Source organism: Humulus lupulus, chromosome 7, assembly GCF_963169125.1.
Source record: "Humulus lupulus chromosome 7, drHumLupu1.1, whole genome shotgun sequence".
Classification (NCBI taxonomy): domain Eukaryota; kingdom Viridiplantae; phylum Streptophyta; class Magnoliopsida; order Rosales; family Cannabaceae; genus Humulus; species Humulus lupulus.
In genome coordinates, this window is record NC_084799.1 from 173,198,304 (window position 1) to 173,270,392 (window position 72,089).

General features: G+C 38.3%; 1 protein-coding gene and 1 pseudogene across 1 annotated transcript; one reads left to right on the forward strand and one right to left on the reverse strand.

Moving 5' to 3' along the window:
- The first annotated feature begins 9,477 nt into the window (after window positions 1-9,477).
- LOC133792375 (uncharacterized) lies at window positions 9,478-19,899 on the forward strand (annotated as a pseudogene).
- A 14,447-nt stretch (window positions 19,900-34,346) lies between these two features.
- On the reverse strand, window positions 34,347-36,721 carry LOC133788832 (uncharacterized). The gene is made up of 3 exons (XM_062226450.1): window positions 36,389-36,721; window positions 35,249-35,576; window positions 34,347-34,733 (listed from the first exon to the last, which is right to left on the reverse strand). Exons 1-3 carry the CDS (start codon window positions 36,534-36,536, stop codon window positions 34,523-34,525), a joined length of 687 nt encoding a protein of 228 aa, XP_062082434.1. The 5' UTR covers window positions 36,537-36,721; the 3' UTR covers window positions 34,347-34,522.
- Between the last annotated feature and the right edge of the window lie 35,368 nt (window positions 36,722-72,089).

The window sequence follows — 72,089 nt, forward strand, 5'->3', positions numbered from 1 at the left end:
TGTGATATATGTGAGAGATCACATTATTATGTGGGTTTATTTGGGTTACTCGACATGAGATGATCCTAGAAAGCAAGTTAGCGAGAAAGTCGCAACGGGACCCAATACCCGACGGGCGCGTCAAGGGGTATTTTAGGTATTCAGCATTAAATCGGGTTACCGGGTAGTGGGAATGAATAATTGAGGATATATTTGGAGTTAGTAAGTTTAGGAGGGAATACTGGAGATTTTGACAATTTTGCCCTTGGGGACGTTTTTGGTACCCCGAGCCTCGGGATTAGCTTAAGTCGTTTAAGCCCTAAGGAAACTGTAACGACCCAAAAAATTACTAATAAGGCTTAAGAGCCTTGATTATTGTGCTGGGAGGGCATAATTGGTAATTATGTGAATATATGATTTAATGCATGATTATATGATTATGAGGAAATGATTAAGTGCATGTTTATAAGTATTAAATATGCATGTGGGCCATGTTTTGCTTATAAGGGCATATTTGTTATTTTGGCCCGTAGAGGGCATAAATGTAATTTATGTGATTAATTTCTGAGACCACATTATTATGTGGATATATTTGCAGCATATGGTTCAAGACGGTCCTAGTGAGTGGATTGGCGAAATAGTCACGACGGGGATTTATACCCGGCTCGGGAGAACCTGGGGTATTTTGGGAATTTGGAGAATAAATTGGGGATTTTTAGACATTGGGTAAATAATTGATGATTAACTGGATTACGTTATTTAAGTGGTAAATAATAGGAACACTCAAGGAGCTAATGGGAATTGGGAGTAAAATGACTAAATTACCCTTTAGGCACTCTTGAAAGATTTAAATGGGTAGAGGGGCAAGTGAGTCATTTGGATGTTACATGATATGTTCTGAATTAAGTGGAATAAAGCAGAAAGAGGTGGAACCTCCCTGCTCTTTCTTCATCACGTTCTCCTCTCTCTTTCTTTCTCTCAATTGGTTCAAAGGTTATAAAGGGAAAAGAAGGGAAAAAGCTTGGGTATTTGACTGGGATTTTTGAGCTAAGGTGAAGGGCTGCAGAATTTCGGCTAGGATTTAGATTGGTTCTGGCTTGGGCAAAGCTGAAGGGAAGGCTTGTGGATTTAAGGCTAGCCAACCAGAGAATCCAGTTGAGGAATTTGGAGAACTCAACCATTTTGAGGTAAGGAGTCAAGCCTTTAAGTTTGTTGAGTTTAGTTGAGTTTAATTCCTAAGTTCTTACCCTGGTTTTATGGTGTTATGGGTTTTGGGGAAAAGAGGTTTGATTTTTGGTGGTTGCTGGAGGGAAAGGAAGAATTGGTGGCTGTTGGGGACAATCCAGAGGCTAGGGTCGACATCATCCAACTGAGGTAACCATTTTTGGCCCTTATTTGTTTTGAGTTTTCTGGTTTTAGATGGTGTTCTTGAGCTTCAAAGCTCAAGTTTGATTTTTTGTGTTTGACGAAGTTGTTAGGCAAGGTTTGGTGTTATGTGGGTGTTTTGGTTTAGCTATAGTGTATTGTTGATTCAATTTTGAGTTTAGTTGAGGTTTGGAGTGGATTTTTGGAGCTTTGGCTCAAGGAGGTTCAAAGAAAGAAAACCCAGAAATTTGCATTTATGGTACTAGCGTTGTAGCGCTAGGTTGGGAGCGCTACAGCGCTTGGCTGTGTTTTCTGGGGGTTTTGGGTTTCTGTCTATAGCGCTGTAGCGCCCACCTTGTAGCGCTCCTCAGCCTCCTAAAATTGGTTTTTGGGTATTTTCTTAGGGTTTTCGCTTGGGGGCTCGGGGGACGGGTTCACCACCTCGTTTCGTGGAACTTGAGGTCCCGAGAGCGCGAGTGTGGTCCCGAAATTGTCCTTTAGATTTTGAACTCATCAAAGTACCATTTATGGATTGTGACTAGGTTTATCGCCAAGGCTCGGAGTTAAGGGTCGTGCTCCGAACCGTTTCACTTTCTCCGCTCGAAAATTAAAGGTAAGAAAACTGCACCCGGTTGTGTGATTATGTTGGGAATAAGAGTTCACTATAATTGTATGCAATGTTGTATGATGGTATTATGCCATGTGAACATGAAACAAATAGTCTAAGAGTGCTGAAATTAATATTGGTGCACAAGGAAGCAGCTCGGCCACTGGTAGCTGAGGTTAATAATATAATCACTGAGCTCGACCTAAGTGAGCCGGAGTCAGTGGGTTAAATAGAGGGTGCGGCCTAAGGGCGTCGACCCTGGATATTATATGATATGTTTATTGATGTTAATTTGATGATTATGGCATGTTTATTAATTGGATGGTTAATTATTGGTTTGTTGACTGATATCACTGATTATGTGAATGATGTGGTCTATTGAGTGTTTGATTAATGATCTGTGAATTATCTGATTACTATTATTGATTATGCTATGTATTATAGTTTTCTTGCTAGACCTCGGCTCACGGGTGCTACGTGGTGCAGGCAAAGGCAAAGGTTTGATGGTTCAACCGTGAGTTGGAGAGCTCTGGGGGCGAGGTGTACATTGTCAGCTGCTCGGCTGCCACGGCCGAGGGATTATATAGGGATGGAAACCTAAAATGTATATTTTTTTAAATATGTCCTTTAAACCCTGTTTTGGGATCCCATGTACTAAACAATTATTTTAATGAAAATTATCTATTTATGACCAAAATCTTTTAAACTTAACCTGTTTATGACTATAGGATCACATTTTCATTTGAAAGACCTGATTAGCAAGTCCTGCACTATTTTAAACACACAGTGTAATGGTCTTGGTTATCCAGGGCGTTACAGAAACAAAACACTTAAACACCTCACACACTCAAACCGACTCTCTCTTTCTCTCTCCCTCTCTCTGTTTTTCTCTCAACTCTTTTAAGGGGAATTCTTTGAGAATTAACAAGAAATTGTTGGCTGAAGCTTGAGAGATTGAAGGCTTAAGCTTGGGATTTGATTAGCTACAGCTGGGGAGACTTTAATCACAGTTGAGGTAAGCTTTGGACCTTGATTTCCATTGATTTTTCTATTTAGTTTTGTTGTTCTTGAGGTGTTCTTGTGCCTTGAAGCTCAAGAGTTGAATTGGGAGTTTTGATGAGTTTTGCATCTAGGTTCTAGATGGGTTTTGTTGCTGGGAAGATATTAAAATTGTTATATGGATTGAATTATTGTTTTAGGGTGAAATTTGGATAGTTTTGGTTGGATTTGGCTGATGAAAAATGGAGGAAATTTGGGTTCGCAGGGCCAAGTCACGACCCTGATCTTGAGGGGCTGCAACCCAACCGAACCCAGGGCCTTGGGAGGCGCTTTGCGACCCTCAAGGACAGGTCACAGCCCACCTGGGCTGTTTTAACTATGGTGAGTTTTTAGCGACGGGAATCTTTTCCTTAGGGCTCTGAATCGATTCTACTACCCGATTTAGTAGAGTTCGAGGTCCCAGAGGCTAGGACTCGGTCTGGAGGTCGGTATTGATGGAATACTATATTATGGTTGTGACTAGGTTATTGTTAGGGGCTCGGAACCAAGATCGTGCTCGAGGGTCATTCTTATTTTACGCTATACTCGGACCTGAGATAAGAAAACTACACCCAATACGTGTTATATGTGATCAGGGCTTGGCTTGACTGTTAATAATAATTATGATTAGGGCTTGGGCCCCTTAGAACGTTTATGCTTAAGTTATCGTTTTCACTTATTGGTTAAACATACTTGAATATTCTCACTAGCTTAAGTGTTGCATGATTGTTTGCATGGTTTGCGTGACTAGGGTGTGGTCCCGTTAAATAAGCAGGATTATTACTATGATTATGGTTACCTGATAATGTTATGAGATTAACATGTATGCATGTTTATCTTGTTGGGGTATGCCCATCCATATCTGCTTCTGTATTGATATTTGAATACCTAGTTCAGGGCTTGAATTATTAGTCAAGGATGACAATAGCACGTTGCGCGCTGGTCGAAAGGCTTAGGCCTAAATCAGCAACGTACTATTATGCTGGCCAACCCTATGGTCATTGGAAAACCAGAGGTATTTGGCTAGCTACTCAGAGCTGAGGGCGAGTGTAACGACCCAAACTTACTAATAAGGCTTAAGGGCCTTGATTAGTGTGTCGGGAGGGCATAACTGGATTATATGTGATTTAATGATTAAAGCATGTTATATGACTATTTGAATATCTGCGATGCATGGCTATGTGTATTAGTAAGCATGTAGGCCCTAATTAGGTTAGAAGGGCATAATCGTAATTTTGGCCCGTTGAGGGCATAACTGTATATATGTGATAAACTGTCGAGACCACATTATTATGTGGATATATTTGTAATCGGTGACTCGAGATGATCCTAGTAAGCAGTTTAGCGAAAAAGTCACGGCAGGGATTTATACCCGGCTCGGGGCGAGCCTGGGGTATTTCTAGGAATTTAGAGAATATATTGGTGTTAATTTTGACATTGAGGAATATAATTGGTGATTAGTTAGGAATCGGGAAGTAAGTGGTAAATATTAGAGACACTCGAGGAATTAGCGGGAATTGGGTGAAATGACCAAAATGCCCCTAGGTGGATTAGAAGGCTTAGGAATTATGGGAGGGTATTGTGGTCATTTGGATTATAAAGGATAAATGTTATTAGGCTTTATACTTAGTGGGTTGTGTAGAAAAGGGCTGGAATTCTGAAGGAAAGAAAAGAAAGAAGAGAAGGAAAAAGGGGAAGTAGGAAGTCTATTTTCTCTCTCTCGGTTTAAGCTTTTCTCCATCAGTTCTTGAGGTCTTTTGGGGCAGAAACTTAGGGAAAGTTAGAGTAGAAGCTTGGTATGGCTTGAAGAATTGGCAAGGATTTAACAAGAGCAATCCATTCACTTGAGGTAAGGGTCAAGGTAGTTTTCAGTTTCAAGTTTTGGTATTGTTATGGATTTTGAGCTGAGTCTTGGTGGGGAATTTTAGGGAAGTTGAAGCTGAGCATTGAGAAGGTGAAGGCCAAGCTAGTGAGGAGGTTAACCTAGGCTAAACTCATCCATCAGAGGTAAGGAACTTCAGTTCTAAGCTTTGTGATTTTTGTGGCTTTGCTGGGTTTTTGAGTTTTAGGTCCAGCTATGGTGAATTCTTTGACTAGGGGTGCATGTGATTAAATCATGTTTGGTTGGGATGTTTGGGATGAGTGGAGGATGTTGGCGGGATTGTTTTTATGTTTGGTTAAAGTTTGGAAGAGTTTTGGTGAGGTTTGGCTCGGGGAAAATCGAAGGAGGAAAAATGTAGGAGTTGCTGTGCTAACTAGCGCTACAGCGCTAGTCATTGGGCGTTGTAGTGCTAGGCTGAGTGTTCTGGGACGTTTTTAGGTTCTGTTTGTAGCGCTGTAGCACCCTCCAAAGAGTGTTGTAGCATTACCCTGTTTTTGGGTTATTTTCAAAGGTTTTTGCCCGGGGGTTCGGGGTTTGATTCCACCACCCCGTTTAGTGGAATTAGGGCTTCACGAGGACACAGGATGGGTCCCGAGGCTAGGTTTTGGACTTGAGGTTTGGTGATGATTCTGATCTATGATTGTGACTAGGTGTATGCTAGGGCTCAAGAGGGATCGTGCTCAAGGATCAAAGTGAACAAAGCTAGCAAACCTAAAGGTAAGAAAACTGCACCCGGTTATGTGTTTGTGATGGGACTAAGTGCTCCCGATAACTGTATAGTGTCATAGATGGTATCACGCCATGGGACATGTGATAAACGGCCTAAGGGTGCCGTAAATTATATTTGCGCACAGGGCGCGGCTCGGCTACTGGTAGCCGAGGACAGCTTAATACTCACTGAGCTCGGTTTAAGCGGGTCGGAGTTAGTGGGATAAATAGAGGGTGCGGCCTAACGGCATTAACCCTAGTTATCATGTGTGAATTGACTGGTGATATGAAACGATATACTTGGTATGCTGAATACTTGAATAACATGAATGCTTAGACTATTGAGTACATGCTTATATGATATGATTTATCTGATTGTCTGTTGAGTGATTATGCTCTGTTATTGTGTTTTCTTGCTGGGCCTTGGCTCACGGGTGCTTCGTGGTGCAGGTAAAGGCAAAGGCAAGTTGGACCAACCTTGAGGTGTAGAGCTGCAGGGTTGAATGTACATAGTCAGCTGTTCGGCCGCCATGGCCGAGGAGTAGAATAAGACGAGAAAAGCCAATTTGTCTGTTTTTCCTTAGAATGGCTAGTATCTGTATTTAAATTTTAATTCTTTTGTAAACGGTCTTAAACTTATTACTTTTGGGATCCCATGTAAAGAGAAAATGTTTATTTACAAGAAGTGAAGCTTTTGAGACCAAACTCTTTTAGCCCTAGTTCAACTATAGTTTCTGTAACACGTTTTGAGTTAAACGACTTGATTAGCAAGTCTTGCACCTTTATAAACACACAGTGTAACGGTCTTGGCTATCCAGGGCGTTATAGCGAGGGCCCTAGTTGGCTCTATGGTCACATAGCCTAGGCATAGGACCACGGGGTTGACTCTATGGTCAACTGTTCAGGGCAGCGGCCCTAAATTGGTCCAATGACCATTTATTTGTAATTGAATGACTGTATGAGTAGGTTATTACTGTTGGACAAGCTAGATAAGTATCTGGGAATCTGTATTTTCTGTTTATGCACATGTTTAAGTTTTCTTGCTGAGACTTGACTCGCGGGTGCTTTATGGTGGAGGTAGGGTAAAGGAAAGCTTGACCAACCATGAGTTGGAGAGCTTTGGTGGCAGTGTGTACATATGCGGCTGCTCGTCCACCACAGCCTAGGATATCTCAGAGGAACTAGGGTTGTAGCCCTGATTTTTCCCCTTAGGTCGGTCGATTGTAATTTTGATGTATATACACCTTTTAAAAGTTTGGTTGTAATATTTTGGGATCCCATGTATGTGTAAATTTTTTAAATAAAAGTCAACAACTCCTTTGACCAAAAATTTTAACCCAAACCCTTGACATTAACCTTAGTTACACGTTTATAACAAAATGACTTGATTAGCTAGTCTGACACAATTTAAAATACACAGTGTAACAGTCCTAGATTAGGAGGACGTTACAACTTGGTATCAAAGCTGCCAAGGTTTAAAGGTTCTTGAAGACTGGTCGGGCATGTACACTCACCACTAAAGACAAGCTCGACTCAAGGTTGGGTAACTATTATGTGGTTATATGTTTAACTGCTTAAACATGATATGAATGCCTTATCTGCGTGCCTGTTTAGGAAGCATGAGATAATCTGATAGGGCCTGGCCCTTGACTATTGCATGAATGATAAAGAGCGCGCTTATTAGCATTGTTGTTGTTTATGAATGCAAGGGAACCGCTTATTAGCATTATTATTTGTATATAGGCCATGAAATGCTTATTAGCACTGTTAAAACTGGTAGGGATTAAAGAACATGCTTATTAGCCATGTTATACTTGCGTAAATGTTCGGATATGTTTATGTGCATTGTTATTTGCTGATGGACATTAGGAAGTGCTTATTAGCACCATGAATGAGCATATTATGTGTTGGCATGCTTATTATCATTATATATGTTGTTTTTATATTTGATCTTGGACCGTCAGGCGGCAAGAGGTATGGTTATTACTTACCTAACAACTGATTTGATCACTGCAGAGTAGATTTGATAACAGTATGAACCCTCAAAGGTTAGAGAGGTTGGCTGGCCAAGAGTTACAGTTCAGGGAAGGGAATGACTAGGGCCATGCCCCACCGCCAGCTTCATAAAACTGGCAACAGGTGATTGCTAGTATGCAAGCCAGACTAGAGAGGTAGGAAGAAGAGATACACCTCTTGAGACAGGAACAGGTTCCAGCAGGGGAACCTGTAGCCCGCAGTGTCGGCAGTGATACAGCCAGAGGTACCAGTGGTAGTGCAGCCTCAAGCAGGGTGAGATAGATGGGAAACCCTGTATTAGAGGTTCAGGAAACAACACCCTCCAGTTTTTTAGGATGGCTCAGATCCACTGAAGGCTGAGTAGTGGATGAACATGATAACAACTATTCTAGATTTAATGAGGGTGGATGGTAATGAGAGAGTGGCATGTGCCACTTACATGTTTTGGGAGGATGCTCGAATATGGTGGGAGGTGGTTTCCCAGACCAGAGCAGTAACCACCATGGAATAGGAAGAGTTCATAACCTTGTTTAATGAGAAATACTACAATGACGCAGTTAAAGCTGCGAAGGCTGAGGAGTTCAGCAAGTCACTTCAGGGTAACATGACAGTGACTGATTATGCCCTGAAGTTTGACAGACTAGAAAAGTTTTTCAGGGATCTGGTGCCCACTAATGGGACAAAAAGAGATAGGTTTCTTCAGGGGCTACAATCTATGATAGCCCAGGATGTTCGTATTACCACTGTGCCAGGATTGACTACCTATGCACAGGCCATGGGGAAGGCGCTTATAGCTGAGAGCGCAGAGAACAAGATCTGGCGTGAAAATGCAGCCAGAAGGGATTCTAGGAGGTCGGGAACTCCATTTACAGGTTTTGGTAGGGGTGGAGACCCTAGTGACCAAAAGAGGAAGGCTCCGGATACAATTTCAGCTCCAAGACCAGATAGGAGGCCACAAGGCATACAGATGGGCCGCCAAGGTGGCGGTGAGACCTGGAGAGCATCCCTAGAGTGTACCCAGTGCAGGAGGCGTCATATTGGGGAATGCTGGGTGAAGGCCTGCTTTGTTTGTGGTAGTGTGGGGCATTTGAAGAAGGACTTCCCGAGAGCTAGAAAGGAAGAGCTGAAGAAGGTGAACAACCTAACGCCAGCTCGAGTGTTCACGTTGACCCAAGCAGAGGCCGAGGCTAGTCCATTGGTGGTTACAGGTCTGCTTTCTAGTGCTGGAACCTTCTATACTGTTTTGATTGATTCGGGTCACTACAACAATTTTGAGTATATATTACAGTAAAAATGACACATATTAAAAAGTGTTATTAATAGGAAAATTAAAAAAAACACCCGCTTAATTTTTTTTTCACAGCCAATTTAGGCGCCAAATGAAATAGAAACAAGGCGCCTAATGAAAATTTTGTCTAACCCATTTGCCTCCTCTGCCCCTCTCTTTTAGACTCACTCCATCGACTATCTTTCCTTCTCTCACTCTCTCTCACACTAAGTCTCCAATCCATTCCGTTGAGCCACTGGATCACCACGACCTGTACGAGTCCTGCTGCTCCTTCTCCCTCACGCGATTCTTGCTGCTCAATCTCCCCCTTCTCCCTCACGCGAGTCTTGCTGCTCCTGCTCTATCCCCTCCTTCTCCCTCACGCAATTAAATTCTTGTCTATGTGAGGTATTTTTTTATATCTGTCTAAAAACCTGGAATTCTTGTCTTAATTCTTTACACTAAAAAATGGCAGGTCTTGGAAACCCTGGCAGCTCTAGACTGAGCAATCCACTCACCGCATGTTAGGCTTTAGACTTGCTTGTGAAACTGTTCAGACTGAAAAATCACATTGAAATTCAACAGGTTTTGCGTCACCAGATATGTTCGCTTTTAATGACTTCACTCCGTCTCGATGCTGAGGTAATTGTTGTTTTGTTCCTGAAATGTGTGTTTTCCATAAATCTTTTGTCCACCATGAGCTTTTTTTTGGGCTTTGTTGGGGACAGTTTTCATGGTTCATTATTGCTCTCCTAAGTTTTTTCAATGTTCAATCAGCCTGAGGGAGAAGCAGGAGAGCCTTCTTACAGACGTTTGGTTTTGCAGTCAGTTGCTCATATTATCAGGCTTTACAATTCATCCCTTATCACAGAATGTGAGGTGTGTTTTAGATTATTTTACCACATGGGTTCATACCCTCTCTAATTTTACACATAAATATAATTTCTTATGAGGTGAAAGGAGCATCTCCACTTTGTGTTGTTACAGCTGATTCTGGGATCTTGAACTTTCAAAAATCTAATTTCCTCTTTTTATTTCCTCTTCGTTTATGAAATTGCCTTTAGTTTACCCAAACCAGTAACTAAAATTTGTGTTGTTTTGTCTGTTCTCTCTCTCTCTCTCTCTGTCTCTCTCTTCTCCATGGTTTCCCAAATGCAGGTTTTTCTCAATATGTTGTTGAAGGCAACTTTTCTTGATTTGCCTTTATGGCATCACATTCTTGTTCTTGAAGTCCTGAGGGTAATTCTAGAAGTGGAAACATACTCCTTATTTATGTAGTATGTGTGACATAGAAGATTATGGTAGAGCCTTGTAAAGTTGTTTGCATAATTACAAAGGTGGAACTTTGACAAGGTTTTTGTTTGGAGGCACGAACTTTGCGGATTCTCTTCCATAATTTTGATATGTAAGATCATTTGTACCAATCTTCTTTTTTTATTTTAGGTTATTTTCCTATGTAGCTGTATTAAGTCTGAGTGGCTTAATTTACGGTATCTGCTATATAGGCATCCCAAGAACACCAATATTGTTGAGGGCATGGTTAAGGCTCTGGCTAGAGTTGTTTCAAGTGTACAAGTAAGATATGTTTATGTATATATTTTATAAGATTTTTGGTTAGTCCTAGCTAGAAAAACTCAGACTACTGGTGTTTAGTTCTAAAGTTTTCATTTTTTTTCTTTTTCATCTCTTTATTTATAATAAAACTTTTGTTTTTTTAGAAAAATTGTTTATCTTATCATCTTCTTATAGAAAAAAAATTAATGGGTACAATCTTCTGGTTCAAATAAAACTTTATTTGTAGGTTTAAGTTCGGTATCCTCTCCGGTGGTAAAGCTAATCGGAAGTGTAAATATGAACCATTAATAAGTGGCACATCAATGATGCAGTGGGATGAATATGGATATAGGCTTTATACCATCGAGGAACAATCTACAGAGAGAATTGTTGCATTTTCTTTCGGTAAATGTTGCCTCAATAGAGGAGTTTCTGGCTCGACGTTTTTCCGTCAAGTGATTTATGGTGATGATCGATTGCTTGTTGTGCAGTCAGAAGATACTGATGAGCTTAAAATCCTACATCTTAACCTTCCAGTTATGCCTTCTATACACAAATTTGATACATTACCCTTTTTATTTTTATTTATTTTTTAATAAATGGATGTCTCTAACATAGTTTTGCCTTTGTTCAGGTATCATATATCTCTCAAAATTGGCCAGTTCAACATGTGGCGGCTAGCCAAGATGGAATGTATTTAGCTGTTGCTGGTTTGCATGGGTTAATCATATATGATATCTGTTTAAGGAAGTGGCGAGTATTTGGCGATGTTACGCAGGAACAAAGGATTTAGTGTCAAGGTTTGTTATGGATGGGGAAGATTGTCGTTGTCTGCAATTACATTGACTCCTCTAATACGTGAGATAGCTATTCATATTAAATTTCATTATATTAATTTTGTTTGTGATGTGGAGCTGTTTCTTTTGTTCTTTTGGGTGGGAGGTTAATCTTGCTCAACTAAATTGTTTTTACTGTTGTTATGATTACAGGTATGAATTGCTTTTTTACCCTAGATATCATCTTGATCAGAGCTCCTTGCTTTGTTGAAAATCATTGCTTGCCAAACCAATGGTGATGGATGTCTACCAAGAGTATATACTAGTCACTTATCATCCATTTGATGTCCATATATTCCATGTAAAATTAGTTGGTGAATTGACACCATCTACTACTCCAGATTTACAGGTAAAGAATGCTTTTCAGTTGCTCACTTTTAAAATTCCCTTCAAATTAATACCTATTTGATGATAGACGAATGCTTTTTATTTAACTTCCATTCTGTATGTGAATGATTTTGTAAAGATTACATTCTTCATACATTTTTAAGTGATAAAATGACAAACAACTTTCTACAGTACGAGAACTTTCGATAATGACTGCAAAGAGCCATCCAGCATCAATGCGCTTCATCCCTGATCAGTTTCCAAGAGATTGTATTTCAAATAATCATGTTAGCTCTAATTCTGATTATCTGGCAATAGAGCCTGCTAGGTATTGCTGGTCTAAATGATATTGAATTGTCTGCAAATAGCTATATACATAGTTATAACGAACATTTGCATTTTAGGTGTTTGATATTGAGAGTAAATGGAGAGCTTTCTCTTCTTGATTTGGATGATGGGCGTGAAAGGGAACTAACTAATTCTGTTGAATTATTTTGGGTTACTTGCAGTCGATCAGAGGACAAAACAAATTTAATTGAGGAAGTATCTTGGTTTGATTATGGACATAGAGGGATGCAGGTAATGAGTCATAAAGTTCAATATCTTATCTCTGATATTTTGCAAGATCTTGTTTGCTTAATGAGTTTTTGCTTTAATTCTGTTTCTTTTACTTGTCTGATATTTATTCTGGTTGGAAGTTTATTTTTACAGGTTTGGTATCCTTCTTTGGGTGCTGACCCTTTTAAGCAGGAGGATTTCTTACATGTACGTATTCTTTGGTGCTAGAAGCCGCTGGTTTTGCATATAATAAAAGCTTATCTTCATTGTTAGCATTTTTTTCTTTATTTTTCAATTTCCCCCTTCCCTTAGTGTGCAATTTTAGTTCCTTTCAAGGTGAGGTCACTAGCTATTAAATTGCTGGTTTCCGTATTCATTCAAGTTTTTATTTTATTTTATTTTTTAATGGAAAATCATTTTTCTTTTTAAAAAGAAACATAATAAGGTTTTGTAATTAATGAAATTATTTTTACTTTTTTCAAATTGAGTGTCTGCTGAAGTAATTTGGGCAAGAATTATAGTTTTGTCTATGTATTCCAATTTGTGAAGTGACTCAACATTATTCTTTAGTTGGATCCGAAGCTGGAATTTGATCGTGAGGTATATCCTTTGGGGCTTCTTCCAAATGCCGGTATTGTTGTTGGTGTTTCCCAGAGAATGTCATTTTCAGCTTGTACAGAGTTTCCGTGTTTTGAGCCAACTCCTCAAGCTCAAACCATATTGCATTGCCTTTTAAGGCATCTTCTTCAGGTACTATTTTCTCTTTCCTTTATATGAAAGTGAAGGTCCAATGTTTCTTTTACTATCCAATTATGGAATTCTCTTGTACTGTAAATAATATTGTCTACCTTCTATTGAAATTTGAAAAGAAGATGCCAGCTCGTGCGCTTAATTACTAGCCCAAAAGGTTGGAATATGACTTGAAGCCCTTTGTTAGATTAGGTTCAAGCATATGTGTTTGGTTTGGGGCGTAATTGCATAAGTGTCTATGAATTGCCTCTGCTTACCAAAATTATATTCTGTTGGCTTTGCAGCTTTTTAATTTTGTTTGTTGTTATTCCCGATCTTTGTTGAAGATATTGTACTTAATTCTGATTTTGTATTCAGAGGGACAAATGCGAAGAAGGTTTGAGGCTGGCTCAGTTATCAGCAGAGAAGCCTCATTTTTCTCACTGTTTGGAGTGGCTTCTCTTTAGGGTGTTTGATGCAGAAATATCCAGGTACATTCAATGAGAATAAAATTACCTCAAAAGTACAATGGTTCTTTTTTTGGCCATTATCTAAATGGAGTCATGTTTATAGTAGTTTCATTAAGCAAAACATTACTGGGTCTTTTTGCTAACTTGGTTACCCTAATTCTCTATCTTTGTCAGTGCTGCTATGTCATGTTTCATAGTTGAAGTCTAGAACCTCTTCTATTTGTTAGGCCTCTTTTAACCCTAGTTAAGGTATGAAGTGTTCCAAGGAGCAGGTTTTAAGGTATTGTTAGATGTGCAGGTGATATTTCCGCAGTTAGTAAAAATAGTTAAAATGTATGAGAATCAATTAATATTTGATGAAAATTAATTTGGCTGCAAAACATGTCTAGTTTGTTAACTAGGTATTTTTGTGGAATGAAATCTGGAATTTACTTCCTGGTGCCCTTCGTTAATTATTTACTTGTCAAGACTATTCATGCTACCTATGTGTGATCACACTAGAATTTCATGTATTTGTTCATGTGTAATTTACGTGCATGCAAAGTGTGAACAAGAATCAGATAGTCGTTCCTAATTCCAAAACTTTCTCTCTCCTAGATAAGACATGTGAATTAATCAGAAATTTTCTGGAGTATCTTGATGTAGTAGTGAGTGTTGCCCGAAAAACTGATGGCAGACATTGGGCAGATTTGTTCTCGGTTGTTGGAAGATCAACTGAGTATTTCTTTAATTTCTCTTTATATGTACTATTGTGTGTGTGTTTTTATGGCTTAAAGGCATATTTGAACAATACTTAAATATGTTCTCAGAACTTATGCTTCTATTAAATTACTTAAAAGTAAAAAAGAAAAAGTATGTTATTTGTGAGAAATGGGGTACGAATGCTGGATTTGAAGATATATCTTAAGTCATGTGCTTTTATTATTCTACAATTTTTAACATTGTTTTCTTTATAAGTAATAAATAAATTATAAGGAAATTAAAAGGGTAGCTATCATATTGTGAGTCGGAATTAGTACACATTGCATTGTCTGGAAGTGACAGGGAACAAACTTTTGCAAAATGTAGTCGATCATAGTATTGATAACATAATATCCTCCAAAAACTTGAGGTCCAATTTATTGTTGAATGCTTTGTTGGTATCTTATTGCTGTATTTTTCTTATTGTAAAATATTAATTTTTGTAATTCTACTTTTCAGGTTATTTGAGGAATGCTTCCAACGTAGATGGTACCGGACTGGAGCTTGTTACATACAGGTAAGAATAATTTTTTTCTCAAAATTAGCTATAACTTCTGTTAGAGAAGTGAAGCAGTTCGGTAACTTCTAATGTCTTCCACACTAGACTAAACTGGAAGTGCAGTTAATTATATTTAATTGTCATTTAATTTATTTCTAGTTTTGTAATTTGTCTTGTGGCTAGGCCATTGGTATGTAATTTTAATTCTTTGTAAAAAAAATTGCCTAGTTCCATATAAGTTGTATATTTTATTTGTTAGTTGAGTGAATTTTTGTTGACCAAAGCATAAAAATCTAAATTGATAATGTTCTATAATCATTACATATATGAGAAGCATAATTTCTGAAAAGTTTTCTATTTGGCTATTTTTACAAGGTTTATAATCACATCCACTTTCTGCATCATTAAATTTTCATAAAAACTTTACTTTTGGATATGAAAAAGTTCCAGCTGCAAATGCAGCTTAAAATAGCTGATTGGGGAGGATTATGCAAGTTGGTGAATATATTTTGTTTTTGGATATCTTAGGTGATTGCTAAACTTGAAGGTCCTACAGTCAGCCAGTACTGTGCTTTACGCTTATTGCAGGTACTTGCATAGGTTTCGTTTTAAAAATAGTCTATTTGTTTTTGGATATTGTTTTCTTCGAATGATGTCTCTAAGAAGAATTGGTCACATGATGCAGGCAACACTCGATGAATCTTTATACGAACTTGCAGGAGAGCTGGTATTTTTTTAAAGCAAATATTAGTTGTTATAAACACAAACAAGGTTCTTTTAGATACAAGAATAATTTAACAGGAAGATTGTTCCTTTTTTGGTTCCTAGGTAGGCTTTTGATGAGATCAGGAAGGGAGTTAGAACCTGTGTCAATAGATTCTGATAGTCTATCTCCAAGGTTCTTGGGTTATTTCTTATTTCGTTCCAGTTACAGGAAGCAGTCCATGGATAAAAGGTTGATGTACATTTCCCTTAATTTTTGCTGTCTCAGATCTGGCAGCTTTTTTAATAAATGATATTAATACTGAAACTTTTCTTTGGAGCAGCACCTCATTCAAAGAACAGAGTGCTCATGTTGCTTATGTTAAGAACATCTTAGAAAACCATGCTAGCTATTTGATGTATGATAATTATACAACCATCTTATGGTGTATGATAAAGTCCCAATTGTTTTGGGGGGTGAACCAGTCAAAGGGATTGTATAATAGAATTGGATGTCAACAAAATCAATTTCCAGTTATAATGATTTGTGTAAAGATGACTCTGTTACATCTTGAATTTTGGTATGGTCATGGAGAAAGCATTAGGAAAATGAGCCAGACTGTAAAATGTTTAGTTGAATGGAGCATGATAATACTTGTCATCATATTTTACTGCTAGAAATTTATGAAATCTTTTACTTACTAAGTCTACTCTTATGAGTCCAGCTCCAAATAGGAACATTGCAAAGTTGGTTGGATGCAGAATTTCTTTTGGCACATATATATTATATTGGATCAAGTGAAGGTGATGTAAGTAATTGTCGTAGTTGTGTTTGTAACTAATTTAAGATGTACTCCTAGAATTATAGGGGAATCGTCTATTGTATTCTTAATTTTTCAAAAACAATGACCATGTGCCCTTTGCAGGAATTGAGTGGAGCCTTGATAATGATGCGTCCAATACTGCAGTCTTAGTTGCTAGTGAAGCTCGTGCTATAACTCTAGTTGTTGAGCGTTTGTTAGGAGTTGTCTTTACAGTGGCTACATTAACAGATGAAGCAATGGATGTTGGTGAGGTATTTATTTTTTGCTATAAGAGTTCTCTGATATGTCTACAAATTAGTTTATGAATTTTGACCTATATCTAATTTGTTCATGAAATTTTTTAAAAATCATACTTTAAAGTTTAATTAAGTGCTTGTTCTCTTTGGTTAATTAACCATGTTCAATCCCTAAATAAAGTCCAGCCATTTACTGTAATTCAGACTTGCTTCAGTTCTTGGCACAATGTTCCAGTGGTTAGAGACCCAAAGGCAGCTTGCAAAATTGTAAAAGAGTAACACATGGTTTATGGTTTCGACTTCTTTACCACAAAGAACTTTAGCAGCCCATTCCAATGAAATTTTGATTCCTACAATCGGCATGCTTGGTTTATTTGAATTTACATTGGAATGGAATCACAAATTTGTAATTTTGATCTCTCTTTGGTAATTTGTTATTCTTTTTTTGCTATAACATGTTAAAGTTTTAATTTTGTTTCCTACTTGCTAATGCCTCTTAAAAATAAATGATTTGGTGAGAAGAATTGTTTGTTTTATTTTTCCATTATCATTATATTTAGTTTCTCGACCCCAAGGTTTTTATCTTTCTGTTTTCATTCTGTGTTTTAGAACTACCACAAAAAACATTGTCTTTTATTAAGTTTGAAATATTTTTGTTTTATTCCTAGGGCAGGACCTTTTTGGAAAGATAAGTTATATTTTCGAGTATTGGACAGTCCATAATTTTTTCTATAACTTGCTTTGTTTATGGGTATGTTTCATTCATTTGCCTTGAAACTACTTGATTAATTTACTACAAGAAATTTTTTGGGTGATATTTCTACTAAAGACCATAAGAATGCCCAATCGTAGTGTGAACAGAATTGAAATGTCCTTGAAGTAACCATAAGTATGCATGATTTAGAAATAGTTTTAAAGGTGTATTTGTGTCTGTATTTTGAGATTTTCTTGTCATTTTTTTTTTGGTGTTAATGCCTCCCATCTTTTGTGTTTAATAACGAGTTTTTTTTTTCTTCTGATTAACTTACATATTTTTCTAGTTTGGGTATTTTCTTTTTTTTATTTCCTTAGGATAGTACATATTCTATTAGTCATGACTTGAGAGTTTATCATGATATTGGGCTCTTCATTTGAGGTTTTCTTCATTGATGTGGTCATATTTATGCTTTGATATATCTTTTTCCTAGTAATTCTTTATGTTTTCATATAATTACTATTTCCACTTGCAACTTTATGCTTTGATATTTCATTATAAGTCTGTAAAAATTATAGTATAGCATCCATTCATTGCCTTGTGAAAGTGATTGCCATGGGATCTCAACTTGTCTCATATTATAATCTATATAACATGATGAAGGTATTGCAATTTTTTTCCTTTGAGTTTTTTTTTTTTTTTTTTTGCACAATTGTCATGCCATGGAGGTAGTTGGAATTGATATCTCATCATGTTGTGCTCCCTTTATTCCATCCCATAGATAGTAAGTACGAAAGTTACACCAATTGTTACCAACAAAAGAAATAAAATAAAATCACAAACAAAGCTTCTAGTTTATTTTTTTATTATCACATGTTATTTCTATTTATTAGTGATATCCCTTCCCTTTTGCAGGGATAATGTTGTTGTGCTGGTTCAAGAACTTGTGTCCATGAGCGTGTGTATGGTGAGTTTGTTGAAAAAGTGAAGGCACGTGCAATGAAACGTGTTGTTGGCGATCCATTCAAGGCAGGCATTGAACAAGGCCCACAAGTAAATCAGTAGCCGTTCTGTTTTATAGCAATCTTTATGAGATTATCTGGTTTTTCACTAGCTTTTAGCTCTATGTCACTACTCATTTGAACACTATAGGAAGCCCAGGTTGCATTTTGATTTTTGGACTAAAAAAGAATGTTCAATTGTCACAGACCACTTTTAAGGTTTTCCATTAATCAGCTAGTTGTATGTTTTGTTATTGATTAATGCTCTATTAATGTCTCAGATTGACCCAGAAAAATTTAACAAGGTCCTAAGTTACATAAGACCTGGAAAAGAAAGTGGAGCTAAGCTGGAAACTGGAGGAGACAAAATTGGCTCAAGGGGTTACTATGTTCCACAGTTTTTTTTGGTTAGGTTCCAGTTGCTTTAAATTTATATTTTGTTTCAGGAAGATTTTTGAGTGATAATCTTTATAATATGTTTATGATTTATAAATGCTTTAGTGATTCTCGTAAAGCATTAGATTGGTAGCTAATTGCAAGAGGTATGTTGTATTTGACTTTTTTTAATTTTCAATCTTTTATAATTTTGAATAGAATTTGTATAAATTTAGTGGAGTTTGAATATCTTAGATATTCATCCGTAGTGAAGTAGGTTCTGGGAATTCTGTGTTCTGCGGTGATAACTGAAGGTTGAAAACTTGCATGTCTTAGTAAAGTAGGTTCTGAGAATTATGTTTGCTGCGGTGATATATGGATGAAAACCTGTGTGTTGTTTGATTTGTTTGAATTGTTGGTGTTGATTGTGGTTGGCTAGGCTAGTAAATTAGGGAATATGCTATCCAATTTTTAGTAGATTTTTTATACTTAGTTTTGTTTTATATGTTTATCCTATTTTCATAATTTGTATCTTTTATTAAAACAAATAGGCAAAATATGGAAAAGGAATGGATGTCAGCCAATAGGTTGTCAGTGGAATATATAAAATTGGTTGATGAGTTTCTTAAATTCAGTTTGGATCATGCCAAAGATCCAAACTATATTTGTTGTCCTTGTAGTAAGTGTGGAAATATGAAAAAGATGACCACCACAATAATCTCAAAGAACAATACCTTCACTCTATTGTGACATTTTAATTTAGTTGATTAGCTTATGGAAACTAGGTCTGCAGGATTTTGAGAAACCTTTAACTGTCCAGTAGTGAAATCTACAATAAAAATGGCAAATTCATTTCTCTTGTTATTTGGAACTTTATATTTGATCTTATTCTAGTTCTTGTGTCTATGCTATTGGGTTTTCTTTATAAATTAGTTGTTGTATTGTATATACATATATTTATATGTTTGGTTGGTGTATCATTTGCATTTTCATTTCATAATCATAAAGTGTTTGAGCTAACTTTTCTAATGAGTATTTTACCAAGAATAAATCTTCAATCTTTCATTTCATGCCTATGTGTTGCAGTTAGTGTAATTGCATGGCCAGCTAATAAAGTCGCAATGAGGTTATTAACTTTCTTTCTTTTTGTACTCTTTTAGTTTACTATTAACTCTAAGTTTAAGCATTAATTATTTAAACTTTTGTGTAGCTAAGCAAATCAACCTCACAACAAAGACAAGTGCAAAATGGAATGGGTGATGAATTGGAGGGTGGAGCAAGCTTCATGGTTTACTTTTTGTGTATCTTGTTATGTTTCTGTTTTTTACTTTTGAAGCAAAAGATGTGCAAGACTAGAATTTTATTATGTATGCTTTCAAACTCAAGTTAGAACTAAGAACTTTTGAAGTGAATAGTGTCATGGTTTGAAGTAGTTAGTCTTCAAATGTAAAAATACTCATGGTTTATCATATATATTGAATGTTTTAGATTTTTTGATCTATTTAGTATTACACTTGTGATCAATTGTGATTTTTTTAATCAAAATACAATAATAAAAACTTTTTACAACAATTAAAAATGCATACTACAAAATAACAAAATGTTATTACTGGGAGAATTTAAAATAATTATAGTTGTTTTGTATAATATATTATAATTGGGAAAAAAATTTATGATTTATATAATAGAATGAACTAAAAACGTTATAAAATGATCAAATATAACAATTTTCATAACAGTTGGAAAGTGTTATGCATAAAGTATAAGATTAAACTTCAAATTTATAACCAAATACTCTAACTAAATGTTATTATTTGAATATTATAGCAACTAAAAATGTGTTATTGAATTGTTTAAGATAACATTGAACATAACATTCGAATACTGTTATAGAAAAGACATGACTTTTAATAACAAGGGCTATGTTAGCGTTTTCAGAAGCGTTATCAATACTCCCGGTTAGCAGTTTTTAAGTGTTATGAATACTGTTTTTTCTTGTAGTGGGTGCTACACACTCTTTTGTTGCTAGTAGGATTATAGATGGATTGTGTAGACCATGTGACTTCTATCCTGTGGGGTTTGTTACTATGCTGCCTACTGGGGAGTTAGTGGTTTCTAGGAGAAGGGTTAGGTCACTACAAGTTACAGTGGATGGCAGTGAATTATTAGTTGATTTGGTAGAATTGGTAATGACTGATTTTGATATAATTTTGGGTATGGATTGGCTAGAGAAGTATGGGGCTACGATAGATTGCAAGAAGAAGATGGTAACCTTTGAGCCTGAGGGTGAGGACCCCTTTGTATTCGTTGGCACTGTGCACAGACCCCGTATATCTATGATATCTGTACGTAGAGCTAGAGACCTATTGCAGGGAGGATGCATAGGATTCTTTGCTAGTGTGGTGGATACCACTCAGGTCGTGCCAGTGGGACCAAAACAGATCCGATTAGTCTGTGAGTTTCTGGACATGTTTCTAGAGGACTTGTCAAGATTGCCTCCACATAGGGAGATTGAGTTTGTGATTGAATTGGCGCCAGGGATAGAGATAGTGTCTAGGGCACCTTATAGGATGGCTCCAGTTGAGCTGAAGGAACTAAAGGTTCAACTATAGGAGTTACTAGGCTTGGGTTTTATCAGGCCCAGTTTCTCACCATGGGGTGCACCAGTTCTCTTTGTGAAGAAAAAGGACGGTTCTCTAAGGATGTGTATCGATTACAGAGAACTGAACAAATTGACTATCAAGAACAGATATCCACTGCCAAGGATTGATGATTTATTTGATCAGTTGCAGGGTAGGACGGTATTCTCCAAGATAGATCTTCAATCTGGTTATCACTAGCTGAGGATCAATGAGGAGGATATACCGAAGACAGCTTTTCGCACCAGGTACGGGCATTATGAGTTTTTGGTGATGTTATTTGGATTGACTAATGCCCCAGCAACATTTATGGATCTGATGAAGAGGGTGTTCAAAGATTACCTGGACCGGTTTGTGATCATCTTTATTGACGATATATTGGTATACTCTCAGTCAGAGACAGAACATGAGCAACACCTCAGATTGGTACTACAAAGGTTGAGAGAACACAGGTTGTATACGAAATTCAAGAAATGCAAGATCTGGTTGCCACAAGTGACTTTCTTAGGTCACATAGTTAGTAAGGATGGAATTAAGGTTGATCCAGCGAAGATTGAGGCAGTTAGAGATTGGCCAAGACCGAAGAACGCTTCAGAGATCAGGAGTTTCTTGCTATTGGTAGGGTATTACAGACGCTTTGTGGAGGGGTTTTCCAAGATTATGTCATCACTGACAGAGTTAACACGCAAGAATCAGAAGTTCATATGGTTAGACAAATGTGAAGACAACTTCCAGAAGCTCAAGAAGAGTTTAATCACTGCTCTGATTTTGAGCCTTCCTACAGATCGAGACAAGTTTGTAGTTTATTGTGATGCCTTGAGGCAGAGTCTGGGTTGTGTTCTTATGCAGATAGGGAAAGTGATTTCCTACGCATCACGCCAGTTGAAAGAGTATGAGCATAGATACCCCACACATGACTTAGCACTTGCAGCATTGGTTTTTGCAATGAAGGTGTGGTGGCACTACTTGTATGGTGAGAAGTGTGAGATATACAGTGATCGCAAGAGTTTAAAATAATTCTTCACCCAGAACGATCTGAACATGAGGCAAAGACATTGGTTAGAGCTAGTCAAGGATTATGATTGTGAGATCCTCTATCACCCTGGGAAGGCCAACATGGTAGCAGATGCCTTAAGCCGGAAAGGCCTGGGACAGTTATATAGTGCCAGACAGATATCAAGGGAATTGACTGATGATATGGCTAGAGCAGGAATTGAGTTAGTGGTGGGCCAACTAACCAACATCACCCTTCAGTCTACTCTTATGGAGAGGATTAAGGAGAAGCAATTAGATGATCCACAGTTGGGGCAGATTTGAGGGAACATCCTAGCTGGAGTAGCTAAGGACTATACGATATCAAGCATGGGCTTGTTGAGATACAAGGATCGAATCTGCGTTTTGATGGACACCAGGATCAGACGGGAGATTCTGGAAGAATCTCATACTACCCCTTATTTCCATGCTGAGGAGGCAGACTTGTCATATGAGGAGCAACTGGTTCACATTTTAGACAGGAAGGACAAAGTCTTGAGGAACAAGACTGTACCTTTAGTTAAGGTATTATGGAGGAACATCAAGATCGAGGAAGCGACCTGGGAGCTGGAGGCAGATATGTAGACTCAATATCCTAAGCTGTTCAGGTAAAATTTCGAGGACGAAATTTCTGTAAGGAGGGGATAATTGTAACGTCCCAAAATTACCTAATAAGGCTTAGGGCCTTGATTAGGGGGCCAGGATGGAAATATATGGAGTTATATGTTTATTTGATATATTTGATTGTGATTATGTGAGTTATATGATAATATAATTAGTTATGCATGTTAAGAGTATTAAATATGCATGTGGGCCCATTTCTTATTAGAATGACAACTTTCGTAATTTGGCTTGTTATGTGCATAATTGTATATGTGTGCATATATGTTATATATATAAAATACCACATTATTATGGGGGTTTATTTGGGTTACTCGGCACGAGACGATCCTAGGGAGCAAGTTAGCAGGAAAGTCACAACGGGACCCAATACCCAACTCAGGGCGAGTCAAGAGGTATTTTAGGTATTTAGCATTAAATCGGGTTATCGGGTAATGGGAATGAATAATTCAGGATATATTTGGAGTTAGTGAGTTTAGAAGGAATACTGGGGATTTTGACCATTTTTCCCTCTGGGACATTTTTGGTACCCCAAGCCTTGGGATTAGCTTAAGTCGTTTAAGCCCTAAGGAAACAAAACACTCAAACACCTCACACGCTCAAATCGACTCTGTAACACCCTGGATAACCAAGACCGTTACATTGTGTGTTTGAAATAGTGCAAGACTTGCAAATCAAGTCATTTAAATAAAAATGTGAATCTAATGACACAAACAGATTAGGTTTAAAAGATTTTGGTTATAAACGAACAATTTTCATTAAAATAAATGTTTGGTACATGGGATCCCAAATCAAGGTTTAAATGACATAATTATAGAATTTCCAAATGTTATAAATATTTAAGCCACTCTAATGGAAAAAGACACATTTTATGTTTCCGTCCCTGCACAATCCCTTGGCCGTGGCGGTCGAGCAGCTAACGATGTACACCTCGCCCCTAGAGCTCTCCAACCCATGGTCAATTCATCTTACCCTTGCCTTTACCTGCACCACGTAGCACCCGTGAGCCGAGGCCCAGCAAGAAAACATAATATCATAGCATGATCAATATCAATAACCAATTATTCCACAAAGCATAACCTAGTACTCAACTATTCATAACGTTCACCTATCAGTGATAACAATCAACAAACTAACAACTTGTCGTTTAAATAATCAACATATCATATCCATCAGGCAAATACAATAACCACGTTCATAATCAGCAGTTTATCGCAACCATTAAACAATATTCAGGGTCGGCGCCCTTAGGCCGCACCCTCTATTAACCCACTGTCTTCGGCTCACTTAAGCCGCCCCCAGTGTTATATCCACTGACTCCGGCCAGCTTAACCGAGCTCAGTGACTAATAAGCTGTCCTCAGCTACTAATGGCTGAGCCGCGCCCTGTGCGCAAGTATTGATTCTGACACTCATAGGTCGTTTATCACATGTCCCCATGGCATAATACCACCTCATGACATTTATACAATTAGTCCCCAACCTATTCACATGGTTTATCACAATCATACAACAATGCATACGAATATAGGGAACACTTAGTCCCAACCTATCCACATAAACGGGTGCAGTTTTCTTACTTTTAATTCCAAGTGCTTTGATTAAGAAAGACGACCCCCGAGCACATCCTGTCCCGAACCCAAGCATACACCTAGTCACAACCATGATAAAGGATTCCATCAATAATTGTAAAAAGGTTTCCGATTAAAGTTCTAGCTTCCGGGACATCAAATTCCACCCACGGTAGTAGAATCGATCCCGAGCATCCTAGAATAGGTTCCTGCACTTAAAACCTCCAAAAGACCAAAGGTGCCCTTAAGGGTCGCGACCCGCCCCCTGAAACAGAGGCTAGGCCTCCTAGAACACAGACACGCGCCGTGGCCCTACCCCTGTGGCGCCGCGGCTCTTCCTTGCTCCATAGGGCCATGGCACTCTAGAACAGAGCTGCGGCCCAGCCCCTCGAACCCAGAAAAACCTCCATTTTTAACATTAAAACCTCACTCAAAACCATCCCAATGACACAATTTAATTATCACAACTCTCTAACATGCTTCCAGCGGGAAAACCCAACAGAAATCTAGTCTAGAAACTCATCAAAATAACATTTCAATCTTTGAACCCACAAGCTCAAGAACACTCAAACCAGTCAAAGAAAACATAGAATTTAATGACCAAGAATATAATTCGAAGCTTACCACAACTCCTAGTTGATTCCTTTAGCTATCACCGAGCTAACCCCAAATCCTTAGCCTCAAATTGGTCTTCAATATCAAGACCCAAAAATCCTTAGAACCCAGCAAAGACTACAAAATTTAGTCAGCTAAACCACAATTAAATGCTTGCCTAAATTCCCTTTTGAACCTCCAGATTACCACTGAGATATCCCCCAAGATTCCAGCTTAATAATTCATCCTTGATCTCAGAGTAAGCTTGAGAAATGGAAAGTCTAGAGGGAGCTGAAGTGAGAGAGAGAAAAGAGTCGGTTTACTCAAGTTCTACTGTTTTCCTTAGTTTTTTTTATCCACTCTTAGTTAATTAAGTCAATCCCAAAGCTTGGGGTACCAAAAACGTCCCCGAGGGAAAAATGATAAAATCCCCCAGTATTCCCTCCTAAGCTTCCTAACCTCAAATATATCTCCAAATATTTATTTTCATAACTCAATAACCCAGATAAACATCTATTACCCAAAATATCCCTTGACTCGCCCCGAGTTGGGTATTGGGTCCCGTTGTGACTTTCCCGCTACTTGCTCCCTAGGATCGCCTCGTGCCGAATACTGTAAATATATATATATCCACATAATAATGTGGTCTCAACAGTTTATCACATTTATGCCCTAACGGGCCAAAATTACAATTATGCCCTTACAAGCTAAACAAGGCCCGCATGCTTATCTAATACTCATAAACATGCATTTCACATATCCATATAATCATAGGATCATGCATATCACATAATCATGCATTTTTACCATTAATTCACATATCTTCCAATTATGCCCTCCCGGCACACTAATTAAGGCCCTTAAGCCTTATTAGTAATTTTGGGTCGTTACAGACTGTCTCTTTCTTTCAACCTCTCTCTGTTTTTCTCTCAACTCTTTAAAGGGGGATTCTTTGAGAATTAAAGGGAAATTGTTGGCTGAAGCTTGAGAGATCGAAGGCTTAAGCATGGGATTGGATTAGCTACAACTGGAGAGACTTTAATCACAGTTGAGGTAAGCTTTGGACCTTGATTTCCATTGATTTTTCTGTTTAGTTTGGCTGTTTTTGAGGTGTTCTTGAGCCTTAAAGCTCAAGAGTTGAATTGGGAGTTTTGATGAGTTTTGCATCTTGGTTCTAGTTGGGTTTTGTTGCGGGAAGATATTAAAACTGTTATATGGATTGAATTATTGTTTTAGGGTGAAATTGGGGTAGTTTTGGTTGGATTTGGTTGATGAAAAATGGAGGAAATCTGGGTTCGCAGGGCCAAGTCGCGGCCCTGTTCTTGGGGGGCCGCGACCCAACCGAACCCAGGGCCTTGAGAGGCTTCTGTTTGGGAGGCGCGATGCGACCCTCAAGGGGCAGGTCGCAGTCTATGTCCATTATCAAGGGAGGAGGGCCTCTAACTTGAAGGGCGCGTCGCGACCCTCAAGGGCAGGTCGCGACCCGCCTGGGCTGTTTTGACCATGGTGAGTTTTTAGCGACGGGAATCTTTTCCTTAGGGCTCAGAATCGATTCTAGGACTTTATTTGCCTAGAGGCTAGAACTCGGTCTGGAAACCTTTATTTGCTCGTTCTTGATGGAATCCTATATTATGGTTGTGAGTAGGTTATTTCTAGGGAACCGAGATCATGCTCAAGGGTTGTTCTTATTTTACGCTATACTCGGACCTGAGGTAAGAAAACTGCACCAAATACTTGTTATATGTGATCAGGGCTTGACCTAGCTGTTAATAATAATTATGATTAGGGCTTGGGCTTGGGCCCCTGAGAACATTTATGTTTAAGTTATCATTTTCACTTATTGGTTAAACGTACTTGAATATTCTTACTTGCTTAAGTGTTGCATGACTATTTGCATGGTTTGCGTGGCTAGGACGTGGTCCCGTTAAACAAGCATGATTATTACTATGATTACAGTTACCTGATGATGTTATGTGATTAACATGTATGCGTGTTTATCTTATTGGGGTATGCCTGTCCATATCTGCTTCTGTATTGATATTCGAATACCTGGTTCAGGACTTGACTTATTAGTCAAGGATGGCAATAACGCACTGCGCACTGGTCGAGAGGCTTAGGCCTAAATCAGCAACGTACTATTACATTGGCCGACCCTATGGTCGTTGGAAAACCAGAGGTGTTTGTGTAACGCCCTGGAAACTCCAAGACCGTTACTGTGAGCTTTGAACCGTGCTTAACTCGCTAATCGAGTCATTTGGTTATAAACGTGCATCTAGGTTTTATTAATAGGCTAAGGTGAAAAATCAAGATCAAAAGGAAATTATATATTTGATTTAAAACATAAAATTGTACATGGGCCCATAAAAGCGTTTACAAGTTATTTACAATACAAAATGGTCATTACAGTGTAAAAATTACAACCTGCCGACCTAAGTGGAAAAATATAGGGTTAAACCCTAGTTCCTCTGAGAAACACCTTGGTCGTGGTGGTCAAGCGGCCGCATATGTACACATTACCACCTAAGCTCTCCACTCAAGGCTGGGTGAGCTTTTCTTTCCCTTTACCTGCACCATATAGCACCCGTGAGCCAAGGCTCAACAAGAAAACTCATTACTGCATGTATACAATATAAAATGATGATCATGATAATCATACAGAGCTTATAGCCTTAAACGGATGAGTAAATATCACTTCAAGATTCTAGTAACCATGCTGGGGCTTGTAGCCTAATAAGATAATATCGAGATTCTAATAATCATGTTGGGGCGTATAGCCCTAATCAGATGAGTGACTGATGAGTAAGTCACTAACTTGGGCTCCACACCCTTAGCCATGTGACGATGCAGTCACCTGGGCCTTCTGGCCTTGGCTCTAGGTAACTAGCCATTAGACTAGACAAGCGCTTTTGTTTTTCATCGAACTTAAGGTCGGTCAAGCATTTCATGCTCATGACGATAATGCTTATGTCGATTAGATCTAATCTTTTTGGCTTGCGTTAAACACGCTAATACCGTTCTTGACTCACAAGCGAATACCATACGACCAGTGCTCAGTATTATTACCGAACTTGACTAATGAGTTACAACTTCACAGTTAATATTGACACCATTGCCGATTTTGACTAATGAGTCAGTGCCATTCACAGGTAAGCAAGATTTGCTAAGCATTTGATATGAAATCAATGTCCACATTTATAACACTCAACATGCCTCATGAATAACCATGCATGTCACATACGGAGTGTAGTTTTCTTACCTCTGGTTCGAGCGTGGAATAATAAAAGAACGACCCTTGAGAACAATCAGACCTTAAGTCCCTTAGCGGTCACCTATTCATAACCAAATATAACTTCCATCAATAAAATGAATAATAAAAGATTCCCGGACCAAGACCTAGCCTCTGGGACATCGAATTCTACTAAACCGGGTAGTAGGTACGATCCCAAGGCCTAAGGGTTGGATTCCCATGAAGAAAGCACAGTTCTGGCCAAAAAGGCCATTAAGGGTCACAACCCTACTCCACCATGCTGCGGCTTGCCTCCCCAAATGATGGCGCCCACCTTCCAGCCATCAGCACGCGCCACGACCAGCCTTCCCCCATGCCGCGACCCTATGGCCCTTCAGCACCACCTGTCATCTTCATTAAGCTTGGGTCGAGGCGCTCTAGAACAGAGCTGTGGCCCCACCTGAAACTCAGCCAAAAACCCCTGTTTTTCCTCTTCAAACTCATTTCATAAACCTATTAAAACACTTCCAATTCCACAAAGCAAAGCTCCTAATTATTACCACAACTTATCAAAAATCTAATCTCAAAACTAAGACAAAAACAGAGCAAGGAACCAGAAAATTGAACTAAAACCTTACCTTAAACTTGAATTGAATCCTCTTCAATGGCTGAACACTAGCCTAGGACCTCAAGTTTCAATCTCCAAGTTTGAATCCTCAAACTTGCTTCAAAATTTCAAAGGAAGGAGAAGGAAAATGGTGATTGTGAGAGAGGTAGGAAAAGGGCTCTGTTTTGCTGCTAAGGTTTCTACAACCATCCACTTGATAAATATAACCTTAGGTCAAAAGACCAAAATACCCCCAAGCCTATCTCACTTCTTGACGGCCCCCAAGGGCAAAGTCGTCCTTTCTCCTCTACTCCCACTAATCATAATTAACGCCCTCCAATTACCGTTATTCCCAAATAGTAATTAAATCATATCTCATTACCCTTTAATTCCCGGTAATGCACTAATAATCAAATTACCCTGAGACTCACCCCGAGCTCCAAAAACAACCCTGTTATGACAAAACCGCTAACTTGTATTCAAAGATCGTCTCATGCCGAATAGCTTGAACAAATCCACATTATAATGTGGCCTCATTCATAATTCACCAACATGCATGAAAATATACAAATATGCCCTCAATGGGCCAAATTATCAAAATGCCCTTATGATGAAATGTGGACCCACATGCATGCATTTATTACCATATAATAATATAATATAATTCACATAAACATGCATATAATCATTTAATGGCATAATAAATCAAGTATGACCCTCCCCGCCTACTATTCTGACCATTAAACCTCATTAGGGATTTTGGGGCATTACAGTTTGGCTAGCTCTATGGCTATTTACTCAAAGCTGAGGGCGAGGGCCCCATGTGGCTCTATGGTCACATAGCTTGGGCATAGGGCCCCGAGGTTGACTCTATGGTCAATTGTTCAGGGCAGTTGCCCCAAATTGGTCCAATGAACATTTATTTGTAATTGAATGACTGTATGAGAAGGTTATTGCTGATGGACAAGCTAGATAAGTATCTGGGAATCTGTATTTTCTGTTTATGCACATGTTTAAGTTTTCTTGCTGAGCCTTGGCTCACGGGTGCTTTGTGGTGCAAGTAAGGGTAAAGGAAAGCTTGACCAGCCATGAGTTGGAGAGCTTCGGTGGTGGCGTGTACACATGCGACTGCTCGTCCACCACGATCGAGGATATCTCAGAGGAACTAGGGTTGTACCCTGATTTTTCCACTTAGGTCGGCCGGTTGTAATTTTGATGTTTATACACCTTTTAAAAGTTTGGTTGTAATATTTTGGGATCCCATGTATGTATAAACTTTTTAAATAAAAGTCAAAAATTCCTTTGACCAAAGTTTTTAACCCTAACCCTTGACATTAACCTTAGTTACACGTTTATAACCAAATGACTTGATTAGCGAGTTCGATACAATTTAAAATACACAGTGTAACGGTCCTAGATTAGGAGGACGTTACAAGTTTCCCCCTTGCGGTTCCTAACTTTGCCTTCTAGTAGTTATAACCATTGATTCAGATTGGTGAATTGAGATCTCCTTGAGTTCAACTCTCAATAAAAGCACCAAAATATTGATCAGCATTTATGTCAACGACACTGAGTCAATTTGAATGACAGTAAGTAAAATAATTGAGTTGAAATCAAGTAAACGACACACAAGAATTTATAGTGGTTCGGTCCCAAGAGTTAGTAATGAACTACGTCCACTTGCACTTTTATTAATAAAAAAATGTCTCAAACTCAAGATCATAAGAATAATATTCAATTGAGTTTCCTAAGCCTGATATAGAATACAATTCGACAGAGATTTTGTATTTAAAGTGCGCATTAGAGCTAATGACTTTGAGAGATCTCTATATATAGAGTCTCTTAGTAGGCCATGGGCCTTACAAGCATGAAATAGGTCCTACATGCATAATGTGGGCTTGTTACAACTAAATATACAATAAAAAAAATATAAAAATACATTCAAATATCAATTACATAATTTTCCCCTAAGAATTGGGTCATTCTAGTTGAATACATCATCCTTCGAGCAGGAACTCCCTTCGAGCAAGTGGTATCACTAACAAGCCATCGACCAAATCCTTGTTGACGATCAGACACCATTCGAGCTGTGCTCTGCAAATGATACTCTTTCTCTTGTCACTTGACAAAAGCAACTCCTTCCGCTGCCCTTGAACAGAAACAACCATCACCTACAAATCGACCAGCATGGACGAGTTCAATACCTAACGCTGCCACGTGTCATTTTCATATGCCACATCACCATGTCCAACTTTGGGTTAAACAGGCTAGAACAATTATAGTAAGTAATTTCTCATTTGAAAAAACTAAACGACAAACTAAGAAAATATGTATATTTATGTCTTATTTCACTATTACATATATGTTTGTATAAACAAAATACGACAAAATAAATAATTAATAAAAGAAAAAAGAATAAATTTAAACATATAAATATTTTTCAGTTATAGTTTTGAAAACATAATTGATATAATAGTTTAAATACTTTACTATGAAATTTTAAATTTATGTGATGAGAAATTATTATGATTCATTTTTTTTTCAATTTATTTAACTTACTTAGATGACTTTATTATTTTTTTTATTTATTTACCTTATTTATAATGACTTTAAAACTAACGGTGTTAGAAAACAATAAAAAAAAAGTTAAATCTAACGGAAAACAAATATTTTCGTTAAACTTACATTTATAATATATAAAGATATAGATATTGTTACTTAAATTTAACATATAAAATATAGGGTAGTTCTCCAGTGCACCCCCAAAAAAGGGCACATCGGTACACCCCTCTACAATTTTTGGCTTGGGAAGTATTTTTGACGTAATTTTTTTATAGTCGTGTATATTGTAGTTATTTAGAGCATTCTACAAATTTTAGGAAATTCTGAATAATTTACCGTGCCGAAAACAATGTTCAAATAAGCTATTTTCCACCCACATAAAAAAGTAGTCACGCGTGTAATAAATTATTTTAACCTTGTTTTTCAGCACTGTAAATTATTTAGAATTTACTAAAAATTTGCACGATGCTCTAAATAACTACAATATACACGGCCATAAAAAAAATTGCGCCGAAAATACTTCCCAAGCCAAAAATTGGAAGATGAGGTGCATCAGTGTGCCCCTTTTTAGGGGTGCACCCGGGATTTTCCCTAAAATATATACACATTTTGATGGGAATGATGAATGAAGAAGAAGATGAATGAGATCATTTTTATAGTGAACATGAGCCCCTTGTTCAAATTATGCTAAATAATATATTTAACTTATTTAGATGACTTTAAAATTAATGGTGTTAGAAAACAAAAAAAAAATATTAAATAATTTCCGTTAAACTCACACTATAATATATATATATATATAGGGAACGACTACAACGCATCCCCTTTTTTTGCAATACTGGTGCATCCTTTTTCTATTTCGGCTCCTGGATAGATATAATCCCAAATTTTTTTATATGACAGTGTACATTGTAGGTATTTAGAATATCCTGCAAATTTTCAAGAAATTCTAAATAGTTTACGAAGCCGAAAATAGAGTTCAAGCTGTCAAATTTTACACGCGTACACAAAAAAATAGGCGCGGGTGCAACAGACAGTTTAGACCCTGTTTCGGTACCATAATTTATTCAAAATTTCTTGAAAATTTGTAAGATGTTCTAGATAGCTATAATGTATATCATCATATAAAAAAATTTGGGATTACAAAAAGAAGGGATGCATTGTAGTCGCTCTCTCTATATATATATATATATATTGTTACTATAATACCTATTTGTGTAAATAAGACTATAAAAAAGTAAAATGAAGTAAATATGAGGTTTTTTCTCAAAATCAATTGATAACTTATTCTCTTATAAATAATATTAAATTCTCACACAACTTTTTATGCGGGACACTAACAATATAGTTGTTCCTGGCAATGAATTTATAATTTTCAAAATCAAATCTATTAAAATAAAAAAGAAATCATGGTTTGCTTTATTTATTTGTTTTTCTCTATAATCAATGAATGTGGTGAAATTTCAACAATATATTTATCTTCATTATTTGGCATATCAAGACCTATCAGGATTGATTTCGTCCTTCAGGTCTTGGTTTTGACTAGGGGAAAAAAACCTTGCAACATTTTGATTGTATTTTTATTTCTTCTACATGCTCCAATGGCTATCAAAAGGACAGAGAGAATTGAAGGGAAAAATCCCTCAAATATGTTAAAGGCCAATTTGCCCCTTGTGTGTCAGTATTTTCTGTCATTTTACATAAAAGTAAAAACTAAAAAGGTAGCATTTGAAGAGACAACATGAGATGTCTTTTCTGTTCTTTTTCTTTTTTGCAGCAGAGAATGTATTTGATAAAAAAAATCAGTATTTGAAACCCATATCCTTGTGTTTATAAAAATAAAATTATAAATTGAAAAAAAAAACTAAAATGAAACATAAATATGAAGCTTGGCAGTTGGCACCATAATAGGAAACCAAGCTTTTTCTGCTCAATTCTATAATCTTTCTTAAGAAAATTATTAGGGGACATAAACCCGAGAATATAACTAAATATCATAAACACGTCTTCTTTTATTATTACACAAATATTCTATATTTCTTCTTTGGGATCTGTGGATCCTATTTGCAAAAATCTATCCACCACACCATATATTTTAATCTCCAATCATGAGAAAATTAGGTTAACTATCTTCATGAATTTATGTAACACTCGTGTAGAAAAAGAAAATTTACAAAAGTTACGAGGGTGTTTGACTCTTTAATTAAAAAACTATTTTTTTTTTTTAAAAGCTAAAAATAATTTAAGGTGTTTGGCGTTGTTTTCATAAAACAATTTTTAAAAACAAAATTACAAAAAACAAAAAATTTTGATAACAACAAAAAGTTGTTTTCTGTTGTTCTCGAAAATTTTTTGTCTATATTTATTTTTCTTACATAACTTTTTTAATTATTATTATCTAACATAATTTATTGTCACATTATTTTCTCTCTCATCACTTTCTCTCTCATCACTTTCTCTCTCCTTATATTTTCTCTCTCATCACTATCTCTCTCCTTACATTTTCTCTATTCACTTTCTCTCTTGCTATTTTCTTTTTCATCATTTTCTATCTCCTTATTTTCTCTTGCATCATTTCCTATATCCTCATTTTCTCTCTCATCACTTAATATTTCCTTATTTTCTCTCTCATCATTTGTCTCTCTCGTCATTTCCTCTCTCTCTTCACTTTCTTTCTCATTACATTCTCTCTCATTTTTTCACTTCTCTCTCTTCACTTTCTTTCTCATTACATTTTCTCTCATTTTTTTCTTCCATCTATCAATTTTCTCTTCTCAATTTATATTTCTTCAAATTTTCTCTCTTTACTTTCTCACTCCTTATTTTTCATCATTTTTCTTTCAAATTATTTTATCTCATTATTTATTACAAACTTTTAAAAGATTTTTATCTTTGTAAACATATTTGTTAATTTTTTATTTAAGATTTAAAAAAAACTAAAAAATTGTTTTTAGAAAACATTAACCAAACACCTCTTATTTTTTTAAAACTACAAAAACTGTTTTTTGTTCTCAATCTTGAGAACACAACTTTGAAAACAGAAAACAAAGACAAACAGACCCTACATTTCTAGCACTCCTCTTGGTATAAGATTATAACCACTCTGCAAGCTATGTTCAGCTACAGCAAATATTTGTAAATTGAACAAAACAAATTCTCAATTGATCATTGTAGCACATCAAGCATGTTACAAACAGTTCTATTTTGATACATATTGAAAATCGCTTTCTACAAGTAAACATTTGCACGACCGATCCAAATATTCAAAGACCGATGATTTTTCTATGCAAATGCTCTCCAGTTGAACCACTGCCATGATCATGATCATGATCATGGAAAAGGAGTGTCAAGATTCCTACTAAACACAGCACTGAACCTACAAGAAGTTTGTCATATCGCTCCACCCAGTGAAACTTGATCTGGCTAGCACCATAGAATGACAGAGCAACCAGCGAGGTCATCACAGCTATGGTGCTGCATTTATAAAATTATGGGAATTAAACAATAGATTCACCCAGATTTGAAAAATTCACCAGGTGTAAGTAAATGTCATAACAAAGTATTAGTGGAATTCAATGAAAAAACAAAATCGACTGACATGCTTGATAGTTTGATGAACAGAGATATATAAACTCAGATTGTAGGGAACATGAAAACAAAATTTAAAAGGAAGTTCATAAGGTACACAAAATGTCAAAAGTAACTGCCAAGAATCATATTTTTCATGACATCACAGACTTACCTATAATCAAAATTGGAAAAAGCTAAGGACGGTAAAAATTATTGCTTTCTTAGATATTTAAATACTAACTGATAACGAATGAGTGATGAATGACTCCTTTTGTGAAGAACAAATTAGTCAGTTTAGAACATAATCTTAGAGATTCATGAAACTATTATCACTTTAGCCTTCATTGCCAGAATTCCCTTAACAAAGTCCATGCATAATCAAACAAAGATAATTTGAGTTAAAGGTCAAAGTTACATACCTGAATAGCAGTACTATGATAGCAAGAACCATCATGGAAGAAGAATTTCCAACGGCAAGAAACACTGGAAGTGTAGTTGCACAAGGAGACAGAGCAGGCACAAGAACAAGTCCAGCAACGGCCATCTTTTCCATGGGTTGGTTGTGAGAGTGACTGTGACCACCCTTTCCCATTAAAAACAACAAAACATAACTACCACCAAGGACTATAAGCAAAAGGGAAGCAAGTTTGTGGACTGTTTCTTCACCAGCAATGGTGTTTGCCATGGTTACTGCTGTTATACCAAGAACTGAAGTAGATATTACGTGCAACACAGCTCCGAATGCAGCTGCAAACAAAATTATAACTAAAGATAAGTGCAAAAGTAATATAGCTATAAAATGCTTCCAATCTTAAAATATATATATATCATCTTCTAAATAACTACGTTTAAAAGCTACCACAGTAAATTAAAATACATATGAGGAAATCCAGCACCAGAGCAATTCTAAACTGATAAAAGTACATATTCGCACAGATACATAATACATTAAGAACCCAAACAACCCATCAGCCTCACTACATTAGAAGTCTAAATTTTTTTGTTTTGGAAAAGATTACTTTTTATGATAATGGAGAGAGAGAGAGAGAGAGAGAGAGACGTTCTGAATTGAGACAAAAATCCGGTTAACCACTTTCCCCATCATCAAGATACTAGAAACATTTCTAATCATCGTGCTAACTTCTACCAAAATTCAAAGAAATGGGTTACAAACCCATAAAGTATAGTCTGTAAAAACTTAAACTGCGAAAACAAAAGCCACATCTATTGTAAGAATTATTACAGACTCAAAACTAAAAGGGATTATGTTATTTCATGTTTGCTTCATAAAAATGAGCCAAAGACAAAGTAAAAACAGAAAAATGAGTAATGCAGGCGAAACGTTAAAGAAAACTTTCCATATATGAAGCAGCAAGACTTGAATCCACGAAAATTTGAACATTAATACAATTGAAACAATACCACAAACAAAACAGAGCACGAAGAAAAAAAAAACACCAACTGTGAAATGCTTACATAATGTTCGTGAAAATGCTTATAAGAGCAAAAATACCAATTGAATTGATACCATAGATCTGGAAGTAATAGAGAGAACGTACTGACGAGGAGAGTGCGGGAAAGAGTCCATTTCTGGGCGCGGCCGACAATGGAGAAAGGGAGCCAATGCGTGGGGATGAAGGAATGCAGAAGCGATACCGTTGCGATTCCACCTATGGTGGACAGATCTTCGGCACTGAAACCTTCCATAGAATTTCAAGATCCAATAGGACACGAGGAATTGGGCGTTAGAGGATTGAAATTTGAGAATTGATTTCAATTTGTAGGGATTTGGAGTGAGAAATTGGGTTAGCTTACTACTACACTACATTGATTTGAAGTTGCGAATATTAGTTGATTAGTTTTAGAAGAGGATGGGTTATATGGAGATTAAGTAAAAAAACCAACTTAACTCGTAGAAGAAGATGATTCATTATTTTACGCAACTTTACCTAACATTAATACACTACTTGTGAATAAATATTTTATGAATGTACATATATTAAACATTTGGAAATTTGACTTTTAATGCATTAAGTGTTATTGTATAATACCAAGCTAAAAAAATCTCACATTTTTATTTTAGTATTCTTTGGATTCCCAAAAATGCCCCTAAAAATAAGGTAGTTTAATCTATACAAATTTTCGAGCTTAGATTTTAGGGCAAGTTGTGAATCCTTTCAAGGCAAGGACTTCGTTTTGGATTTCGGATCAAAAATCGTATAGGTAAGTATATATTTGTTATATGTAGTGAAGAAACTTGTTTAGCAACATTACTTTTGTTATTTCGAACAGATTTGTGTATGCCTTCATGTTTTATTGTAATTTTTCACTGTTGGAATGGATTTTCGTTCCTTTCTTGTTTCTTTTTCTGGGTTTTTTGTCTGCCTTGATAGGACTCGATGGTCCTCAATAAACCCCTCATTTGTTTATATCATTTGTCTACCTCAATATGCCTCGATGAGAATCAATGGTCCTCGATTGACCTCGATGGAGGCATAGAACTTAATTTATGTAGTGTTTGCCTCGATGGGTTGATCTCGATATGAATCGATTTTATGCTGTTTGATGTTATAGTTTTAATTTTTGACCTTTTTTTTTTTGTTTTTTTGATACAAATTCGCTTGTTTCCATATTTGTTGCATTCAATGGTGTTGGGAAATGGAAAATAAGGGTTGGATTTTTAGGGATGCTGAAAATCAAGTTCTGCCTTTGGAGAAGGGTGTGACGTACGAGCAACTGCTTGACATTCTGTACGATGAGCTTGAAGTGGATAAATGTGTGCATGACTTGAAAATTGAGGTCCCGTACATATGCCTATCACAATCCATCAAACCTACCGTTATAAAAAATGATAGGTATGTGCGTGCATTCATTGGGTTAGCATCAAAATCTGTAGAGAAGCTGATTCCTCTATGTGTGACATTGATTAAGAATGGAGGTATAAGAAATGCATCGGATTTTGCCAGCATTAATAAAGAAGTTCGATTTGAAGAGAACATTTCTCCTCCATGTCATGGTTTCAAAGGAACCTCACATCAGGGGAAAATGGATACCTCGATGAGACTCGATGGTCCTAGATGGACCTCGATAGAGGCATAGAACTTAATTTATGTAGTGTTTGCCTCAATGGGACTCGATTGGATTCGATGGGACTCGATAGACCTCGATGGGTTGACCTCGATAGTTTGACCTTGATATGAATCGATTTTATGCTGTTTGATGTTATAGTTTTAATTTTTGACCTTTTTTTTTTGTTTTTTGACACAGATTCGTCTATTTCCATATTTGTTGCATTCAATGGTGTTTGGGAATTGGAAAATAAGGATTGGATTTTCAGGGATGCTAAAAATTAAGTTCTGCCTTTGGAGAAGGGTGTGACGTATGAGCAACTGCTTGACATTCTGTACAATGAGCTTGAACTGGATAAATATGTGCATGACTTGAAAATTGAGGTCCCGTACACATGCCTATCACAATCCGTCAAACCTACAATTATAAAAAATGATAGGCATGTGCGTGCATTCATTGGGTTAACATCGAAATCTGTAGAGAAGTTGATTCCTCTATGTGTGACATTGATTAAGAAGGGAGGTATAAGAAATGCATCGGCTTCTGCCAGCGTTAATAAAGAAGTTCGATTTGAAGAGAACATTTCTCCTCCATGTCATGGTTTCAAAGGAACTCAAGGTGAGGTTGGAACATTTGTTCCCGAGACAAATCCAGACGTCATAGTCCATAATGATATCCCGGTTAGAGATCCGCCATATTTGCATGACACAACGGAGTACAATCCCTATGGATATGATCCTTATGTCAACGACGATCCTGTTGCTGGTGCAACAGATCTTGGTGGGCCAAATATTAGGGCAGATTTGACAACACAGAGTTCAGATGTTATGGTAGCTAAGGAGCAGAGAATAGAAGATCGGCAAACACCTGGGACCAGCAGTAGTCATCCAGGTGATGATAGTTTTAGATGGAGTTCTCCATTGGACTTAGGTGAAGATCGTAGAACATGGAGTGCTCCCATGTTCACCAAAGAGGATATAGAGGCCTCACATCAACACCATTCCTCAACCAGCAAAGCTTCAGGAGAATTGCACCTTGGCAAGTTCTTTCAGAACAAGCTTGAATTGAAAACCAAAGCATCCATATTTGCGATGAAGAATAATTTTGAGTTTATGGTGAAGAAATCTGGGACTGATGTGTGGTACATTACCTGCAAGGATCTTGATTGTGGTTGGAGATTGAGGGGTAAGAAAAAAATGTGATCTGAAATGTTCGAGATTACTGTATACAACGAAGTACACACTTGCTCACAAGAAATTCGAGATAAGGATCACCGTCAAGCATCGCCGTGGGTTGTTGGGCACCTAATCAAGAGGAAATTTGCTACCGATGGTACTCGGTACATGGCAAACAACATAAGGGAGGACATGAAGCACCATTTTGGGGTCGAAATAAGCTATGAGAAGGCGTGGAGATGCAGAGAAAAGGCTCTTATGTATGTCAGAGGGACACCTGAGGAATCATACTCCAAGTTACTTGGATACCTGTGTCAATTGGAGCATAAGAACCCATGTACAATTACTGATTTTGTAGCAGAAGATGGTCGTTTCTTGTATTGCTTATTTTCCCTCGGTGTTTCTAGGCATGGTTTCCAGTACTGTCGTCCTATAATTTGTGTGGATGGAACATTCTTGAAGAATAAGTATGATGGCCACATGCTCTGTGTTGTTGCGTTGGATACGAACAACCAGTTGTTTCCAATTGTGTTTGCATTGGTGGATAGTGAGAACCATAACTCTTGGACTTATTTAATGAGAAAATTGAAGGAAGCCATAGGGGACATTGAGAACCTTGCTTTTGTATCGTACAGGCATAAAAGCATTAATCATGCTTTGGAGCTTGTGTTCCCAGATGCCTATCACGGTGCATGTTACCATTACATTTGTATGAATGTGGTGGCAAAATTCAAAACTGATCACTGTCAAGACATCATGGGGTGTGCAGCGTACGCATTTCGAAGAACAAAATATCACAAGTTCTTTGACAAGATTAAGGTAATTGATCCGCCCATTGCTCAATATCTAGAGGAAATTGGCTTTGAAAGGTGGAGTAGCGCTTATTTTCCTAGTAACCGATACAATATCATGACGAGTAACTACGCGGAAAGCTTTAACAATAAAACCAAGGAGGCAAGGAGCTTTCCAGTTGCCACTTTTCTTGAATTCATAAGATTCACTCTTCAGTCTTGGTTTGCAAATAGACGTGAAAGAGCTACAAAAGCAACAACTGTGTTATCACCTAAGATGGAAAATAATTTGAAGCAAATAAGTGATAAAGCAATTTTCCTGGATGTCTAAGTCCTTGGTCATCATGAATTTCTTGTGGTTGATGGTAATGGTGATGGTGAGGTGAACTTGGCCACAAAATCATGCTCTTGTTGCATGTTCCAAACCATTGGGATACCCTGTGTACATGCTTTTGCTGCAACCAGAAAAAGAAACATAAACATTTACTCATTGTGTTTCCCTTACTATAGAATCGAGGCATTGAGGGACACTTATAAAGATACTATTTACCCTGTTGGGAACGAGGATGAATGGGTAATCCCTGATCACATCAGAGATACGGTTGTCAGCGTCCCCGAGAAAACCCCTGTAGGAAGGCCTAGGAATCAGAAAGTGGGTAGGCGAAAGACAAACCGCTATGCTTCACGCGGGGAAAAGATCGTCAAGCCACGTAAGTGTAGTAGATGTGGTAGTAGTGGGCACAATAGGAAGTCACGTAAGGCTAGGATTTAAAATTTTGTGTTATGTAATTATTCAATTGATTTTGCTGCATTTATTATATTCAGTACTTCTTCTAATACTTTGTTGGTTTTGATCTAAATATATGCATTTATTATTATGACTCTATCGAGGCCTATCGAAGCAGATTTGGTTAGTATTATTTTTTAGCTATCGAGGCTTATCGAGGTAGTTCGTTTGACCCATCGAATTTTGTCGAGGCAGACACATTATGTGAATTTAGTAGTTTTTTATTTAATAACTTTTTCAAAATATAATGTTTGATAAAAAATAATATACAAAACTAACTATATGTTATACTATACAAGAGGTGTATCAAGAAAATGTAAAGATCATCATGGGGACAAATTTTGATAGAATAGGTCCACACACCACTTGGTCCTAAAGTGCTGGATGATCTAATCGATAACAGTATCGAGTGGTAGCCTGGAAACCAAATGCTCGATATGTTTGATGGCAAACATACCACAATCCTCACTGCATATAATCGATTTTGTGTCAATAGAAGATAAAAATAACTTTAATATTCAAATTTCAAAATACACTAATTAAATAGGGGAATACCTTGTCTTAGTCTGAGGACACTCCTTAGGAGGAATACGACAATATGAAAAAATCTTTGCGTTCTGCTCAGGATATGTTTGGAGGTCATCATGGTCGTCAAACATGCCAAAACACCATAACAATGAAGGCAACAATAAGCACTAAGGCTTGATCACTTCCTCCAACAGAGTCGGACTAAGCACGCTATGGTTGGAATCATAAATGTTGATGTACCATGTTGGAATGGAGACTTCAATGGCGATCCAATGTGCGACTTTCTTGACGTGCAAGGTAAAATATACTTCACTCATATTTTGCCAGGATACGAGGAATTGATTATCATCGCCCTTCAACATTTTCAGCACATCGTCGTCCCATTTATACTTAGTGTCGGTCTCTCTGAAGTGATTCCAATGACCTAGACAAAATTGAGGGAAGGTGGTGTTCATGATCACAGCATCTTGCCGAAATGCAGCATGATAAAAGTGGCGTCAGCGGCGTAGCATGTGCAAAGCGGCATCAATATGCTGAAAAAACATGAAAATTCGTTAGTACCATCAATATATTTTAAGATTGAATTGAAAAAATAAATGTAATTTACATGTCGAATCCCAAAGCCAAGTCTGGATTGTGTGCAACTGCAAGAACCATGCCACACCGTGCGTCCCAGTATGGACGTTCCGATCTCTCTTGTTGTCGATCTTCCCGATGATCCACTTATGGAAGCTCTTCTCCTGCTGCGGGTCACACTTCCTCAAAGGTTCAACAACTAGCCCCTGTTTATCTTGTCTCATCCTCTTCGTTGGGTCGGTGAAGTCATCAAAATGCTTGGGCCTACGTTTCCTCCTGACAACTTCAAGGCCAGTTGCCTTCTCAGGTTGTAGTACTCGTACACTGGGATTGTCGGCATCACTGACAACTACAGATATATGGGCCTGTGGAGTGGAGGGTTGATCACCTGGCTCGTAGTCTGCAGGCAAGATATCAGACTCCGTATCTGATTTTACGTGGGTGGATCGACTTGAGACCACTGAAAGCATCTGCGCCAACTAAGCCATGATCGTAGTCTGATTCTGAAGTAAGGTTGCGTGGCCCTCCTCAACCCTCTTGAGCATCTGCATCAATTGCTCATAATCAGGCTAGGCAACCTGACTAGAGGAAGGTGCACAGGCCTGTGAAGTGCCCTCCTCAACCCTCGGGACATCCTCGTAAAAAATGGAGGCTTCCTTTGCAACTTTTTCCAGCTTCTCTACCTCCTTCTCAGGTACTACTTCTTTCACTGCAGTCCCAACCTCCCCCACAGTTGATTCCAACTCAGGGAAAAACCTGGAATCAACTTCAGGGAGGCTATTGTAGTAGAATACCTCATCGGGACTTGGCTTCAGCATGGAAAATACCACTAACTGCATGGTTGAATAACATGTGTCAGAAAAACTTTAATAAAATAAATCGTTAATCAATTAATTTGTAACATTTAACAAGATAAAATGGAACTTACTCGACGGTTGGCGAATATAGGAACTAACTGAGCTGTCGAAATATTGATATCGGTCTTCGTAGCCCAGCTAAGCATCCTCGGAATCTGGTTCCCACTGTTCTCACTGAACTTACTCTCGAGAGTTGGCATGGCCTCAAAAGCCTAGTAAAGTAGTGCGAGTGCATAGCCATAGAAACTATACTTCGCCTCCTTCTGTTTTTTGCTTGAACCTTTTTTCTTCTTCTCCTCATAGTGTTTCAATTGCTTCTTCATGTCCTTCTGAACTCCTCTAATAACCTTCTTAAATGAGAACTTCCTCCATGGATACTTGAAAAAGTAATCAAGATCCTCAACCATCTTCAGGGAAATACCCCATATCCTCGTTGTCTTCTCTAGGGCATTCAGTACCCCCTCTATCAAATAGCACAAACCCAGCTTAAATGCATCTTCTGGGTTTTTCGAGGCCTTCAAAGCATCTTCCAACTAGCCCATAATTCAGCCCGGTGACTAGGGAAAACTTTGCAATCCCAAATTTGCAAAGAATGTTGCCCAAGTAGAAGTGGCCTTCTTCAGCCTTCTTGCTTTCCACCTTCCGCAAACATAAGCTGATACAGTAGAACCCCAGAAAAATTAAACGACTTAGCTTTGAAGAATTGTCCCAACGGGCATGCCTGTGCCCGTTCAATTAGCCCATGCCTCTTAAATTGCTCTATAAGGGTTTCCAAGTAAGCACTACCCCTATAAGTGACACAACCAGGAAATTGCTTCTCCAATGGCACAATCAATTCAGGCATCTGAAGAAAAAAAACAAAAAAAAATGTTAAAAATGTAAAACAATCTGGTAACTATCGAGTCCTATTGAGGCAGGTTCTAAGATCAACCATATGCCTAATATCATCTAGTTACTATTGAGTCCTATCGAGGCCTATCAAGGCAGGTGCTAAAATTAGTCATATGCATAATATCATCTGGTTACTATCGAGGCCTATCGAGGCAGGTGCTAAAATTAGCCATGTACCCAATATCATCGAGTCTTATCGATGCCTATCGAGGCAGAGGCTAAATCAGCCATATGGCCAATAGCATCGAGTCCTATCGAGTTCCATCAAGGTATTGGCTAAAAATTTTCTATATGCCTAAAATATCATCAAGTCCTATCAAGTCCCATCGAGGCCTATCGAGGCACAATCAAATCCAGATCCTAACATATACTATCGAGGTACATAAAAAATCTCGAAAAAACCCAGATTTCATCATACCCCATCCCCGATCTATCCTATGAACAAAAAATTAACAAATAAACTAGGCCCAGACAATTAATTGCAGAATAAACAAGTAAATCCCTGACCTTTGCCTATTTCGGGGTGGTTTAGTCTCGTGGGTTTTCTAGCAAAAATACCCTACTTCGGCAATGGTTTCTTGCCACTTTCTGTGCTGTCGTGGTCGTGGAAGACAATGTGGGAAACACTGTGCGAAAGGAGAGTGAGAGTTTATGGGGATTTTTGTATTTTGGTTTCGGGCCGAGAATAGAGAGAGTCGAGAGATTAGAGAGAGAAAGTGGGAAACAAATGAGAGTGATATTTTTGGAACTAATGTAAATACTAACATCAAATGCATATGTATACAGTGGGTAGGGTATTTTTGTTACGGTATCCCATTTAATGCATGAATAGTCAAATTTCCCTTAACAAATTAACATATAAAATAACTTAGAAACAAACATATAAAATAACCTAGAAACATGCTTCTAATGAATTTCATAAAGTAAATCAAACAATAGAGTTTAAGAATCTTATTTCTCCACAATTATGAGCAATTCTCAACACATGAGATGAGTCAATAGTTTCTTTTGAGTCTAGGTTTTAGCTTAATCACCATTTTAAGATTAATAGCAACATTTTAGGATTAATTTAATTTAATTAAATAAATAAAATAATAACTTAAAAATTCTTATATGGTTGAATACTAGATATTTTTCAAATCTTGAATTTTTCTATTTTTAAATTCAAAACATAAAAACTTTTAAATTTAAATACTATTATTTTCTATAATTATATAATAAAACAAAATCCTTATTAATTAATTAAATAAATATAATATATATTATAAACAAATTTCATCTTAAACGAAATCTTATAAAGTTTTATTAAAACTTTATATACATATATATATAATTATAATTATATTTAAATAATAATTAATTAAATCATTTGTTCAAATTAACTAATTATAATTTGAACATTGATTTAATATTATTTATCAATTTGACACCAATTTATCATAATTGATAAATTTGTCCAAAATTGACTCAAATTTTTTTGGACAATCCTAATTGATAATTAAATCAATTAATCGAGACTATATAGATGATTTAATCAAAGGCATAGTAGGGACCATGGACTCATGAATTCAAGCTCTAATAAGTTACCGTAAAATTATTATTGAATAATTTCACTACCTTATTAATTCCCCGTGACTCCACTAAAGACTCGGAATTGCACTCTTGAACTCATAGAAAGTTTTATACTTAAAATAAATACGTTATCCATTGTTACAACCATAATTTTTCATTTAATCTCCATAGATGGTCTAAAACTGAGTCGGGTATAAATTACTATTTTACCCCTCGTTGTATTTTATCTTTAAATACCACTAAGTTCATTGTAAATGATATTTCTATGAACTTTATTCACAGAAATGAGTACTCAATCATTTAACGTGTTGAACCAAGCTATAAGGTGATCATCATTTTACTTATGGCTAGAAGCTATAGATGTTCATATCTATGATTAACACTTATACTCAATTATACTACCAACTCCCCAAGATATAAGTATGGGTTAGTTAGTAGGGTAAGCTGGTAATGAACAAATCAAAGGACTTGAATAATACAATCAGTTAGAATACTAACCACATAGAATTGAGATTGAATTGACCTATGGTCAACTTTATGATATGACTATATTAGATAATAACAATACATTTACTTGTCTATCTAAAGTCAATATTGATTCAGTCCGATGTAACAAATAAGTCCGATCTTATCTACTTTGCTAATGTTTTGGAAAGAAAATAATATTACAATGTGTAAGTAGATCATATCGTAGATTGTTAAGTCAGTGTAAATCCTGCACACTGACTAATCTTAGGACTAAGTTATTTTGAACATATAATCATATTTATATTCCACTATAATTACGTCACTATAAATATATTTAGCTATATGCTTAGGATTTAATAGAAGTTTATATTAAATAAATAATCATGAAAATAAAACATGTGAGCAAAGTGATTGACCAAGTCAAAAATGATTTATATCCTTTTATTGATAATAAAATGAGATTACAAAGAAATTGAGTTTTAATTAGGGCATATAAAACCCCAACAAACACCCACTTGCACTAATTGAAACTAATTTCTTAATTCTACTAATCTCATTTCCTTGATATGCTTATCAAATGTAGCTTCTGACAGTGTCTTCGTCAACGAATCCGCAAGATTGTCTTCAGATGCAATCTTCATAACCTTCACATCTCCTCTGGCCACATATTCTCAAATTATGTGATACTTCCTTTCTATATGCTTACTCCTCTTGTTGGTTTGAGTTTCTTTCGAGTTGGCTATCTCTCCTGTATTGTCACAAAACAACACAAGCGGTTTATCAATTTCTAGAATAACACCAAGACCCAAATTGAACTTCTTTAGCCAGACTATTTCCTTAGCTGCTTCTGACACAGCTATATACTTAGCCTCCATGGTGGAATCTGAGATTACAGACTGCTTTATGCTTCTCCATATCACAGGTCCACCCCCAAGAGTAAACACCATTCTAGAAGTAGATGTAATGCCCTGGTTAGCCAAGACCGTTACATTGTGTATTTTAAATAGTGCTTAACTCGCTAAATGAGTCATTAGGCCATAAACGTGCATCTAAGTGTGATTACTAGTCCAGGATTAAAAGTTACGATTAAAAGGAATGGATGTTTCATTAAAACATTAAACTGTACATGGGATCCCATAATAATGTTTGCAAAGTTGTTTACAGTTCCAAAAAGGTCATTACAATTCAAAAGTTACAACTCATTGATCTAAGCAACAAAAATAGGATTACATCCTAGTTCCTCTGAGAAACATTGGCCGTGGTGGTTAAGCGGCCGCATATGTACACATCGCCACCTAAGCTCTCCAACTCATGGCTGGTCCAACTTTTCTTTCCCTTTACCTGCACCACGTAGCACCCGTGAGCCAAGGCCCAGCAAGAAAACTTAATACAAGTGCATGACTAATATATACAGATTCAGATGTATATCTAGCATGCCCAGCATTAATAACCTACTCATGCATGCATACAGGTACAAATAAATTATTATTGTATCATTATGGGGCTTGCAGCCCCAATCTGATGACCATAGAGTCAACCTGGGGTCCTTTGCCCTGAATAGATGACCATAGAGTCAACCTGGGGCCTTTTTCCCTAGCTATGTGACCATAGGGTCAACCTGGGTCCTTTGCCCTAGCTCTGAGTAACTAGCCATAGAGCTAACCAAGCGCTTTAGCTTTCTACGACCATTGGGTCGAATGAGTGTGTAATGCTCTCCTGATTAGATCTAATCATATTGACCAGTGCTCAATGCATTATTGCCACCCTTGACTCATAAGTCAATGCTTTACGACCAGCGCTCAGCGCTATTGTCATCCTTGACTGATAAGTCAATGCTCTTCTCAGCTATATAATGCAAACAAGCATTCATCATATAACAAATATCCACTTATAGAGCACTCAACATGCCTTGTCAATAATCACAAGTATAATCATAATCATGCGCATTTACAAGGGCGAATGCCCAATCAAAACTTTATGCAACTTTCGGGCCAAGCCCTAATCATGTACATCATGTAATGGGTGTAGTTTCCTTACCTCAGGTCCGAGTGTAATATAAAATAAGAATGACCCTCGAGTACGATCCTGATCCCAAGCCCTTAGCGATAACCTAGTCACAACCAATTATAGAATCCCATCAAAAACGAGTAAATAAAGGCTTCTAGACTGAGCCCTAGCCTCCAAGACATCGAATCCCACTAAATTAGGTAGTAGGATCGATCCTGAGCCTTTAGGTTTGAGTTCCCGCACTCAAAACCTCCCAGAGGCCTAAAATCCCTTAAGTAATGCAGCCCCCAACCATTTGAGTCGCGACCTACTCAAGCCAGAGGCCCGAGCCTCTTCTCTGCATGCCCAAGCACTGCAGCACCCACTCACAGGCATCGTGGCTCAAAAGCCTCACAACATTCACTTCTTCTTCGCTTGATTTGAGTCCCAGCGCCCCAAGAATAGGGTCGCGACTCGACTTGCAAAACTCAGTTTTTCTTATGCCAAATCCCTCCATAAACCTATCCAAACATACCCAATTCCTGAAAACAAAGTTCCTAATCATCTCAATGGCCCAAAATCATCAAAACCTAAGCTTCAAACCATTCAAGAACTCATCAAACATAGAATTCAATTCAAAACTTAAGAAACTTTAGGGAATGGAAACTCAAAAATTCAAAGCTTAAATTACCTCTAATTGTGTCGTTTCTCGCTAAATCCTTTAGCTAATAAGCTTCTCATCTTTCCTAGAATCGATATGACTCTATCCTTGCTTGAATCTGAGTCCTAAAACTAGAGTTTCCTTAAAAAATGCAACAAACGGTAAAAATGAGAACGAAAGAGAGAGAGAGAGAGAAAAGTGTTCGAACGTGTTCTTCTATTTCTATCAGGTTACTTCGAACTCAAGCAACCTTAAGTAAAACCCAAGGCTTGGGGTCCCAAAAATGCCCCCCGAGGGTGAAATAGTAAAAATTCCCCAAATTTCCTCTTGATCTCACTAACTCCCAACATATCATCAAATATTCATTCCTATTACCCAATATCCCGATAATGTTCTAAATACCTATAATACCCCTTGACTCACCTCGAGTCAAGTATTAATCTCGTTGTGACTTTCGCACTAGCTTGCTCCCTAGGATAACCTCATGCCGAGTAACCCAAATATATCCACATAATAATGTGGTCCCACACACATATCACATATATGCCAAATATACCCATAACGGGCCAAATTACAAAAATTGCCCTTCTAATAAGAAATGGGCCCACATGCTTAATTAATACACCTAAACATGCATATCAAGTCATGTAATAATATAACTCACATAATCACATAATTACACTCATATAAAACACATAAACATGTAATTTCCATAATTTGCCATCTTGGCCTCCTAAACAAGATCCTAAGCCTTATTAGGTAATATGGGACGTTATAGTAGACTTCCTATCATCGGCATCAGTCTGGAAATCTGAATCGGTGTAGCCTACAGGGTTCAGAACACCACCCTTATAGACTAACATATAATCCCTAGTCCGTCTTAAATACTTCAGGATATGCTTAATTGTTATCCAATGTTCCGGTCCGGGGTTTGACTGATACCTGCTCACTGCTCCTACTGCATAGTAGATATCTGGTATAGTACACAACATATCATACATCAGACTTCCAACTATAGATGCGTAAGGAACTTTTCTCATTGCATTTTCCTCTTGAGGAGTGTGGGGAGACTGCTTCTTTGAAAGATGAATTCCATGGTGGGACGGTAGACGTCCTTTCTTGGAATTTTTCATTGAGAAACGTTCAAGCAATTTATCAATGTAAGCTGTTTGAGATAGAGCTAAGAGTTTGTTATTTCTATCCCTAATGATTTGGATACCTAGAACATAACTCGTTTAATCCAAATCCTTCATCTGGAATTGAGTGCTCAGCCAATTCTTCACATCTGATAATTTCTTAACATTGTTTCCAATGAGTAAGATATCATCTACATAAAGAACCAGGAATATCACTATTTGATTTGCCCTTAGTTGGTAAACACAAGGCTCATCAATATTTTATTCAAAGCCATAGGTTTTGATTATCTCATCAAACCTAAGATTCCAAGAATGAGAAGCTTGCTTAAGTCCATAAATAGACCTATTCAACTTGCAAACTTTTCCTTATTGTCCATCTACTTTAAATCCTTCTGGCTGATCCATATAAATGACTTCGTCAAGCTTCCCATTAAGAAAAGTTGTCTTGATGTCCATTTTCCAGATCTCATAGTCGAGAGCGGATGTATGGATAAGAGGATGTGAATGGACTTGAGCATGGCTACCAGACTAAAAGTTTCCTCATAGTCCACACCTTCTCTTTGGGTATAACCCTTTGCCACTAATCGAGCTTTATGAGTTTTGATCTTTCCATCAACACCTCGTCTCTTCTTGTAGATTCACTTGCACCCAATGGCCCTAAAGTCACTAGGTAATTCTACAAGATCCCAGACGAAATTTGAGTACATGGACTCAATTTCATGTTTCATGGCTTCGAGCCATAATTCCTTTTCAAGGCTAGCCATTGCTTGTTTGAAAGACAATGGATCATTGTCACTAGTGTCACCAACAACCATATTGGTTTCACCATCCAACCATAGTGAACTGGGTTCCTAGAAACTCCCCCACTACGACGAGGCTTCGTGACTATTTGCTTAGGAATAATAGTACTTTCTTTATTTAAATCGACTTGCGTCAGTTGGACATGAAGAGTGGGAATTTCATCATCAACTTGTGTTGATGATGATGGAACATTGGTTGGAGTCAATTCTTCAACTATCTCCTCTAAAACTACTTTGTTGCGTGGTTTAAAGTTCTGGACATAGTCATTTTCCAGAAAAGTAGCATTCGTAGAAGTAAAAACTTTATCTTCTGAATGACTATAGAAAAGTCCACCCCGAGTTCCTTTAGGATAGCCAACTGTTTACTGAGTAACTTATAAATATATTAAGAAGTAAAAGCTGAAATGAAAGAATTAGAGATGAACAATCAGAGTTTTTACGTGGTTGGGGCGTTAATGAGCCTTAGTCCATGAGTCAGCTGTATTAGGCCTTAGAGAGTTTTTGACAATGGAGTTTTCTACAAGTTTTAGTAGAGTAATTGTTTACAAAAGAAAATGTGGATCCCTGCTACAGTGCACAACTGGCTCTATTTATAGGCAGTCAAGCACAGTGGGCTTAGGCCAGATTAATTCGGGCCCAATAAGGATGTAATCACAGTTTGCTCGCTAATGGAGCCATAATACAAAGAATGTTACATAATAAAATGTAGTTAATATGGGCCCATTGGGTCGACTCAGGTGTGACCAAGCCTTACATCTACCCATTGTACGTTAGCTCAGAGTGGTCTGCGTGGGCTTCTAAGGGGATCATGGGGACAGGATCTGTCATAGTAGTGGTAGTACCGTTTCCTAGGAATAGTGTATGTTCTGTGCATACCCTCTTCTGCAGGTTAGTTAAGGAGACCAACTGCCGGATTTCATGGGGACAGATCAGCATTGGGGCTAGCTAGGCATGCCCTATCCGGAAGTCTAGTCTGGGTTCATTTACTAATGTCCCGGTTCACTTACCAGAGTCCTGGTTAGTTCACCAGGACTCGAGTTCATTTTCCAAGATGGACATCGTGACACTGAGTATCTCCTCTGGATTCTTGATAAGGTCTATCTCCATCGACTAGTTAGCCTCAGTTGGCATCCCGGAGGATATAGATAGGTTGAGACTAGGAAAATGAGTCAGGCCTACATCTTAGTCCCAGTTCCTTTGTTATGCTCGCGCCCATCTTATATATTGTCCTTTTCGTTTTTTGTTGTAATAGAAACTGTTTAGTAGGCGAGATTTTACGAAAAAGTTCTTATCAAACGTTGTTGGGCTCGATGATGCTTGGGCTATCTGGGTTTTCATCCTTCCCCGTTCACCAGGTTCAAGATGGGCCTGAACCTCTTAAGAGGGCCCACAGACCCTTTGGGTCATGCCACGTGTCACGGGTGGATAACATTTACCCCCAAGTCTTCATCCGTGTTCACACAGTGGAGACTTGGATTGCTCTCCTGGATCAATCTCAAATACCCCGGTTCGTTTACCAAGAGCTAGGTTTATTTACTTGGGGGCCATTTGGGCGATCCCCATCCTTTCAAATTCTCAACGTTTCAGACACGTGTTTTCAGGTAGATGGTGTGTCTGCGCCACTCGCGCCCTAAAGATCTGGAAAGAATCTTTTGATTGCCCAAGTGACCGATGGGTATCACCGCAATTCTCGAGAAGTTCTGTCTGTATGAAAAAGGTTTATTGGTTACTCGAGTGGGCTATTTAATGCTTCTGCACCATCCAGAACTATTGGATGGGGGATAGTCTTGAGAGGATCATTGGATGAGGTAGATGCAGATCGTGGATTGACGAATCCACGATTTAGTGTTTGATTAGGCTAATTAATGCCCCTGCATCATTCGAGACCATCGGATGGGGATAATCTTGGGATCCCCATTGTGAACTGTTGGATCAAATAGTGGATTTTTACCATATAAATACCTCGACAAGCTCATTTCAAAACTTCACTCATCCCATACATTCAAACTAGAAAGCAAAGAGAGCTTCGTATGTCCACCATTGCTGATGAGACTCTCCGACGATTGACACATCTTCGAGTCCACCTATTTCTGATGATACATTTTTCCGTTCAACTAGTAGACAACTCTGTCTCGGTTCAACCAGTAGATGAACTACTGCATCATCCTCTCAGATTTAAGACTAAGATTCTGCCGACTTTGTTGCTTGAAACTTTACGAATCTCAAATCTAGTAAGTTTTTTGGTCGTTTTCTCATCTTTTTGTTCCTTTTTAGTTGTTTTTATTGTCATGTTATTCTTGCAACCATAAAAATATTAGGGCCGTGACCACCGTGTAAGTTGGTTGTAAGTATGATTGTGGTAGGCATGGACCATAGATTTTCTAGGTGATAACTCATATTAGTCTGGTTGTCCTGGATCAATTCGGACGCCTCAAGACTGTTTTGGGTGAGTTTGAAAAACCTTTGGCTGTTAGTTCCCGTCTAAAGATCTTGGGATCTCAATTGATCCCAGATCTGGGTCCGGAGGGGACCTCTCAAAGAATTTTTAGGAGAACCCCCCGTGCCTCAACCAATTTTCTTCAGTTTTGGTGCTAACTGCTTGGTTCTTGTTTTCTTTGTCGCTTCTAGGTCCCTGGTCATGAGCCGCGGCCTGACTTTATTCTCAGAAGAAGTTGTCCAGGCGGGCCCTGTAGTCCTGGAGGGGTCCAAACTTCCCACTGGCAACACACGTGGGAAATGGACGGGGAGAAGAATGAGGTCTGGAATTACCAAATGTTACACCAGCTGGAGAAAGCCCTTGGCATAGAGGCGATTCCAGGACTCTTCTACACCGACTGGTCCAGAAGGAGGAGAAGGCCCATACTGGTGTAGGAATGTTCAGTGCCTGGAGCATAGGCTAGATCAGCGCTAGAGCTACTCTCCCGCTCCACAACTACTTCGCACAGTTCCTCAAGTTTGTGGGGATCTCGCCCTTCCAGCTTCTCCCCCAGGCGTATAAATTGCTTGAAGGATGGCGCATATTCTGTGCGTCGAAGGAGATATCAGTGCCCACTCCTGCGAAAATGATGTATTTATACAACTTAGAGTTGCAACTCAACTCCAAAGACAAGATACAGGATGGATTTTATAGACTGAAAGCCCGTGGAGTTAGTCCGGCTCTATTCAATACATGGAAGCATGTCAGGCACTATTGGCTCATGACATCCTGGTTCCTCTTAGAGAAGAACCCCACTTTGGCGATGGGCTTCCAGTGTGTGGGTAAGTTATCCTTCTCCACTTTCTATCCTACCTATAGTTTTGTTTATTGGACACTCACAATTCTGGAAAACAAGTCCATATGCTCAGACCCGGCTCAGTGAATCGATCTTGGAGTGAAAAAAATTCTACGCCACTCTGAGTGCCGAGGAGCTGGAGATGGAGGGCTTCATAACTACGAAGAATATTTGGCTGGTCAGGTTGATTACCGCAAACCAGTCGATAGATGCTCCAAGCTTTCGATTGCTACAATGCAAGAAAGATCCTGTCCTGAGGGAGGAGCTAGCCCTTATCCACATTGAAGCAGTGGAGGCCGTGACCTAGGCGGACACGAACAAGGCAAGGAAAGAGCAGGCCCATCAGGCAAAGAGGGTCAAATCCCAAGAATTGGACTCCCTTCTCGAGGGGAGGCAGCCTAACACCGAAGCTCCCAGAACTAGCATTTCGGGGCAAGGTAAATCGCCTCCGATTTTAACTTATGCCCCTCATTTTGAGGGCTTAGTTAGGAATAGGCAACATTACCGGGATTATTTGACCGGGACTGTTAGCAGCGTGGGGCTTCCTTGCCCCATTTTTATAGACATGCTGACCCTCATGCACTCATCTTGGTTCCTCCAATACGATAGCTTTTTGGACATGGATGACGTGGGGGACCGAATTCACTATGTCTCCCTAAGGGAGTTGAGTCGTGCCCATTCCTTAGATAAGAGTTCATCCTGGAGGACTTTAGACTTAAACGTTTCTTTTATTTTTTACTTTTATCCCCATTCATGTATTTTACTGACCATTTTTCTTTTTCTGTCTTTCTCAGGTGATCCGGAGATGTCCAACCATGTGGCCAAGAGGAAGGAAATGATCGAGGCTAGGGCAGCCGCAGGCAAGGCTTTGGGAAAGAGGCCCACCAAGGGCCTGACTGAAAAGAAAATTATGGAGCTGATCTTCGGGGAGTCAGAGCCAGTCTAGGAAGCTTCTGAGAGGGCTCCTACTGCAAGTTCCATCCTGGTGGTGCACGCCAAAACTGCCCGCCCCAACCTGCTCCTCTCCAAGTTATTAATTTGAAGCAGGAGCCTTCCGAAGGAGGAGGAGCGACCAAGAAGAAAGCAGACTCGGTTGCCATGGGGTCTTCAAAAATGGGCCAAGAGGAACAAGACCAAGGATCCAGCCCTAGCTGAGGAGTACTCCTTCAGGGAAAGCCTCATTGTTATGCAAGAGGTCCTAGAGGCTCTGGGGCTTCCTAGCAACCCAGTCCTTCCCGAGGAAGGGGACATGGTCCTCCAGGAGGAGAGGATAAAAATGGTGTCCTGGGCTTAGGACGAAGGTCGAGACAAACGGAACGAGGTGTACCGGGCCTTGACCATCTGGCGGAAGGTGGAGTTTTCCGAACATTCGAAGGCCTTCAATGCTCCCCAATAAATCGTGGACCGACTTGTAGCTGAGATCAGGTTTCAACCTAAGTTGGGGCAGGACAGGGCTCCGCTTGCTGCAGATTTTTTGGCCCAGGTGGGGGCTAACATGTCCAATCTTCAGCTTAAGCGATATGCCACCTTGGCCAGCCAGGATGCCCTTTTCATCTCCCAGGCCATTTGTCATCGTGCCACCACGGTAAGCCATATGCCCGTCTAGTCTTTTATTTTACCATCTTGATTCCTTGTAAATTTTATAACATTGATTTGTTCCAGGATGCCTTGTTAGCCCATAGGAATGCGAATCTGGTGGTCAAGATGGCTGTGAAGTTGGAGACGGTCCAGATGGAGCTGGAAAGGGGGTCGTTAATCAATAGGAAGCTGCCAGGGAGGCCTTTGCCAAGGAGGTTGCTCGGATTGAGACTGAGGGTGAGGACGCTGCCTGAGTTCGAGCTCAGTATGAGGAAGCTTTGTCCAGGAAGGACATCGAACATAAGAAGTCAGTGGACAACTTGGAGGCAGAGCTATGTCGTGTTCGTGGCTCGGATGCTTCGATCAAAGCCCTTCTAAAGGTAGCTAAGGCCCAAATTTTCCAGGAGCGGGAGAAGGTGGCAAACCTTGAGTCCTGGAACCAAGCTTTGGAGGGCATGGTCCAGCTAGAGATGAAGCGGAGCGAGGAGGCTCGCAAAGAGAAGGAGCAGACTAATGCGTTGCTGGAGGCCACTTTTGATGAGGTCGTTTACATGGCCTGACTCCAGGACAAGAACATAAATCTCCTCCTCTATCCGGATCCAGCTGCAAAGAGGGCTAATTTGAAGCCAAGGTGAAAGCTGATGCGACGCTCCTAGCTGAGGATAAATAGGGTGAATAATTCAGATGTCTTGGATCAGAATGAAGCTTATACTTGGGCCTTTTTATTTTAGTTAGGGCTTCCTTTCTGTTTTTTGTAGTTGTATTACTTTTATGGACGTGGATGCGTCCAAGACAATTTTTATTATCCGTACTGTTATATATTGATTTTTCTCTACATAATGGTTTCCCCTTTATATTCGTTTATTATTATTTTTTTCTAAATTCACTAAGTGTTTTATCACTCTGCGTGAATCCAAGTTCACTATTGGGTCCTGGTTCCAAAGGCCAGGACCACTAGGGGAATATTGTAGAAAGGTATTTAACCTGTCCTACGACCCACGTTCAGGTCCTGACGGCCTGGACCGTTTTGGACTTAACCAATATAACTTAACTGATTTATCCTGACTCGATGGTTTAGGTTCCAACGACGTGGATCGTTAGATATTTTTTAGATATGACTTAATTAATTAACTCATTCCGAACTCGAGGTTCAGGTTCCAACGGCCTGGACCGTTAAGGAGTTAATAACTGTCATTTGATTTATTTGTCCTGACTCTAGTGTCCAGGTTTCAATGGTTTGGACCATCAGAGATTAGTTGATTAGCTTATTTCGAACCTGAGGTTCAGGTTCCAGCAATCTGGGCTGTTTATAAGACTAACTTTAACCAATTTAAACTTAAGATTCACGTTTTAATTGTTATGGGCCATTGGAAGGAAGACATAACTAGGGATTTGGTTATCTGGGACCACGTTAGGTCTGGACCAATTTTTAGGGGTTGGGTTTTGAACCCTCAAAGCATATAGATCCGGGTTAGGATTGGGCTTTGAGCCTTGCACCCTGTTTTGGTTGAACCCACCAAATCACATGGATCCGGGTTAGGACTGGGCTTTGACCCTTGCATCTTATTTTTTTGGGGGTTAGGTTTTGTACCCCCAGTCTATACGAGTCTGGATCAAGACTAAACTCTGAGCTTTGCATCCTTAGGACTAAGCTTTGCATCCTTTTTTGTCTTTATTCCTGGACTTGTATAGATGGCCTTACCCCCCAAGTGACCGAAGAACATAATCTTAGGTCACTTGTTTGTGTAAAAAATGAAGACAAACGTGAACTTTTCTTTCCTTACAACATTTCCTATGATGTTTTGTATGCACCATTTTCATTTAAAAAGAAAACACCCTGGGGCGTACATAATTTTTTTTAGAAAAGAACAGAATTGGATCCTCCCGACTACTGATAGTACCAGCAAAGGTGTTCTGCGTTCCAGGCCCTTGGGACCTCCGTTCCATCTGGTTGCCTTAAGCGATACGTTCTCAGACATACTTCATTTTGGATTTCATAGGATCCTTCGCAGTTTGGTCCTAGAACCCCCACTCCTAGATCTTGAGTTGTAGGGAAGACTCTTCTAAGGACTAGATCGCTAGTTTCGAACCTTCATCTCTTAACTTTAGAATTAAAGTGCCTGGCAATCTTTCTTTGATACATCTTCAGTTGCACTTGTGACTCCTCCCGGATCTCTTCGATGAGGGCTATGGATTCTTGGAGTAAGGCGTGGTTCCGGATGGGATCGTATATGTCTCATCTGTGAGACGGGACCGTCGTTTCTACTAGGATGACCACTTCGCATCCATACACCATTGAATATGGAGTATGTCTGGTTGCCGTTCTTTCTGTGGTCTAGTAGGCCCATAGGACGCGAGGCAACTCTTCTGGCCACTTGCTCTTGTAGGCTTGTAGATTTTTCTTTTTTGTCCCCTTCAAAATCTTGTTCATGGCCTCTATTTTCCCATTTGCTTGAGGCCTTGCGACTGTGGAGAAGATTTTGATGATGCCGTGTCTTTCACAGAAATTGATGAAGTGGACGCTATCAAATTGTTTCCCATTGTCAGACAAGATTTAGTGAGGGAGGTCGTATCAGCCCACAATGTTGTTGATGACAAAGTCCAGGGCCTTTCTGGAGGTGGTGGTGCTCATTGGTTCTGCTTTGACCCACTTGGTGTAATAGTCGATGGCTACAATGACGTATTTTACTCCACCCTTCCCCGTCGGGAGCGATCCTACTAAATCAATTCCCCACACTATGAAAGGCTAGGGACTAGTCATCAGGGTTATTTCTGTTGGAGGGGTTCGTGGGATCTTCGCATACATTTGGCATTGTTCACATGTGCAGATGTAATCAACACAATCCTTCTTCATCGTTGGCCAGAAATATCCTTGCCTTAGGATTTTCTTGGACAAGTTGAGTCTAGCTGTGTGATCTTCGCAAAAACCTTTGTGCATGATTGCACTCATTTCTGTCCCAGATATGCATCGAAGATAGGGCATGGACAACCCCCTGTGATAGAGTTTTCCATCCATCATGACGTATCTGGGAGCTTGGTATTGAAGTTTCCTGGCGACAACCCTATGTGCGGGTAATTCCCAGTAGTTAGATGCTGGATGAGAGGGCCCATCCAGGACGTAGAGTAATCAATGGTGTTGATGATTGTGGGGGCTTGAATACTAGGCACGGGTAGATGGTCGATTAGGACCACCGTGGAGAGTTCTGCTTCAACATCCGTGGCCAATTTTTCCAATGTGTCTGCAAACACATTTTGTTCCTTGGGGATCTGGCGGATGAAGTATTTCTTGAAAGATTGGAGTAACTCCTGGGTTCGTGTCACGTAGGCGGCCATCTTCTCCCCCTTCATTTGGTATTCCCCCAAAATCTACATGACCACCAGTTGGGAGTCGCTCTAGACTTCTATATTTGCTGCTCCTACCTCCCGGGCCAAGCGTAGTCCGGCCAGCATTGCCTCATGCTCAACCTCATTGTTTGACACTTCGAACTGGAAGCGTAGGGCGCTTTGCAACTGGTGACCTTGAGGGGATATCAAGATGATCCCGTCCCTCATCCCATTTTCATTTGAGGCTCCATCTATGAAGATTTTCCACAGAGGCATTATAGGGTTGACAAGTTCTTCTTCTTCAGTTATTCCAATGTATTCTAAGATGAAGTCGACCAGGGCCTGTCTCTTGATAGAAATCCTGGGGAAATATGCTATGTCAAACTTGCTAATCACCATGGCCCACTTCAGGAGTCTCCTCGAAGATTCGGGTTTCTGTAGTACTTTTCGTAAGGGGTGGTTCGTCAGTACCTTAATAGTGTGGGTCTGAAAATAAGGTCTCAGCTTCCTAGAGGCGGTTAGCAAGAAAAATGTCAGCTTCTCGATTAATGGGTATATGGACTCCATGCCCAGCAACCTTTTGCTTACGTAATAGACCAGGAGCTGGACCTTTCCCTCTTCTCGCACTAAAGCGACACTGATGGCGTGTTCCGACACTGCCAAATACAGGTACAATGCTCCCCCTCCACTTGTTTCATCAAGATTGGTGCCTGGGACAAATGTTCCTTCAATTTTTGGAAGGCCTCTTCACACTCGGCTGTCCATTCCAACCTTTGGCTTCCGCAAAGTATATTGAAGAATGTGATGCACTTGTCCGTGGACTTCGAGACGAAGCGGCTCAAAGCTGCTATTCTTCTCGTCAAGCTTTGAACGTCTTTGTGCTTTTGTGGCGAAGGCATCTCGATCAACGCTCTGATCTTGTCCGGGTTGGATTCTAGTCCCTTCGAGCTTACTATGAAGCCCAGAAACTTCCAGGATGCCACGCCAAAGGTGCACTTTTTGGGGTTCAGCTTCATCCCATATTTTCGGATGATGGAAAATGCTTTTGCCAAGTCATCCACGTGTTCGGCCGAGGTCTTGGATTTGACCAACATGTCGGCTATGTAGACTTACATGTTCTTCCCCAGTTGATTCCAAAACTGTAACGCCCTGGATAGCCAAGACCGTTACATTGTGTGTTTGTAAAAGTGCTAGACTTGCTAATCAAGTCATGTAATTGAAAGCGTGACACTGAAACTATAGTGGAACTAGGGTTAAAAGATTTTGGTATCAAAAGTCGCATTTCTTGTAAATAACATTTTCTGTTTACACGAGATCCCAAAAAATAATAAGATTAAAACCATTTACAAAGATTCAAGATCTAAATACTAGCCACTCTAAGGCAAAACAGACTATTAAGCATTCCTTGTCCTGATCCACTCCTCGCCCATGGAGGTCGAACAGCTGGCTATGTACATTCAGTCCCGCAGCTTTCCGTCTCAAGGTTGGTCCAACTTGCCTTTGCCTTTACCTGCACCACGTAGCACCCGTGAACCAAGGCCCAGCAAGAAAACACAATAACAGAGCATAAACAATCAACACACAGTCAAATATCTCATATCGCATAAGCATGTACTTAATCAGTTTGAGCATTCATGACAATCAAGTATTCATCATACCAAGTATATCAACTCATATCAATAATCAATCCACATATGATAACTACGGTTAGCGCCCTTAGGTCGCACCCTCTGTTAATTCCCTGACTCCGACCCGCTTAAACCGAGCTCAATGAATATTAAGCTGTCCCCGGCTACCAGTGGCCAAGCCGCGCCTTGTGCGCAAATGTTGTATACGGCACCCTTAGGTCGTTTATCACATATCCCATGGAATAATACCATATTTGACATAATACAGATATGGGGAGCACTTAGTCCCATCACAAACAGATAACCGGGTGCAGCTTTCTTACCTTTAGATTCGCTAGCTTCGTTCACTTTGATCCTCGAGCACGATCCCTCTTGAGCCCTAGCGTACACATAGTCACAACCATAGATCAGAATCATCACCAAACCTCAAGTCCAAAACCTAACCTCGAGACCAATCCCGAGCCCTCAGGAAGCCCTAATTCCACCAAACGGGGTGGTGGAATCGAACCCTGAACCCTCGAGCAAAAAAACCCTTGAAAATAGCCCAAAAACCCTTTTCTGGGAACAGGGAAGCGCTACAGCGCTCTTTGGAGGGTGCTACATCACTACATACAGAACCCAAAAACCCCCAGACAACATGGCCTAGCGCTACAGCGCCCAAAGGCTAGGGCTGTAGTGCTAGTCACAGAACAGCAACCCTGCATTTTTCCTTCCTGCGATTTTCCCGAGCCAAACCTTACCAAAACTTTTCCAATCTTCAACCAAACTTAAAAACAAGCTTATCAACATCCTCCACTCATCCCAAGCATCCCAAATACACATAACCCAATCACATGCATCCCTAAACATAGAATTCACCATAGTTGAACCTAGAGCTCAAAAACTCAGCCAAACAACAAAACTTCATAATTCAAGTGTCCAAGTTCAAAGTTTCCTACCTTTAATTGGAAAGTTTGATGTTAGGATATCCTCTACACTTCCTTGGCTTCCTCCTCCTCAAACCTTTAGCTTTAATTCCCTAGATTTCCCATCAAACTCAGCTTAGAAATCTAGTTCAACAGCAAAACCAGAACCTGAAGAAAACCTTGAAATCTTACCTCAAATGGATGAGTAACCTCTGCTAATCCTCAAGCTTAACTCAGAAACCCAATTTCTAAGCTTGACCTAGCTCTCTTCTGAACCTCAGCTCCAAAAGACCCCAAGAAATGGTGAAGAAATCCCTAAACCGATGGAGAGAAAAACTGACTTCTAATTCCCTTTCTTTTCCTTCTCTTTCCTTTTTCCTTCTTTTCTTTCTTTCAGACTCTAGACTTTTCCCACTAAGGCATAAAGTAATAGTTATCCTTATCCCAGTTTCAAACTCAAATGACCAAGACACCCTCCCTTTTATCCCTAAGCCTTTAAATCAACCTAGGGGCATTTTGGTCATTTCACCCAATTCCCGCTAATTCCTCGAGTGTCTCTAATATTTACCACTTACTTCCCAACACCTAACTAATCACAAATTATATTCCTCAATGTCAAAATGGACTCCAATATATTCTCTAAATTCCCATAAATATCCCCAGGCTCGCCCCGAGCCGGGTATAAATCCCTGCCGTGACTTTTCCGCTAAATCGCTCACTAGGATCATCTCAAGTCACAGATCACAAATGTATCCACATAATAATGTGGTCTCAGAAATTTATCACATATATATACAGTTATGCCCTCAACGGGCCAAATTCACAATTATGCCCTTTCTAGCCTAATCAGGGCCTACATGCATACTAATACACATAGTCATGCATCTCAGATATTCAAATAGTCATATAACATACTTTTAATCATTAAATCGCATATAATCCAATTATTCCCTACCGGCACACTAATCAAGGCCCTTAAGCCTTATTAGTAAATTTGGGTCGTTACAAAAACATCCTATTGACCAGCCTCTGATAGGTGGCCCCAACGTTCTTAAGCCCGAAGGGCATGACGATGTAACATTATACACCTTTGTCCGTCTGGAAGCTGGTGTGTTCTTGGCCTGCTACATGCATTGAGATATGGTTGTATCCGGAGTAGGCATCCATGAAACTCAACAACTCATACCCGGGTGTAGCATCCATCATCTGGTCAATCCGGGGCAGAGGGAAGCAACCTTTCGGGCATGCCTTGTTAAGATCGGTGAAGTCGATGCAAGTCCTCCATGTCTCATTTGGCTTCAATACCAACACTGAATTGGCCAGCCAAATAGGATATAGGGCCTCCTGAATGAAGTTGACCAAGGATAACTTCTCGACTTCTAACTTGAGGGCTTCTGCCCTCTTCACCGCTAAGGGTCTCCAGTTCTGTCGGACGGGAGTAGCATTTCCGTCAATGTTCAGGGCATGACATATGACATTGCGGTCGGTCCTGGTCATATCCGAATGAGACCAGGCCATGACATACTGGTTCTCTTTCACCTGGGAAATTATGGCAGCCCTGACCTCTGAGTTCAGGTTTCTCCCAACTCGGATTACTTTGGTCGGGTCGCTGTCATCGATGCACACCTCTTCCACCTCCTCTATGGTTTTGCATGCGTCCTCTTCGTGTTGGCTGTGGTTGTGGGATTAGATCAACATTTTCCTCTTCAAGAGGCTCTTCGCGGACCATGAAGGTTAGTCGGGCAGAGGTGTGATAGCACTTTCGGGCAATTTTTTTTATCTCCCCGCACAATTCCCACTCTTCCATTATCGCACGGGAACTTCATGCAGAGATGGCAGATGAAGGTGATGGCGCCGAAATCGACTAAAGCAGGATGACCAAAAATTACGTTGTACGTGGTGGAGCAGTCCACCACTACAAAAGTGCAATATTTGAACGAGCCCTGAACCTCATTCCCCAACGTCAAGGGTAGTTGAATATTACCCATCGGGAGCAATGAATCCCCATTGAAGCCATAGATCTGTGTTGGGCATGAAGCCAAATCTACCTCGGTCAAGCCAATTGTTGTGAAGGCTGACTTGAACAATACATTGACGGAGCTCTTGTCATCCACCAACACTCAGGATACTCTTTTGTTGGCGACTTGGGCATCAATGACCAAGGGATCATGATGCAGGAAATGAACGTTTCGGGAATCCTCTTCCGTGAACGTGATGGGTAGGTACATCAACTTCAGGCGCTAGGCCAGAGTTTGGACCAAGGCACATACCTCATGGTCATGATCAAGCTCGGTGAGTTATATTTTCTTATCATTCTGGGATGGCCCTCCCAGATGCGGGCCTTCTGATATGGTGGCCACATGGATGTCTACCTGTGGAGGCGTGCTTTCGAGAGGATATGGCATTTCGGGCCCAGGTGCTTGTACTATTGGGCTTCATGGGGGGCCTGTGTTCCCGAACCAATAGCGTACCCTCCCTGAAGAGGTCGGTACGAGCCAGGTGCACTTGGGGCCATAGGTTGTCCGGGAGCTGCTGGCAATCCCAGAACCCCTATTGTCATCCTGACCCATTGGTGAAGATGCCCCAGTTTAATTAGGTTCTCGATCTCGTCCATCAACTAACTATTAGGAAAACTTATACATGATATTTATTTATTTTCATGTAGATCTAATATTAAACAAGTTAATATGAGACAACCTAGAACATGTTTCTAAAATTGAATTCAAAGAGAAATCATGATAATAATACTTACATTATACGCAATGGAATAATATAGTCCTTCCTTCAGTTTCTCTAACCCTTGTATCATTTCTGTCGCAGAGTATTACCAAGAAACTGAACTGATCTTCAATTTTCTTCACAACCTTCCAAAGTTCCTTAGAATCACCTAGACTATAGTGGGCAATTCTCAACACATGAGATAGATACAGAGATAAGAAGATAAAAGAATAATGAAGCTTAGAAAAGGACTTATGTTTAGAGAGAATCTAAAACCTAATAGAAAACCAGTGATTAAACTTATGTTTTGGCTTGTGTTTTCAACTCTCTCTTAACATTCCTTTTATAGACTCAACTAGGTAATTTATTTAATTAAAAAATCAATAAAATAGTAACCAATTAACAGCCCTAGGTCAAAATTATCATGGGCTTTAGGCCCGTGAAATTTCACATTTAATTATAAGCCCATTGGACTTAAAATCAAGATCTGTATTATCTTCTATTGATTTAATTAATTTAATAATTATTTAAATCCTTTATCAAATTAATTATTTATAATTTGAACCTTGATTTAAACTTATATATTAATTTAGATACCAATTTATCTTAATTAATAAATCTGCCCTAATTCTCTTTTCTTCTCTAAATTGTATAACTTTGTGAAACTATCCAAAATTGACATGGTCAACTTTGAAAATTAAATTAATTAATTGAGACTATCTAGATGATTTTATCCAAGGTATAGTGGGGACCATGGGCCTATGAAATCAAGCTCTAATAAGCTATCATAAACCTAACAAATAGACTTACTAACTTATTAATTCCTCGTGACTCCACTAAAGACTCGGAGTTGCACTCTTGAATTCATAAAACGCTCTATAAGAAATATAGATACGTTATTAATTATCCCTTGTTACAACCATAATTGTCACTCAATCCTCTATAGACGGGCTACAATGAGATGGGACTAAAATACTGTTTTATCCCTCATTGTATTTTATCCTTAAAACACTTAGTTCCTTGTAAATAATATTTGAGTAAACTAATATTAATTACTGAAATGAGATTTCTATCATTTAATACCTTGAACCAAACTAAAAGGAAACCATTGTTTCACTTCTTCATCATGAGCTATAGATGTTCATATCTATGATTAACACTCCCACTCAATTATACTACCGAGTTCCCAAGATGTAAGTATGGGCTAGTCCGTAGGGTAAGCTGGTAACGAACAAGTCAAAGAACTCAAATAATACAATCAGTTAGAATACTAACCACTCAGAATTGAGATTAAATTGACCTATGGTTAACTATATGATATGACTAGAATAGATAATAACGATATGTTTACTTATCCTATCTACTATCAATATCGGTCCTATCTGGTGTAACAAATGCATTTGATCTTATGTACTTTGCTAATGTTCTAGAAAGAACATAACACTGTGATGTGTAAGTAGATCATATCGTAGATTAGCAAGTCGGTGTAAATCCTGTGCCTTGACTAATCTTAGGACTAACTTATATTTGAACATATAATCATATTTATATTTCACTGTGATTATCTCACTATAAATACGATTGCCTATATGCTCATGATTTAATAGAAGTTTATATTAAATAGATGATCATGAAAATAAAACATGTGAGCAAAGTGATTGACCAAGTCAAAAAATGATTTCTATTCTTTTATTGATAATAAATGAGATTACAAAGAAATTGGGTTTTAATTAGGGCATAAAACCCCAACAAAATCCCACTTGCACTAATTTAAACTAATGCATGAATTCTACTAATCCCATTTCCTTGATATTCTTATCAAATGTAGCCTCAGGTAATGTATTTGTAAACAGATCCGCAAGATTGTCTTTAGATGCAATCTTCATAACCTTCACAACTCCCCTGGCCACATATTCTCGAATTATGTGATACTTCCATTCTATATGCTTACTCTTCTTGTGACTACGAGGTTCTTTCGAGTTGGCTATCGCTCCTATATGGTCACAAAACAACACAAGCGGTTTATCAATTTCTAGAATAACACCAAGATCCAAATTGAACTTCTTTAGCCAGACTATTTCCTTAGCTGCTTCTGACGCAACTATATGCTCAGCCTCCATGGTGGAATTTGAGATGGCAGACTGCTTTACGCTTCTCCATATCACAGCTCCACCCCCAAGAGTAAACACCATTCTAGAAGTAGACTTCCTGTCATCGACATCAGTTTGAAAATCTAAATCAGTGTAGCCTACAGGGTTCAGAACACCACCCTTGTAGACTAACATATAATCCCTATTCTGCCTTAAATACTTCAGGATATGCTTAACAACTATCCAATGTTTTGGTCCTAGGTTTGACTAATACCTGCTCACTACTCCCACTGCATAGCAAATATCTGGTCTAGTACACAACATAGCATACATCAGACTTCCAACTGTAGATGCGTAAGGAACTTTTCTCATTGCATCTTCCTCTTCAGGGGTCTGGGGAGACTGCTTCTTTGAAAGATTAATTCCATGGCGGGACGGTAAACGTCCTTTCTTGGAATTTGTCATTGCGATACGTTCAAGCATTTTATCAATGTAAGTTGCTTGAGATAGAGCTAAGAGTCTGTTGTTTTTATCTATAATGATCTGGATACCTAGAACATAACTTGCTTCACCTAAATCCATCATCTGGAATTGAGTGCTCAACCAATTCTTCACATTTGGCAATTTCTTAACATTTATTCCATAGAGTAAGATATCATCTACATAAAGAACCAGGAATACCACTATTTGATTTGCCTTCAATTGGTAAACACAAGGCTCATCAATATTTTTTTCAAAGCCATAGGTTTTGATTATTTCATGAAACCTAAGGTTCCAGGAACAAGAAACTTGCTTATGTCCATAGATGGACCAATTCAACTTGCAAACTTTTCTTTCTTGTCCAACTACTTTAAATCCTTCTGGCTGATCTATATAAATGACTTTGTCAAGTTTTCCATTAAGAAAATCTATCTCGATGTCCATTTGCCAAATCTCATAGTCGAGAGCAGCTGCTATGGATAGGAGGATGCGAATGGATTTGAGCCTGGCTACCAGACTAAAAGTTTCCTCATAGTCCACGCCTTTTCTTTGGGTATAACCCATTTCCACTAATCGAGCTTTATAAGTTTCAATATTTCCATCAACACCTCAGTTCTTCTTGTAGATCCACTTGCACCCAATGACCCTAAAGTCACTAGGTGCTTCCACAAGATCCCAGAAGGAATTTGAGTACATGGACTCCATTTCCTATTTCATGGCTTCGAGCCATAGTTCCTTTTTAGGGCTAGCCATTGTCTGTTTGAAAGACAATGAATCATCATCACTAGTGTCACCAACAACCATATTGGTTTCACCATCCAAACCATAGCGAACTGGGTTCCTAGAAACCCTCCCACTACGACGAGGCTCCATGACTATTTGCTTAGGAACAATGGTACTTTCTTCATTTAAATCGAATTGCGTCGGTTGGACATGAAGAGTGGGAATTTCATCATCAACATGCGTTGATGACGATGAAAGATTGGTTGGAGTCAATTCTTTAACCATCCCCTCTAAAACTACTTTGCTACATGGTTGTAAGTTTTTGACATAGTCATTTTCCAGAAAAGTAGCATTCGTAGAAGTAAACACTTTCTTTTCTGAATGACTATAGAAAATTCCACCCCGAGTACCTTTAGGATAGCCAACAAACATGAAAAATTCAGTTCGTGGTTCTAGCTTTCCTTCCTTTTTCCTCAGGACGTGGGCAGGACACTCCCAAATTCTATAATTGCATAAACTAGGTTCACGACCATTCCAGCGTTCTAAATGTGTTTTGGGGATTGATTTAGACGACATGACATTGAGAATGTCGTTCGCGGTTTCAATTGCATGTCCCCAGAACGAAGTTGGTAGAGTTGAGTAACTAAGCATGCATTTAACCATTTCCAATAAAGTTATGTTCCGGTGTTCCGCTGCACCATTTTTTTTAAGGGAGTACCCGGGGCAGTAAGCTGTGATAAAATCCCAAGTCCAGTTAAATGTTCTTGGAATTGCATATCCAAACATTCTCCAACCCTATCAGATTGCAAGATCTTTAACATTTTACCTAATTTGTTCTGAGCCATCGCTAAGAATTCTTGAAACTTTGAAAATGTTTCTGATTTACTATGCATTAGGTAAAGACATGAGTTTCTAGAGTAATTGTCAATGAAAGTGACGAAATACTCAAAACCATCCCTAGCTTGTACATTCAAAGGTCCACAAACATCTGAATGCACAAGTCCAAGTGGTTCTTTGGCCCTATCACCCTTTGCAGAGAATGGATGCTTGGTCAGTTTGCCTTCTAGACATGATTCACAAATAGGTCATTCACCTAAGGTGAGTTCCCTCAAAGGCTCGTCCTTTGTAAGTCTTTGAATCCTATCATAGCCAATGTGACCTAGTCTCAAGTTCCATAAATACGTCATATTATCGTTATTAGTCTTTTGATGTTTATTGGTCCTAGGTTTAGCTACTTTGAATAAATCATTGTTAAGAGCGAGGGGTTTGTTAGGTCGTAGAATATAAAGCCCATTTTCCAAACATGCAATATACAACTGTGATCCATTGAAAGAAATAGATGTATTAAAACTTGTGAAAGTCATAACAAGTCTATCTAATTGCAACATGGAAACTAAAATTAAATGTCTACTAAAATCTGGAATAAAACATACATCATTTAAATTTAAAAATTTATTTTCGAACTTCAGACGAGCTCTTCCTCAAGCTTGGACCACAACGAACGCTCCATTCCCAACTTTAAGCTTTAAGACACCTTCGTTCACTTCCTTCCACGATTCAAGAAGCTGTAAAGAGTTGCAAACATGGTTGGTAGATCCATAATCAATAATCCAAACAGATTTATCATTCTCTAAAACACATGTTTCTAAGATAAATGAACTATAATCATTACCTTTGTTTTTCTCTCCTAGAAACTTGGGGCAATCACGTTTCTAATGCCCCTTCTCTTTGCAGTGAAAGCACTTATCTTTACCTTTCTTGTTTGTTTTATTCTTCCCCTTAGGCGTTTGTGCACTCATCTTTGCAGCCTTTGCAGGCTTGGGGTTGTTGTTTTGTCCAACTTTCCTCTTGTTTCCAACTTTTGAAGACGAAGCTTGGTTAGCTTCAACCTTAGCTGGATCAGCAGCAGTCGTAGTAGTTGCATTTTCTCCTCCCTTACTAGGTCCACCCATGATAAACTCGAAAGTCTGATGCTCGTTCATGGGCTGCGTTAGACCATAGTTGAGTTGATCACGAACGTGCGGACACGGTGCCATCACAAACATGCGGACATGGTGCTTGTTCTGAGGATTCCTCAATCATGACGAACTCGGCGTTGTCACCAATAAACACTGTGTTGATTTTTGCTTCCACTTAAAGAAATTTTCTCCAGTGGGTCTTTCCATAGAAAGTTGAGAAAAGATGGGAGTAGACACAACCATACTTAAAACTACCATTTATCAATAAAATGGAAATCAATCACATTTGCTCAATAAAACTCCTATTCACACAAATTTCAAGAAATAGCACAACATATACCAAAAATATGTAAGATATGAGAAAAAATACCAAAATAATCATATCTTTATTTATTTAGGTTTTTAAGTAATCTATGATATCCTTGTCCCGGTTGGCGAGAGTAAAAAATATCATTAGTTAAATAAAGTTGTAAACTTATTTAATAGTGAACAACATTATTAACAACCTACTATTCGATCAAAATAAGAAAACAAAATCTCTTATTTTATGAGCTAGACCCATGGTTTCGATAATCATAGATGTAGTCTTAGTAGTCACCGTAGAGGTGAGTCTAGTAGAATTTGACCTATAATTATCTATCTTTTGTAATCTAACCTTACAAAATAACTAATGAACACCTTCTGTAGGGGGGCGAATCAAAGCGTCTCGAGGCCCCATTAAGTTATTGACCTTGTTAAACCAACGGTGGAGATCAAATTTAATACTTAAAATAAGCTCATTATAAAATTAAAAATATTAATTTTATTATTTATTTTTAGAATATTATTGACTATGGTTCTCCAAAAAATTTAAAAGATTAAATTTTTAAAACCAAAGTGCTATAATTTTCTATTAATTCTAGAGTGTCACATTGAAACAAATTCAATTAATTTAGAATTAATTTGTTGCTAATCAATATTTATGTTTAACTAATATAATGAACCTATACAATTAAGTCCAACTCAGGTAAATGGGCCTTAACAATTGGGTTTGTATGGAGGAGGGTTGGGTCCAGTATGTCGTTCCCACTACTAAGGCCCCAAACTTCCATACAAGGTTCAAAAGACAGGAATTTAAACTTTCGTTTTGTTAATTGATTAGGCTCACCATAGTCATGCAAAACAAATGAGTCTTCACAAGTGGAATCACCCACAAGAGAGGAATTTAAACTTTACATTTCTAATTGACCCAAATAAAACCTATCATTTTATGAATATTTTATTTGGCATAATCCATATATCTAGCAAACATATGAGCCACTATATGCATCTAAGCTCAATTGCAAAAATACCACATATAGTGCAAACAGACATGTTATAATTGGATGAGCCTAATCTTGTTACTATATGAGCAAGTCTATGAATTTATGCAAAAATACCACAATTTATTTCATTTGCAAAATACCACAATTAATTATCTAGAATTTATCAAAAATTCGAATTAATTAAATTTTTACAAAAAATAAGTCAATTTAAATGAAATTTATCAACAATTAATAAAAGTTAATTTAAATTTCATTTATCAACAATCAACTTCATTTATGTTAATTTGAAAAATAATATTAATTTAATTTAAATAGGATTTATCAACAATTAACCAAAGTTAATTTAAATCCCATTTATTTATATTTTATTAATTGGTTTAAAAAAATGATATTTTCTAAATTTAACTAATTTTAAAATTTAAAATCAATATCACTGTTTTTCAAAAAATATCTTGTGTTGTTACAACTATTAGCTAATATTTTAACCATTTAAAAAAAATATTAATAGTTATAACAACCCTAAAATATCTCAAAATAGTTAAACAAATTCAAATATCCATGAAAATATATAACTAACAAATTTGAAATTTCAAATAATTTAAATATTAAAAAACTATAGAATAAATAGATATTTATATTTTCAAATAAATATTTAATAAAAATATCAAGTATTTAAAAGAAAATATCTTAAATATCTAATATCTTAATTCTAATATTTTAATATATTAAAAGATTTAAAATTAAGTTGTTAGTATATTTTTAAATTAGAATTTGAATATTTGTAGAAAATATCTAATTATTCAAATCTCAACCAACAAAAATATCTTATTTAAAAAAAATTTAATTGATAAAATAAATCTGATATTTTTTGCTTTGATTATAAATAATCAACTTTCATAATTTTTATTTTCAAAATTTTAAAAAATGGGATGAACAGTACCCCGTGACGCGTACTGTTCACCGTGGCTGCAGTTGGGAACACACTTACGCGCAGGGGAGCAGGTTCATTCTGGTATGCGCACGGGTGGCAGGGCGATGCGCGCTCGTGCGCGCGCGGTGGATGGGTGACGCGCGCACGCAGGTGGTGGTGCGCGCAGGTGTGCGCGCACGTGTGGGGCAGCTAGGAAATTTTTTTTGAGCAATTTTTCAAACCAAAAATGTTTTCTAATTAAATTTTACCACGTTACACAAAATAAAGCATATATAAATTTAATGGCATAAAAAACACAACAAAATAACTTAAAAATTGCTAATAATCACATAGAATCCAATATGCTTCATAAAATCATGAAATCCATCCAATTACTCAACACATCAAATAATTCAATTTTTAACATGTTCATGCATGAAAATAAAGATTACCAAAGGCTCTGAGGCCAGTTGTTAGGAAAGCTTATACATGATCTTTATTTATTTTCATATAGATCTAATATTAAACAAGTTAATATGAGACAACCTAGAACATGTTTCTAAAATTGAATTCAAGGAGAAATAATAATAAGAATACTTACGTTATATGCAGTGGAATAATAGAGTCCTTCTTTCAGTTTCTCTAACCCTTGCATCCTTTCTGTCGCAGAGTATTACCAATGTTGATGCGGTTCTTCGGCAACAGGTAATTAAGAGAAGAAGAGAAAGAGATTAGTACTTAAAAGTAGAACCGCCGCAGATATGAAATCTTTGTGAGAAGAACTAGGTGACCCTAAACACGTTTTTTAAGTGGTTCGAAGGTTAAAATCCTTCTACTCCACTAGTCAATATTATTGATCTTTTCTAGGTAATTGGTTTACAAAATATATAGTTCTTACAAGACTATTTTTTCCAACCCCTATCAATTCCCAGGGTCTCCATATTTATAGGAGAAGGCACCTGGAAATTGGTAGGGAGGTCATCCCGTGACCTTACCATTTGTCATATCAAGTCTGTGATATTCATGATTACTTCCTAAACCTGACACACAAGTGTGGTCTAATCAGTATGGAA

Excerpts from the sequence above, each read along its gene's own strand:
- LOC133788832 (XM_062226450.1), bottom strand. The coding sequence starts at position 36,536 with ATGGAAGGTTTCAGTGCCGAAGATCTGTCCACCATAGGTGGAATCGCA. Across the intron at positions 35,577-36,388 it reads TTCCCGCACTCTCCTCGTCA|CTGCATTCGGAGCTGTGTTG; the intron begins GTACGTTCTCTC and ends TTTTGTTTGCAG. Across the intron at positions 34,734-35,248 it reads ATCATAGTACTGCTATTCAG|CACCATAGCTGTGATGACCT; the intron begins GTATGTAACTTT and ends TTATAAATGCAG.